Here is a 60,948-nt window from a genome sequence, read left to right as displayed (position 1 = left end):
TAAACAGAAGACGGCCGATGCTCGAGCGTTGGTATGGTCTATAAACATCCCTCAAAAATACGCTAGAACTCGTTTTTCCCGCTATAGAAATTGTTTGTTGTATTCAACGGTAGGCAACCAATAATGTCATTATTGTTTCGTAGTAACGGTGTGAACGTTATAAGTATAATTTGTTTTTGTTACACAACTTACTAAATTTGAGGTTTTTTTATTTTGTGATTACACATTTTTATAATAAAAACGATAATATGGTTAGCGCCATCTAGACCAGGATGGCGCGCGACGCTCTTTCGGTCGATAATTCAGTTTTGTCCGTTCCGCTGCGTTCTGCGTTGACAGATGATTGACAGTTTCAGTCGTTTCAGTGTTGGTTTGGTGTTAATTGTTAAAGCTGCTGGTAAGTAATAAAATGTCTTGTTATTTATTAATAGTATTATAAGTTTATAAGTTAAATATAAGTCGTCTGCTTTTCGGTAATTTTTAACGGTTGTGTCGAAAATTAAAATAAATGAAACATCTGAACAGCCACGTGGTATAGTGTATCGTTTTCCAATGTCGTAAAAGAAGAAACGTTGTTTTCACGCCCAAAACATGATAGCAATTAATAGAATAATTAAACGTTTATTATTTGACTTCGCACTTGTCATCCAGTAATTTCTCACAAGATTTTCCCAAAAAGAACGTACCTACAGCAACTTACATCCAAGAATTTTCAGAATTTACATTAGGGAATGTTTGGATAGAAATGACACTGGCTAGGTAGGTTTAGGTTATAATTATCACAGCCACGCAAAACATACTCACAACATACACTTTCTACTTGCCATTTCTGAATATATTTTCAGTTTGACAGAGACCCGCGACCAATCACGAGGGGTCAACAATCATATGCTATTTCAAAATCTAGACTTGATGGAGAAAAACTGAGCACAGATTTGAATTCAGCGTGTCAAAATACATTAAAAATGATCCTTACATCTGCAGTCCAAAAATTTTTGTAAATTTTTGTAAACCTGTGTTATCAAAAGATGAGTTATCTGTTTACGTTGTCATCATCGATTAAATTATCATGAAAACATGTCTTTCCCACACTTAGATTTATGCGGATTAAAAAACATGACAATCTCTCTTAATTTCAGATTATCGTTTCAATTTGCTTTATCTGATTCTCTTTATGGAGTGATTTTTCTATATTCAAATAAAAGTCTTTAGTGTATTCCAAATATGAATAAAATATTTCTTCCAAAGTAATATTATAGTATTCTCTAATTTCTTGAGCTGTTTTTGTATTTGTATTTAATAATTTTTATACAGGGTGTCCCAGAACTCGCGCAGGACCCGTTAACAGCGGATGCCGATGTTAAATTTGAAACGGACTGCACAAGAAAAAGAGTAAAATAATGTGTAGTATTCAAATAAAAAGGGTTTTACTTTAACCAATCAAATCTCTTTCTCAAAAGGTATTTTCAAAAAATAAGTGCGTTTGCTTAGAAACATTTATCCGAATTGTTGAGAAAAAATATCCATAACTTGTTTGATCAACTTTGGTGTGTTCTGTCACAATGACATTTAACCTAAAAGCAACTAAACTTAACTAAACCAAAAGAAAGGAATCGAAATTAAATTAAACTAACTAAACTAACTAAATTTTATAACAAGTGTTCGAAGTGACCACCACCAACTTCAATACAAAGCCTTGCTCTTCTTAATAAATTGTTCCTGGCATTTGTCAACATTTGTGGTGTTACTTCAGCCATCGCCTGTTGAATTCTATGTCGCAAAATATCCACATTTTCCACTGGCACACGGTAAACACAGTTTTTAACGTGACCCCACAAAAAAAATCTAAAGGCGTGAGGTCCGGGGATCTGGCGGGCCAAGATATTGGACCTCCGCGCCCTATCCAGCGATTAGGATATTGTTCATTTAAAAATTCCCTAACATTAAGAGCAAAATGGATTGGTGCTCCATCTTGCTGATACCAGTGATTTGCTAACGTATCTTAAGGCGCGATTCCACTTGCTTGGTCTAGCCCAGACCAGACCAGACATCCAAGATTTGAGAGACGTTTTTATAATTCTTCAGCCCCTTTCTGTGTTTAAAACATAAAATAAAACATTAAGATGCAATTGCACCTCTGACTACGCAGAAAGGGACTGAAAAGTTATAAAAACGTCTCTCAAAATCTTGGATGTCTGGTCTGGTCTGGGCTAGACCAAGCAAGTGGAATCGCGCCTTAACGGCACATTATCTAACAAGTCTGGTAAATTTTCTTGTAAAAAATTACAATAAATATTTCCATTCAAACGAGGCGGAAATTCGAAAGGTCCAATCTGTAAATTTTTTTTGTTAGCAACAGACAATACAATTTAGTTATTTACCAAAGAGTCACCAAGAATTCCGGCCCAAAGATTTATACTAAATCGGTGCTGGTAATTATTTACAAAGACGGCATGCGGATTTTCGTTACTCCAAATATGAAAGTTGTGACTATTAAATGTTCCTTGTCGACAAAATAGTGATTCATCCGAAAATAAAATTTTGGAAACAAAATTTGAATGCAGTTCATGTTGTTCCAATAACCAGGTGCAAAAAGTCACTCGTGGTGCATAATCTTCTGGTAGGAGGTGATGTGTCTTTGTATAATGAAAGGCATGCATTTGATTATCTTTTAAAATTTTTTGGACCGTGCTTTTAGAAATGGCCATTACACTTGCCACATTTCTAACACTTCTGGTGCCGTCTTCATTAAAGGCTTCCAATACAGCTGCTTCAGTTTCAGGATTTCGGACCGTTCGATCCACACCACCAACACCTTTCCGTTCCGGCACTAATGATCCACTGGTTCTAGCTCTATTCACTAGTCTTGAAAATACATTAGCGGTAGGATGCTGGCGGTTTGGAAACCGCTCACGGTATATTCTGGTTGCTTCCTCAAAATTTCTGCCACTTTCGCCATAGATAATTGGCATTTCCGTGTATTCTTCGGAAGTGAACATGCTTTTATTACAGACAAACACTCACACAATAAAGCCAATAATGACAGTTTAATAAAAAAGTGACGACTGAAGTTTTGTTTTACAGTGGACCAAATTAAAATTCTTCTTATGTATTTTTCCGGCAGTTTTGATATTACTAAGTAACAAGTAAAGTGTAGTTCAAGTACAATTAGTTGAAAGTTTGTGATTGGTCAACTTCAAATTGCTCTAATTCAAAATCTAATGACTTAAAATTTTTTTTTTTTGCTAATTCATATACAAGTAGCTATACATAATCAGTGGTTAACGAGTCCTGCGCGAGTTCTGGGACATCCTGTATAATTAGAGATTTAAAATTACGAACACCCAATAAAATCCTTATTGTTTTTTTTTAAATTATTTGGTGAAACCTATACATATAATATCTTTTGTTATTATTTTCTTTATAATATGATAATTCATTTTTAATATTATCATAATTTATTATTTGGTATTGTATTTTATAATTTCCTAAAATTTTCTTTAAATCTTTCTTAATATCGTGTAAATTCAGTGGGAGATAGCTATCCTCCACTGAAATTCCATATTGTATAAAGCATAAAAGATCATTTGTTATTATTATATTTTTCTTTTGAATAACGGAAACCATAGATCGGTAAACCACGTACTCAAATTAATTTTATAGGACTAGTTATTTGTATTTATAAACTCAAACTGGTTTAATATTTTATATTGCTTTAAAAGATTATATTCGTTACCGTAATTTTCCTATTTATCTACCAACTCTTTTAATTAAAATAATATTTCATAACTTTTTTTGCCTTATTGTTATTCAACATCATTATTAATTCTTTAAAATTTTTAATCATTTTGTATACAGGGTGTTCAAAAAATGGCGGACCAACTATTCACTGCGTGAATCTTCAGATAATAACTAGTAGCTAAATTAAGTTTTTTCAATTATTAAGTGCTTCGTTGGAAATCTACAGCCACTTAAAGGGGCGCTAATTATGGCACAAATTTTTCCGTATAATGAACTCAAGGTTTACAAAATTCTACTAGAGTTCATGTTTTGGGTGGTATTTACATACCTAAATGCCTTAAATGCCTTAAATGTTGATGCAAAACGTTATTTTGCACTTTTAAAATTAAGCTCAAAAGCGCAAAATGAATCTGGCAACATTTCACTTCAAGAATTCAGTAATTAATTGTTGCCTAGTGCCCGACAATGACCATTTTTTTAGAAAAGTCAAACATTTTTTAGGTGTCACAAACTAGAGGAATTTATTTCTCTAATGATGTATAATTTTGCTGAATATACCGACACGTGATGGAAACAGTCGAGAAGCAGTAAGGGGCAGTAAGGCTTGTGAATTTCCTAACTGGCAAATTCCCTCCAAGAATACTTTTCAACGAGTTTATCAACAGGTACGTGAGACGGGCCGATTGGAACCAAATTTATCAGGATCATGGAGGACCCAGGACTATTCGCACACCAAGAAGAGAACAAATGGTTCTTGATCTGCTTTGTGACTTTTACTGGTCAAGTGTTATCAAAATTAATTGCAAACCATAGTAACCAATTACATGATTTATTAATAATTGTAACTACCAAAGTGTTGCTCTGGTCTCAAAATTATACTCCTAATAATTACCGAAAGAATTGAACACTGTTGCCGTTTTTCGCAAGATTTAAAGTTATTTTGCTCCCTTACAAAGCTTCAAATAAAAATTTTAAACAGCATTTCCAATTCACAGCGTCTTAGAGTTTGACGTTCTTATCAGTTGGTCCGCTATTTTTTGAACACCCTGTATATTCATTCATTCCATCTACTCTATTTCTTCACATGTAATTTCGTTATGTTTTGAAAAATTCTTAAAATCGCGTCCTTTATCTCTCTCGTGTAACCCAATATTACAACAAATAATAGTATTATTAATGACAATCATTTAATTTATTTTAAATTACTGACAGTGTTGTCAACCGAGGGAATTTTTTATTGAAAATCATCTTTAAACGAATATATTTTGTATGAAATTCAGCTAAATAAGCCAAAAAAATTCCCACGGTTGGCAACACTGTCAGTTACTGAGTGATTATATTTATCTTCCTGTGTTATAGCTGTTTCAAAATAATTACTACGCTTCATATACCAATCCCATGTATAATAAATCTCTCAGTTTTAAATTATGGTTTTTCAAATGCTCCAATTCAAATTTTTATGTTTGCCATGCTTTCTTATTATATATCTTTATTATCTTATAATAAAATTAATGTTACCGTGTTTAGTTACGAAGAACAAATATTTTATCCTTTGTATCATAATAATAAGCAAATATATGAAATGAATATCGACTTACTATACTTTGGAAATAAAGACAAAAATCATTATTGTTGTATCAAGAATTTGAGTCGATTGTTGAATGATCAGTTGGAAGTAAATAGAAACAAAAAACATTTCTGTAGAAGAACTACTCCGCTAGAACTGAAGATGCTTTAAAGAAACATCAAAATGTGTGCTTTAGTAATGAACCATGTGTTCCGAACATGCCTGAAGATAATATATTAAAATTTAAAAATATTCAAAGAATGTTAAGACATCCGTATGTAATTTATTCTGATTTTGAATCTATTCTGAAACCTATTCATACATGCGAACCAAATCCTGAATCATCATATACTCATAAAACACAATTTCATATTCCCTGTGGTTATGGATTATACATTAAGAGTGCTTATAATAATATTGGTAACCCATTGGAAATTTGCAGAGGAGAGGAAAGTGATAAATGTTTTATAAAAAGAATAACTGAATATGCCAGAACAATATACAAGTTATTAAAAGAAAATAAACCCATAAAAGATATCGAACTAGAAGAATATAAAAAAACAAAAATTTGTTATCTTTTTTCTATAGAAAACCCAAAAGTAAGAGATCATGATCACTACACTGGAAAATATAGAGGAGCTGCTTGTAGAAAATGCAATTTGAAATATAGACAACCATTGTTTATTCCAATTTTGTTTCATAATTTAAGCGCTTACGATTGTCATTTGTTTATAAAAAATCTAGGAGAAGATAAAAGTCAATTGAAATTAATACCTAATAACGAAGAGAAATATATTTCTTTCAGTAAAATTTTAAGAATGGATGATAATGGATATATCGAACTGAGATTTATCGATTCATTTAGATTTTTAGCAAGTAGCCTAGACAATTTGTCATCTAATCTGGAATCAAGTCAGTTGAGAGAAATAATTAAATACTTTTCAAATCATGAATTAGATGTGTTATTTAGGAAAGAAAAAAGCAAGATAATTAGAAAAGGAATTTTCTGAAACAAAACTTCCATCAATAGATAAATTTTATTCTTCGCTCACAAAAGAAGGAATTTCTCAAGAAGAATTCAAACATGCAGTGAAAGTATGGAAATATTTTAAAATTGAAAACTTGGGTGAATGGCATGATTTATACTTAAAACTAGATGTTTTGCTATTAACTGATGTATTTGAAAATTTTAGAGATTTATGTTTAGAAAAGAGTTATGGACTGGATCCTGTTTGGTATTATACAACTCCGGGGTTAGCTTGGGACTGTATGCTCAAATATACTTCAGTGAAGTTGGAATTATTAACTGATTATGAAATGTATTTGTTTTTTGAAAACGGAATTAGAGGAGGTATTTCACAGTGTAGTAACAGGTATTCGCAGGCAGATGAAAATACTCAGATTATCTATATAGATGCTAATAATCTATATGGATGGGCTTTATCTCAGAGATTACCAGAAAAAAACTTTAAATGGTTGACTTGTGATGAAATTAAAAATGTTGATGGTATACTGTTATCAGATAGTGATACCGGTTATGTTTTAGAAGTTGATTTAGCATTCCCTGTAGACTTGGCTATTCATAACAAATTCAATGACTTGCCTTTGGCTCCGGAAAATAGAATTCCCCCGGGCGGAAAAGTAGAAAAACTACTTTGTCATTTCTATGATAAGAAAAATTATATAATTCATTACAAAACATTAAAACTTTACAAAAGTTTAGGTATTAGAATAACAAAGGTTCACAGAGGTATAATGTAAAATTTAATACTGAACAAAGACAGAAGGCGAAAAATGATTTTGAAAAAGATTTCTGGAAACTAATGGTTAATGCACCATATGGTAAGTCTATGCAATCTGTTAGAAACCAACAAAATATTAAATTATATTGTGATGAAGAAAAATTACAAAAAGCGATAAACAAACCTAATTTTAAACACAGAACTATATTTAGCAAACACCTGGCAGCAGTTCACAAATATAAAACCAAAGTATTGTTTAATAAACCAATTTACATTGGGCAAGCCGTATTAGATTTATCGAAATTATTAATGTATAACTTCCATTACAATGTAATTAAAAAAGAATTTAATGAAAAAATAAAACTTTATGGAGATACCGACAGTTTCATATATGAGATTAAAATGGCTGATTTCTATGAATTTATGAAAAACAAACCCGACTATTTTGATACATCTGATTATCCAAAGGACCATCCATTATATTCTGATAAAAATAAGAAAGTAATAGGGAAATTCAAAGATGAATTGAATGGTATTAAGATATTAGAATACATAGGTTTAAGGTCAAAAATGTACAGTTACAGAATTGAAACGTGTGTTTCAAAAAAATTAAAAGGTATCAAGAAAGCAGTATTGAAGAAAGAAATAAGTTTTGAAGATTACAAAAATTGCTTATTCAATCAAACTGAATACTTCCATAGACAGAGAGTGATTAGGAGTCATAAACATGATATTTTTACTGAAGAAGTAAAGAAAAAGTCTCCAAGTTGGAAAGATGATAAAAGATATCTTTTACCTAATTCTACAGATACATTAGCTTATGGACACGTATTAGTATCATCATAGGTACGTTCATGGACACTGTTGAACTATTTTTTATTAGCGTTGAAGTAATAAATTAAGAAAACAATAATAACAATTACGATAATAAACGCAAGAATAAAAATAATAATTTTTAATTTATTAACTTGTTGAATAAGACTTTTTTCTGAATTTTGGATATTCTTCATTGAATATATTTAAATTCTTGTACTTTCCATTTAATTTACAATTTTTGAGTTTTTTCATTTATTGCTCTCATATTTTTAGTATGTCTTTCAAATATTTTGAGAGTTCTTTTCTTTACATCATCGATGTTTGATGGTATTACTACTGTTTTGTTTCTTAATTCTGCTAATTTCTTAGGATCATAATTATTGTAGTTGTCTAATTTATATTCCAATTCATCGATTTTATTATTAGCGGATTCTAGTTCACAGTCTGTCATAATTAATTGTTCAAGGAATAAATTAGCTGTTTTTCTTGCAATATATTTATCTACTACTTCTTGTTTGAAACCGACTATTTTTGCTCCATCTTCTAATCTGTCTATTTCAGTAATAATAGGTTTTAAATCTTTTTTCCATTTTTCTTTCTCATCGTTGGGAATGTATGAAACTAGTTTGTCCATTTATGATTGAAAAGTTTCTAAAGATTTACTAATTAATTTATGTGCTTCTTCATCTAAACTTATATTTTTACGACTACCTGCTTTATGTTCTACATTATCGAATATTTTTTTATTTTTTATTTTATTTTTTCTCTCTTTTGTTCCCAATTGTTCCGATTTGTTCTCTTTTGTTCTCGTTTTACATGCAATCTTAATTCCAACTGAATTTAGTCCCATATTTAGGGAATTTCTAGAAATATTTTTAGATTTGCAAAATTCTGTCTTTGTTAGTTTTTTATTTACAGTCGAATTGAGATATTCAATGGCAAAATTACGATTTCTTATTTGAGTTACTTCATTGATATTTTTTGGTATATTTATTTTTTTATCTTGGGTAAAAGATTTGTAACTGTTTTTAAATTGTTGGGAGTTCAGATGGTTGTCTTGTTTTTAATGGTGTATAATATTCTGCTACAATTTTGTTCTCTTTAGTATTGGTCATTTTTTTATTTATTGTTAAAAATTTTTTTTGAATCTTTTTAAATCATTTTGAACGGAACTTTGTTAATATTTTTTTACTCATACAGATTACAGATAAAAAAATTCGTTGAATATAAAATTTTTTTCAGGTAGATCTGATGGAGGGCTCCTCATCCTCATCAAAGCGCAAAAAAGTCGAAAGTAAACCTGTCGATTTAGACCAAGTAAGACCAGACATATTATTGTATCACACGGTAACATGGTATTACACTTTTGTTATAGGAATTACTTGGATTAAATTTACTGGATGATGTAACATCTTTGGACACTTGCGGAGGCTCAAATGAAAGTGAATACGTAAGTAACTTGCTTCGAACAAATGTACAATTTGTTTTATGTTCAAATAGGAATTCATGGAAATTACAATTTGTTATGTCTTTTCAGGATCCTGACTTGGTTTTTGAAGTTCTTCGTTGGTCATCGACTTTTGTGGACAAGTCTATGTTTATTAAATGCGTTATGAAGGATTCACATAGAATACTTCTCACTGCGCCGCCCAGATTTGGCAAGACTATGGCTTGCAAACAGCTGCAGAAGTTTTTTGAAATTGTCAGCAGTGAACAACAAAAGTTGGAGAAATATAAACTTTTCCAGGATCTCAGAATTTACAAATGCACTCAAGAATGCATAGAGGATCATGATTGTGAAAGTAAAAGATTTTTTCGCAAGCATTGCGGACAGCATCCAGTAATTTTTCTTGATTTTGCACAATTAATAGTAACGTCATATAGCGAATTTTTGGAGAGTCTTAGAGATATGATAATGAAGCAGTTTAGAAAATATGAAACATGTTTAATTCACGAAGATGGTGAAAAATTCAGCTGGTCAAGTAACAATATGGGAAGACTGGATATTGAACGTTTCTTGCGCTATTTGAAATGTGCCGATGATGATGATCATTGGAACAAGGCAATAGATCGTAACACAGCACAATCATACATAAAAAGGGCTTTTGAATATTTGATCGAGGTTTTGTCGGTCCACTATCAAACAAAACAAACCCATAAGAACATTATTATATTGATTGACGAGTTCGACGCACCTTTTATGAATATGTTATTTAGTGAAAACTCAGACCAACAGATCATAGGTTTAATACAACAACTAATGCGTCTTTTATGTAAAGATGAGATATCAGCACAATTTGTTCAACGAGTAATAATTTTTTCTGTCACTGCATTAGGTGGTATGATTTCATTAGGAGCTAACAATGTGAAACGTAGAACATTCTTGGACAATGATTATGGTTATTATAAATACTTTGGATTTACTAGGGAAGAAGTAAACGCTTTAGTTAACAACTGTGTCAAAGAAGAAAGTCAAAGAGAAAAAGCTCTTGATGAAATTGCTATGTGGTACAACAATTACACTGTAGTGGGAGACAAAGATACAACTATTTCTAATCCTGTGTCTATTACCAATTATTTACCGAATCTCGTACGAAAAAGTTATTGGGTTGAATCGGTTGGAACCAAATATATCTGCCAACTATTTAAATTCGAAAAAATGCGGGAGAAGGTGTTTCCTGCCGTTAGAGACAATGAGAAAATTTCCATCAAAACAAAAACTATAGAGTTGAACGATATTTATAATCTGAAATCATTATGTGAATCAATTTTGAATTGTATCGAACTAGTGCAGGTAGACTTAGCTCTTCAGTTTCTCACAGAATGTGGGTACTTTAACGTTATTGACAAGAATGATGGGAATTGGACATTACAAATTCCGAATCTAGAATTGAAACAAGTATTTACAGACAAACTTCAGGAGGCTTTGGTAGAATTTAAAACTAACCTGTTTACTGTAGAACAACAAAAGTCATTTGTGAATGCATTAATGTCTTTAGGAAGTGGAGAGAAGCATGAACCTATGAAATATGTTGCGTTTAAAAAATCTGTGGAAAATTTGTATACCGACCGAGAATTACCAAAAGCTCATTTTCACTTTCACTGTGACCTTTGGATGTTAATTTCTAGTTGTGGGAAGTTGGATTGCTTTTCAGAATTTGCAATCAAAAAGGGATGCTCACCCAAGCTTGATTTAATTATTATTTCAAAATGTGCAGTAATTATAATTGAACTAAAGCGGCATCAACAAGATTCTGCAAAGAAGGCCCTAAAACAGTGTTTACGGAAAAAATACTATGAAGCATTTGAACTTGAAGGATATGAAAGAAAGGGTTTAAAGAAAATTTTAATTGGTCTTCATCTCTCTGATGATCGTAAAGTTAGCATCAGATATTTAGAAAATTTTGAGAAAAAAACACTGCAAGATGAACCAAACATAGAAACAATTGTAGAGGATAGCTATGAATGTTAAAATCATTCTCTCTGTTAGTTATGTACCCTGTTTTATTTTATGTGCATTTCGCTGATTTTAAGGTAGTTTGAGAATCTGTAAATTGTAATGGAAAATAATCTCATTTTTTTGCCCTTAATCTTTGATTAAATTATACATTTCTACTTGAGTATTTTTTAATATTTCATTAAACCGGGACTTACGACTTTATGTTAGTTGGTACATAATATTTGATATGGTAAGAAAATAAGTTGAAAAAAAAACAAACTATTATTTATATGTTCAATGAAAATTATAACTAAATATAAACAATTCTCTTAATTACAACAAAGTAAGATAAGAAAATCTGTACCTTTTTAATATCACAAAATAAGAAAATCAATTTTAGTTAGTAGTTGTGTTACAAAAACAAATTATATAATTATAAAGCAAACAAACTAATTTTACGTTCGTGTCGTTACTTTGGTGTAATAATAATTTATTTTTTCTACTCCCATAGTAGTAACTAGGCAAGAACCCTGTCGTTTGTTGATTAGTAACTATGACACTATGAAACATGCATGTAATATGTGTATGTATTTTCATTATACGAAACTAACTCACGTGACTTTAGTAACTTTTCGACTGTGAAACCAACGTTTTAGTTCCACTGTTTTCCTAGTGTAACCATGCCATTTTTAAGGTTAGAGTTTTCAGATGTCACTCATCTGACAAATTTCAAAGAACTAGTCAATTATTTTATTTATCAGTTATTTCACTTATTATAATAATACATAATTAAAAATGTCACGCCAAATATACAGAAATATTCTTATTTCGTTTGCTCCAATTTGAATTCACATCAATTCTCAAAATAGTTGTGGATGTTTGTTGAAATCTTGAGACAGCATAAAGATGTTTGTGAAGGAATGCTGTAAAACTTTGGCGGATTTGAAAGAATCTTTCCGAAAGTGTAAGCGAAATTTTGAAATGGCTGGAAAGTGGCAATCCAGAGCAGACTGAACTTTTGATGCACATGAAATGTGAATGTTTAAATGGCCGTGGTTTAAAATTTTGTCTCTAACTTTTTATACTATACTACATATATTGTAACAAAATTTAATTGTGATATAACAAAAACAACCTAAATTCTCTTTTAAAATTTTTCTTACTTCCCCTTCTGATATCCAAAACTATGTCGTTGAAGTTAGCTTGGGATTGGCTTTTTGGTTGCGCCGTAACATAGGCAACACAACGTGCATTCGGCTTTTTTTACAGTAGACCAGACAAATATTGGAATTTCGTGGGTATTTTCATGTTTTCGCTACTTTTCTTTCAAATTTATGGCAATTTGACTTTGGAATAATAACCTCCCATTGTGACAATCAATACTTTGGTGTAAAATATACAGAAAAGGGATAATCAAAGAGGGTTGAAATGTCGTCTTTTTCATCACCGTTATCGTAAAAATCCAGCATCTACCCCGGTCGCAGTCATCTCAAAAAATAGAGAAAAATTCACTGATAAATCTCCCATATCAAGTTTGTCTCCACCAGCCGTCAGAGGGTTGTAATCTCGCCCCGTTTTAATTCACCCTGTAAAAATGTAAAACATCGAAAATGTACCCCAATGGCATTAGACTCAAAAAATAGAGAAAAATTCACTGATAAATCTCCCATATCAAGTTTGTCTCCACCAGCCGTCAGAGGGTTGTAATCTCGCCCCATTTTAATTCACCCTCTAAAAATGTGAAAAGTCGAAAATGTACCCCAATGGCATTAGACCCAAAAAATAGAGAAAAATTCACTGATAAATCTCCCATATCAAGTTTGTCTCCACCAACCGTCAGAGGGTTGTAATCTCGCCCCGTTTAAATTCACCCTCTAAAAATGTAAAAAATCGAAAATGTACCCCAATGGCATTAGACTCAAAAAATAGAGAAAACTTCACTGATAAATCCCCCATATCAAGTTTGTCTCCACCAGCCGTCAGAGGGTTGTAATCTCGCCCTGTGTGTTTAAACAATTTTTTCGCTTTTGTTAGGCGGTGGGACCAGCCAAGGTCTTTTGTGCATACACTAGGTTACATTGGGAAATTTCAAAACATAATAAAGAAAAATAACTTTAAACATAATAAAGAAGTTTACATTATGTACCTACTAACAACATGACGGACTAGACAACCAGCAATACGTGAAATGCATTTTCGTATCTGCCGTCATTCTATTGGCTACTTCTATTTCTTAGTGTTCGTCGATTGGTTATCCTGCAGCGAATGCAGCTTGCTCAAGTTAACCTTGAATAACACGAAAGACAATAAAGTCAAATCTATAATTACATAAAATTATGACAATTGCCTCTATCTGCACCTGTGTACAAAATCCTGGATAAAAGTACGAATTTTATGCTGCCAATATTTTAGAGGATGAAAATCAAATGTGAAATGATCTTTTTTAAGAACTTTAATAATAGGGAATTATAAAATTTCAGCCGGTGCACATACATCTCTACCGAACATATACAAAATGGCGGACCGGCTTCTTTTAACATTTAACATTCTTTGCTTTGTGAGCGTCTTGCAACTGAAGTTTATAACATGTCACATTAATTAGTGTAGAAACTCACGCAAATTTCCAAAATTAGTAAACACATCGATATCTCGGTTGAGACGTACCTATTTCCTAATAGATGGTTAAAGATTAATAAACAGGTTCAGCTGATTTCCACACCACCATAGAGGTACAGCTTTTTAGGCGCGTTTTTTTTTACGTGCTTTCCCCAGTAGGCCTAATGCACAAATAAATAAGCAGACATTATAAAAATGTTTTGCCGCCGTGACCACGCATTAATTCCTACGTAGCTAGCCTCGAAGCTTGGACACAACATCATAATGTCTGCTCATTTATGAGATGGCCGAATCTGAAATAAGAATTTAAATTAAAATTGAAAACATTTAAAAATCAACTTACGGTGTTACAGGCTGCACACCACAATGTGTAGATTGGTAGAACGAAATTTAAAGTTTATCATAAACTTTACTTTCGGCCACTCAAGGCCGTCTAGGCCGCATCCGATAAGCGGGATGGCCAAGTGGGAAATGCGCTCGGATATGACCACATCTCTCAATCGGAGCAACGAACAGAAAAGTGTGTAGTATGTAGGTTTACCATGCGAATATTTTTTAGTGATGAGGTAAAAAATATTGCGCATAGAAAACCGCAACACAGCAACACCTCCCGTTCGTTGCCGTTGCCGTTTGAGAGTTTCAACTCTGCCGAATTTTAGCCTAAAACGTTGATGTTATAATGATGAAGATAAAGAATTATAATTATCGTTTTACCGGAAGTCTACAGCTATACCGCGCCCCATCCTGAGGTCCTCCGCAACGCAATGCGCCAGGGAGAAGTACTCAGGCATCTGGAATATATCTTGGCGGACTTCTTCGATGTTAGGATAGAGGTGCTGCACTCCAAAGTGGAAAAATTCGGCCTCTAACTCTTGGAAGTTAGCCCAAACATTCTAAAATTCGAAACAATTGTGTAATAATAATAGTATTTTACATGATTAGTGCGGGAATACAATTTTTGCAGATAAATGCGACTCTTTCAACACGAGTGCGCCCCGCGCACGAGTGAAGGAATGTCGCACGAATCAGGCAAAATTATTCCCGCACGTCTCTTGTATAACATTTTTTGCACGAAGTTTGTAACAAATTTTCGCCAGCATTTGTTGGTATAAAAAATCAAGTCGCTGAAGTCGGTAATTGCTTTTCCAGTTGACAGTTGTCAATTCTATCAAGCAAAAAGTTTAAAAATAAAGATTTGTATTGATTTGTACCATGTCTTCGGAAGAAGAGTTTGAATTCGAGTGTACACCACCCGAAGTGAAAAGTGCGGCAACTGCTGCAATAAACAATTTATTGCCGACAAAATCACGCCCCAGATATGAGAGTACGTTTTCTCAGTTTGTCAAATGGTGCGAAGATAAAAAGATCAAAAATTACTCTGAAAACGTCTTGGTGGCCTATTTTGAAGAAATAGGTTCTACTAAAAAAACATTGTGGCCAATTTATAGCATGATACGATCTTGCTTGAATATTAAGAAGGATGTAGATATCTCGAAATATCCAAAATTGCTTGCCCTTCTTAAAAGGAAAACGGAACATCACATTCCAAAAAAGTCCCAAATACTTGAAGGAGAACATATTACAAAATTTTTGACAGAGGCCCCTAACAAAGAATAGTTTTTGATGAAAGTGAGTGGTTTGTCTTTATTCAGAAATTTACATTCAAAAATTTAACATTTATATTTTAGACGATTTTGATTATGGGAATTTCTGGAGCCTGCCGCCGAGAAGAAATTTGTAAGATGATGATTGGTGATGTTATCTTTAAAGATGACATAATTTTGGTTACTATTCCTGAAGGTTAAACGGGAATTTGCCATAACCAAAAGGGAATGGGTCGAAATAATAAAGCAATTTGTGAAATTAAGACTACAAGTTGTGACTGGCAACAGGAGATTATTTCTAACTTATCGTGCAGGAAAATGTATAAATTTACCTATTGGTATAAACACCATTGGGAAAATTCCATCATTGATCGCCAAATATCTTGAACTTCCAAACCCTCATCAATATACTGGCCATTGTTTTTGTAGGAGCAGTGCTACTTTATTAGCAAACAAGGGACTTGACTTTCTAGCCGTTAAAAGACATGGTGGTTGGAAATCTTCCGCGGAGGGATATATCCAAGATTCTTTAAAAAATAAAATAGAAGTAGCAGACACTTTGACAGACACCGAACCTGTAAGATTCAATTCCAACAATTCGTACAATATTAGTAACGCCGTGAGAACTGAAAACACTGCTGGAGTTTCTGGTGTGTCGTTTGCTTCGTGCAGCAACTGCACATTCAACATAAACATCTATAATAATAAAAATTAAAAGTATTCAGTATACTTACTTGATGACCAACATCGATTACTTGAGTATTTGTAAAATAAAACGTTTCACAAAAGCTTAATTTTATTAATTGTTAAAATCATAAAACTTGTTAATGTTTTTTTGAAGTTATGTTTTTACAAAAGAGCAACAATGACTAAGTTGCTAATAGATGGCGCTGATGGAATTTTTCTCAAAAAATATTAATTTTCTTGCAATTTGTTAACTTATTTAAATAAATATTACGGGAAGAAGGTCCCAATGCGTGTTTCTATAAATATGTAGTAACCGATATTTTCTATATGGCTTCTATAGCAAAATTTTTGCGTGCATGTTCCCGCACTAGTGCTCGAAAGCCTTAGTTACCGGTGACGGTTGCTATGCGCGAAATCGTTGTTCCTGATCTATGAGTGAAAAAATATAATTTAAATAATATTTAAATACCATGAGACAAGTAAACTAAGAAAACAAAATAAAAGGCAATCAGTTAAGATTAATAACTACAATAGTTCAAAATAATTTAAGTAATTATACGTACCCTGCTTTGGTAATCGTAAAAATTACAAGTCATGATTGCACTGTTGTCACTGCCAAAGTTCACAACACAAATGAATATCCAGCTTACAACTTTGGTACTATTTCTAGTGGGGGTTGAACTTGGTGGGAATAAAAAGCAAATTTTGTTTTAGTGGGGGAAATAGTGGGTGACAAGGGACCCAAGAACGAAAAAGAACGTTGCGAAAATCATTGAAAACATTCGGCGAAATACGCTTAATATATCTAAAAAAGTAGAAAACGGTTGCAAAGTTGAAATTCCCAGAAGAGCTACAATCTTTATAATATAACGGTTTCTTTAGGTTAGCTTTGGTTTTCTCCGACAATCAAAAGAAACGTATTTTCGACCAATAAATTTAATGCAAACTTACAAACTTGAAAGTTGAAATTTTTGTCTGTACATAATGAGACGGGCTCATACATAATATATGCGATAACTATTCTTATCCTCATCCCCAGAATTGCTCTAAATTTTAGTTTTAAGCTGCAAAATTTAAATACATATAGGTATGTAGGTATACTTAAACTTCATCAGTGGGTGGTCCACCAAATGGTTTTCTTGTCAGTGCGAATTGTAAATATTAAAATTTGCATTGCGCGTTTATAAATGACTTTGCAAATAACCAATTAAAGCGTACATTTTTTATAGGTATCCCTGCTAACCCTATTTTTTGCCAACTTAGAACAAACCAAAATAGAGCTGGAATAAGCCTCAGCAGTCACATACCTACTACAGGTTGTGAAAACAATTGCATTTAATTCTATTTTGAAATCATGTAAGACGATAAAAATGTGGTATTTGTAATAATGGTGATGACGTAACTGGGAGTCATTAATGTTGTAATTAAGAGCCCTTGGATTGGCTCAGTAACTTGTGCGCACCCCGGGTTGGGGTGAATGACGTCAGAATGTGTGGCTTAAGGCAGTGAAGAATTGACCGTAGGAGAAGAAGGTGGAGGTTAAGTGTGGTGCGCGAGTGCGGGGCCTGGATGGCTGATTTCCAGGAAGTGTTCTGGATGGTAGATTTCCAGAATGCGCTGAGTGAGAGGGGCATGTAGTGTCTGGATGGTAGATTTCCAGGCGGCCTGGATGGCTGACTTCCAGGAAGTGTTCTGGATGGTAGATTTCCAGAAGGCGCAGGGCTACATGTCGCACCTGGATGGTAGATTTCCAGGTGCTCTGGATGGTAGATTTCCAGATGGTGACTTGGATGGGGATAATTTCCAAGTTGCGTTCTGGATGGGGATAATTTCCAGAACGCGGGTATTATTGCTCTGGATGGTAGATTTCCAGATGGCGTATTGGATGGTAGATTTCCAGTACGCGGGTGGGTACGGTGATGGTAGATTTCACCGTACTCGAAGAAAGAAGATGCCGAGATGCTGCCAAGACGTGGGTGCCGACCACCCGTTCGAGTAACTCTCCAGGGTCGGAGTAAGGACATGGGTGTCCTGCCGTTGCAGAAAATGGGGTCAGTGCCAGTAATCCGAGCCGCTATCCAGCGATGGGGCAGGGGGCGAAACTCCCCCGGTAAGTTATTTCATTAATAAATGATTAAGGCCGATAAGGCAGGTGGCAATATGTTTTGTTGCGACAATTCCGTGACTTCCCAGTTGAGCTAAGCCCGGACCTGACTAAATAAGGGTGTTCCGGAAGGGGTGAGTCAAGTAGCATTGTGTTGGTAGTTAGAAGTACCCTTTCAAGGAAAGAAAATGAGTACAAACAACCCTGTAATGAGGGTTGGTTTCGTAAATTCGGCATTTAAGTGTAAAGAAATCGAACTACAATCATTTTAAAATTATCGCTTAATTAGCATAATGACTGACGCTCTTGTAACATAAATTATAAAATACTAGGTGGCCCTCGGAAATCGGTAAATCTCACTTTTTCCATGGACCTCGCTTTTCCGTAGCCTTTGATTTCTTATTTGTTATACTTTGAAACAAAGATAGTCACGGAAAAGCTAAATCCACAAAAAAATCGAGATTCATCGATTACCGGGGGCATCTAATTAACTCTCATTTAACATTTAACAAACCAATATAACTTCGTTGTTTATGTTCTTTAATTTTTTAAACTCTCATCGATATCATTGCGTTTGGCAATGTTTTTTAACTTTATATTAAAAATAAATACATATGTTTCGTTCTACTTTTTGATAGGATGAGTTGTATGGGTTGAAGAGCATACAATTAACAATTAAAACATCTATTAACTATGTAGAAATACAGTAAAATGTGTGATTAGACACCGTCCTCTAAGGGACGCTAGAACGAACTCTTGGTATCCCCGGGAGTAGGGGATGCGTGAAGGGTAAACGCAGAGGGCGAGAGTGATTCACCCACCAACTCCTGTTACACTCCCCCTTCGGATTCCTTACTCTGTCCCCAGGAGGGATCCAACTAAAATAAGACCTCAAACACAACATGGGGCCGTGCATGGGTTCCGTAGACGGCGGCGTGGGCACTCCGTAGAGGTTCCTGGAACTTCCGCCACAGCCTCTTTGGCAATCGGGTCAGACAACGCGACGTTTGGTTGAAGGGTTTTTCTTGGTCGCCCTCGTTTTCTCAACGGTAAGACCGGAGACGGCGTCTCGAGGCCCTCGACAAATGGTCGTATTGCTGACACGTGGTATCTACCCAACACTACGTTTGGATTTGCGGGATCTGCTACAGTGTAAGATACCGGGCTTGACTTTCCAACAATGAGATATGGACCATCTCGTTTTGGGGCGAACTTGTTTGTAAATGAAGCTGCCGCGTTGCTCAAGGCGTGTACGTCGACAAGGACTTTTTCTCCAACTTCATACCCAGGACTTGGTCGTCTTTTTTGGTCGGCGTACTTCTTTGCCCTGTCTTGTTGTTGTTCATGGACCTCACGAGCATCCTGTAAATTATTAGTTAGAGATTTCAGGTAGGGTGTGATCTCGGCCACGAAATTCTCGTTTTCTATCACCGCCCGAAGATCATTGTGGACCTCAAATGGTGTTCTTAATTCGCGCCCATAACACAAAAACGCGGGACTGTGTCCCAGACTACAATGCAGAGTGGTGTTCATCGCAAACCGAACAGAGGCAATGACTTCACACCAGCGGGTGTGATTCCTTTCTACCAACATAGATATTTGCGTTTTTATATCTCGATTTCGTCGCTCCTCGGGGTTTGCAGCAGGGTGGTACACAGGAGTCAAAATTTGCTTGAAACCCAGGCAGAAACTCGCTTGCTGCATTACCTCCGAAACAAATTGTGTCCCATTGTCACTTATGACTTTACGCGGAGTTCCATATCGTAGAATTACTTCGTCGATTAAGCACTTCGCGCACATTTCGGCGGTAGCCTTCTCCAGCGGGAAGAGCTCGATCCACCTAGTGGCCACATCTTCCACAGCAAAGACCCATTTTTTCCCACTCACCGAAAGTGGCAAAGGGCCGAACAAGTCCATAGCAAGTACCTCGAACCGTTGCGCCATCACTGGAGTTTGCAACAGACCAGCAGGCTTGGAGTTTTTACATTTGTACCGCTGACACTCTACACATCCGCGAACATATTTGCGAACATCACGCCTCATGGAAGACCAATAATAATGTCGTTGAATCTTCTCTATAGTTCGATCGACTCCCGGATGGCCAGCGAGGGGGGAGTCGTGAAACACCATAAGCACGTCTTTAGTCATCTGAGCTGGAACCACCAGCTGCGGTTCTTCAGCCTCCGTGTCGGGACTATATCGGTACAAAATCCCGCCTGACAGCAGATAGCCTCTGTCAACCCAACGCGTTGCCTCTTTCTCGTTGCCATCTTCAAAAGTCTTAATAATGTTCGCTACAGTCTCGTCCTTCAATTGTTCTTCCCTGAGATTCGAGGCGGAGACCTGTGGCAAGTTTACTTCCACCACGCGAACATCGATTCCGTTTGATACGGGAGGTCGGCTTAGTGTATCTGCAATTACGTTGGTTCGTCCGGGAATATAGTCAACTCCCAGGTCAAAAGACTGTAACAACAAGGCCCATCGAGCTAGCCTTCCAGAAGGTGACCTGAGTGACATTAGCCATTTCAACGGCTGATGATCCGAAGCCACAATAACCCTCGCTCCCTCCAGGTAACCGCGGAACTTTTGCACACCAAACACAATGGCAAGCGCTTCACGCTCCGTGGTTGTGTAGTTTTGTTCTGCCTTTGTAAGCAGCCGACTCGCGTACTCTACAGGACGTTCGTCGGGACCCTCCCCCTGGAGTAAACATGCTCCCAACGCGTAGGCGCTAGCGTCGGTTTTTAGAACATATGGCAGTTCTGGGTCAGCCCGGCGAAGAATCGGAGCCGTTGTCAGCATTTGTTTCAGTTGTTCAAAAGCTCGTGTCTGTTCGGTCCCCCATGTCCACTGAGTTTTCTTCCTGGTAAGAACCGATAATGGCTGTGCGACCTCCGAGAAATTTGGAATGAACCTCCTGAACCAGCTACAGGTCTGCAAAAAGGTCATTAATTCTTTGACATTATTAGGGGGTGCCATTTTGGATATGGCAGCCACTTTTCCGGGGTCTGTAGAAATTCCACCTTGGGTAATGGTGTGGCCCAGGAACTTTATTTCGGGGCAACCGAAAACACACTTCCGCCGATTGGCACTTAACTTAAAAGTTTTCAGTCTATCAAACACACGTTGTAAATCATTTAAATGTTTATCGAAAGTACCAGACAAAACAGCCCATGTAGGCCAGTAAGGTGACATCCGATAATCCTGTTTTGAACCGATCCATTAGTCGTTGGAACGTTGCCGGGGAATTTCGCAACCCAAATGGCATTCTCAGATATCTATACAAACCAAAAGGGGTTACAAACGCCGTTTTGTCGCGATCCTCAGCTCGCACGGGAACCTGCCAAAACCCACTTGTTAGATCTAGAGTACTCATGAAAAATGTCTGTTGGGCAAAATGAAGAACATCGTCTATTCGCGGTAACGGATACCGATCGGGTACTGTAACATTATTTAGCTTCCTATAGTCTACACATACACGATAACCACCGTCTTTCTTCGGAACCATCACTACCGGTGCCGCAAAAGGTGATTCGCACTCCTCGATGATTTCTTCCTCGATCATTTTCTGGATTTCACTTTCCAAAATTGAACGACGCTGAGGTGACAATCTGTATGGAGGTGTCGCTATTGGTTGATCATCAGCCAGTATAATGCGGTGTTCCGCGAAAGGAGTGGGGTCCGAATTTCTTTCGAACACTTTCTTGTTTTGTTCAAGCAGCTTCGCTAACTTGATCTTCTCTTCCACCGATAAAGTCGTTCCTTCATCTTGACGCAGTGGCTCAATGTGTACCGTGTTGACGGGTAAACCACTAACAACTTTTGATTCGTCAACTAGTGGAGACCAGGCCGGATCGTTTCGGAACCGCCATTGCATTTTGGGGAGATCCAAAATGATGTCTGCCATTCTAATAAAGTCGATGCCCAGCAATGTCTTGCTGTGGATGTGCTCTGGTACAGCAGTTAGTGAGACTTGAACTTTTCGATTGTTCAATTCGATCTCAACATCAAAAACCTCGGTTTCCACCTTGATAGGGATTCCATCAGCCATTGTCATGACTTGGGTCACTGTGCGAAATGGGGCTTCGACCAGCTTTAAGTGCTTATAAAGCTTTTGTCCTGCCATACTACACCTAGCCCCTGAGTCCACAAACGCGAGACCATCCTTGCCTGCGATTGAGACTGGTAAAAATGCTCTACATGCCTCACCTACCAAGTCGGCTGACAGTATGTCCATGCTGATGCCAGTGCCTTTTTGCTTTTTATTAGGACATTGGGATCTAATATGTCATGGTTGGTGGCAACCATAGCATATCAATGCAGGGGGAGCCGGTGCAGTAGTCGTACTCGGTTTTCCCACCTGTGTTGTTTCTCGGGACTTCGTGTTCAATTTCCTACATTCCGTTTGAGTGTGCCCGTAGTTTCTACAGTACGTGCATTTAGTTCTACCACGTCTGGCGTCTTCTTGGCCTTCTTTATCTTCATTCTGTAAATCCTCGATCTGTCTGGCTTTCAAGATCAGAGTCTCGAAAGAATCTACACTGTCCCGCGGTATCATCTTCCGGAGACCTTTATGGAGGAGACCGTAGACCATATCAATTCTGTGCGTTTCGTGAAGCACAGGAGTCGTTGAAAGTTTTGAAAGCAAGGCTCTTGCTTGCCCCAAGAAAACATCTGTAGGCTCACCTTCACGCTGTTCTCTTGAAAATAGCTCCTTGAAAATGCGGTAGTTCGGCTTTCGCTCGCCGTAACTCCTTTGGAGCGCGGCAATTGCTTCTTCCCATGTTGTGGAGAGCGATTTGCATCCTTGCCACCAAGTCGTTGCTGCTCCATCAAGTAGCATTGGAAATCCCTTCCAAGCATTTTCGTCAGAAATATTTACGCAATCCTTGTAGACCAGAATTGCGTCAATAAACGCTTCTACAGATTCACCTTTGGTTCCGGAAAACCTGGTTTTGCAATCAGCAAAGTTTCCTTTAGACGTTTCGTCCGTCGTACCTGTTGTCAATGCTGTGTCAGAGGTTAAACTAATTTTGACGCTAGCCAAAAGCTGTTAAAACTGCTCTGGAGTAAAGGTCAAGTTTGTCGTCATCTTTACTGGTAGCTGTTCTCCTTTCCCTCTTAGATTGTACGGATGCCTATCTGTCATTCAAAGTTTAAATTTCCCGCTTACGAAATGACAGTCGGAAAGTCACTAACTTCAGCGCCACCTATTTTGACAGCTAAAATTCCTACAAGGGCAAAAGTCACTAGACAAGCGCGCGCACACTAATAAGATGGCGGCGAAACGAAAGTCACTAGACTCACCGAAAACCGGGATGGACTGCGCGCGCATCCAAACGCTACTCCCTCGTTAACGGTACTACAACGGTACCAAGGTACACAGTCCTACAAAAATGGCGTCGTCTTTTCTTGTAGTGCACACCGGACCACAATCGCTGGCTTTTCCGAAGACCAATAATCCCTTTTAGTGCTTCCTGTCCAAATTTCTTCTCACACGCTCTTGCTTTCTCACTATGCCGATTCAGCCGAAAGACCAAAAGTGCTCTTGCTGGATAATGGCGGCAATAAGAAAAGCTTCACCTCGCGATAACACAACACATCCTTTTTCGAGCCCAAGTTGGAGCGCCAGTGTTTCGTTCTACTTTTTGATAGGATGAGTTGTATGGGTTGAAGAGCATACAATTAACAATTAAAACATCTATTAACTATGTAGAAATACAGTAAAATGTGTGATTAGACACCGTCCTCTAAGGGACGCTAGAACGAACTGTTGGTATCCCCGGGAGTAGGGGATGCGTGAAGGGTAAACGCAGAGGGCGAGAGTGATTCACCCACCAACTCCTGTTACAACTAGAATATATTCTATCGCTATGAAAAAGATTTTGCGCTTTATCAAGATTTGAACACGCAACAAATGAGCGCACATGTTTAAAGTGCGACGCTTAAACTTCTGGGCTAACACGGTTCTGTTTTATCAGCACGCCTATAATGGATTTTATACAAACGGTTTCGGATTGAATGTATTACGTTTATGCTAATTTTCTTATTAATTAAAAAAATTAAATTTGCTTCGCATGCTACGCACTAGTCCACTGTGTGGACGCTCATGAGGTCTTTGTCCGAATTTAATTATAGCGTACATAACAATTGAATCTAAATTTATTTATTACGCTCGATCGTCCAGCGTTTAAATTTAATAACGAATAACGCATTTTGACTTTTGAGCGTTTTCATTAAACAGAAGACGGCCGATGCTCGAGCGTTGGTATGGTCTATAAACATCCCTCAAAAATACGCTAGAACTCGTTTTTCCCGTTATAGAAATTGTTTGTTGTATTCAACGGTAGGCAACCAATAATGTCATTATTGTTTCGTAGTAACGGTGTGAACGTTATAAGTATAATTTGTTTTTGTTACACAACTTACTAAATTTGAGGTTTTTTTATTTTGTGATTACACATTTTTATAATAAAAACGATAATATGGTTAGCGCCATCTAGACCAGGATGGCGCGCGACGCTCTTTCGGTCGATAATTCAGTTTTGTCCGTTCCGCTGCGTTCTGCGTTGACAGATGATTGACAGTTTCAGTCGTTTCAGTGTTGGTTTGGTGTTAATTGTTAAAGCTGCTGGTAAGTAATAAAATGTCTTGTTATTTATTAATAGTATTATAAGTTTATAAGTTAAATATAAGTCGTCTGCTTTTCGGTAATTTTTAACGGTTGTGTCGAAAATTAAAATAAATGAAACATCTGAACAGCCACGTGGTATAGTGTATCGTTTTCCAATGTCGTAAAAGAAGAAACGTTGTTTTCACGCCCAAAACATGATAGCAATTAATAGAATAATTAAAGGGGCATACCTACCTATATTCAGTTTATAAAAACGTTTATTATTTGACTTCGCACTTGTCATCCAGTAATTTCTCACAAGATTTTCCCAAAAAGAACGTACCTACAGCAACTTACATCCAAGAATTTTCAGAATTTACATTAGGGAATGTTTGGATAGAAATGACACTGGCTAGGTAGGTTTAGGTTATAATTATCACAGCCACGCAAAACATACTCACAACATACACTTTCTACTTGCCATTTCTGAATATATTTTCAGTTTGACAGAGACCCGCGACCAATCACGAGGGGTCAACAATCATATGCTATTTCAAAATCTAGACTTGATGGAGAAAAACTGAGCACAGATTTGAATTCAGCGTGTCAAAATACATTAAAAATGATCCTTACATCTGCAGTCCAAAAATTTTTGTAAATTTTTGTAAACCTGTGTTATCAAAAGATGAGTTATCTGTTTACGTTGTCATCATCGATTAAATTATCATGAAAACATGTCTTTCCCACACTTAGATTTATGCGGATTAAAAAACATGACAATCTCTCTTAATTTCAGATTATCGTTTCAATTTGCTTTATCTGATTCTCTTTATGGAGTGATTTTTCTATATTCAAATAAAAGTCTTTAGTGTATTCCAAATATGAATAAAATATTTCTTCCAAAGTAATATTATAGTATTCTCTAATTTCTTGAACTGTTTTTGTATTTGTATTTAATAATTTTTATATAATTAGGGATTTAAAATTACGAACACCCAATAAAATCCTTATTGTTTTTTTTAAATTATTTGGTGAAACCTATACATATAATATCTTTTGTTATTATTTTTTTTATAATATGATAATTCATTTTTAATATTATCATAATTTATTATTTGGTATTGTATTTTATAATTTCCTAAAATTTTCTTTAAATCTTTCTTAATATCGTGTAAATTCAGTGGGAGATAGCTATCCTCCACTGAAATTCCATATTGTATAAAGCATAAAAGATCATTTGTTATTATTATATTTTTCTTTTGAATAACGGAAACCATAGATCGGTAAACCACGTACTCAAATTAATTTTATAGGACTAGTTATTTGTATTTATAAACTCAAACTGGTTTAATATTTTATATTGCTTTAAAAGATTATATTCGTTACCGTAATTTTCCTATTTATCTACCAACTCTTTTAATTAAAATAATATTTCATAACTTTTTTTGCCTTATTGTTATGCAACATCATTATTAATTCTTTAAAATTTTTAATCATTTTGTATACAGGGTGTTCAAAAAAATGGCGGACCAACCATTCACTACGTGAATCTTCAGATAATAACTAGTAGCTAAATTAAGTTTTTTCAATTATTAAGTACTTCGTTGGAAATCTACAGCCACTTAAAGGGGCGCTAATTATGGCACAAATTTTTCCGTATAATGAACTCAAGGTTTACAAAATTCTACTAGAGTTCATGTTTTGGGTGGTATTTACATACCTAAATGCCTTAAATGCCTTAAATGTTGATGCAAAACGTTATTTTGCACTTTTAAAATTAAGCTCAAAAGCGCAAAATGAATCTGGCAACATTTCACTTCAAGAATTCAGTAATTAATTGTTGCCTAGTGCCCGACAATGACCATTTTTTTAGAAAAGTCAAACATTTTTTAGGTGTCACAAACTAGAGGAATTTATTTCTCTAATGATGTATAATTTTGCTGAATATACCGACACGTGATGGAAACAGTCGAGAAGCAGTAAGGGGCAGTAAGGCTTGTGAATTTCCTAACTGGCAAATTCCCTCCAAGAATACTTTTCAACGAGTTTATCAACAGGTACGTGAGACGGGCCGATTGGAACCAAATTTATCAGGATCATGGAGGACCCAGGACTATTCGCACACCAAGAAGAGAACAAATGGTTCTTGATCTGCTTTGTGACTTTTACTGGTCAAGTGTTATCAAAATTAATTGCAAACCATAGTAACCAATTACATGATTTATTAATAATTGTAACTACCAAAGTGTTGCTCTGGTCTCAAAATTATACTCCTAATAATTACCGAAAGAATTGAACACTGTTGCCGTTTTTCGCAAGATTTAAAGTTATTTTGCTCCCTTACAAAGCTTCAAATAAAAATTTTAAACAGCATTTCCAATTCACAGCGTCTTAGAGTTTGACGTTCTTATCAGTTGGTCCGCTATTTTTTGAACACCCTGTATATTCATTCATTCCATCTACTCTATTTCTTCACATGTAATTTCGTTATGTTTTGAAAAATTCTTAAAATCGCGTCCTTTATCTCTCTCGTGTAACCCAATATTACAACAAATAATAGTATTATTAATGACAATCATTTAATTTATTTTAAATTACTGACAGTGTTGTCAACCGTGGGAATTTTTTATTGAAAATCATCTTTAAACGAATATATTTTGTATGAAATTCAGCTAAATAAGCCAAAAAAATTCCCACGGTTGGCAACACTGTCAGTTACTGAGTGATTATATTTATCTTCCTGTGTTATAGCTGTTTCAAAATAATTACTACGCTTCATATACCAATCCCATGTATAATAAATCTCTCAGTTTTAAATTATGGTTTTTCAAATGCTCCAATTCAAATTTTTATGTTTGCCATGCTTTCTTATTATATATCTTTATTATCTTATAATAAAATTAATGTTACCGTGTTTAGTTACGAAGAACAAATATTTTATCCTTTGTATCATAATAATAAGCAAATATATGAAATGAATATCGACTTACTATACTTTGGAAATAAAGACAAAAATCATTATTGTTGTATCAAGAATTTGAGTCGATTGTTGAATGATCAGTTGGAAGTAAATAGAAACAAAAAACATTTCTATAGAAGAACTACTCCGCTAGAACTGAAGATGCTTTAAAGAAACATCAAAATGTGTGCTTTAGTAATGAACCATGTGTTCCGAACATGCCTGAAGATAATATATTAAAATTTAAAAATATTCAAAGAATGTTAAGACATCCGTATGTAATTTATTCTGATTTTGAATCTATTCTGAAACCTATTCATACATGCGAACCAAATCCTGAATCATCATATACTCATAAAACACAATTTCATATTCCCTGTGGTTATGGATTATACATTAAGAGTGCTTATAATAATATTGGTAACCCATTGGAAATTTGCAGAGGAGAGGAAAGTGATAAATGTTTTATAAAAAGAATAACTGAATATGCCAGAACAATATACAAGTTATTAAAAGAAAATAAACCCATAAAAGATATCGAACTAGAAGAATATAAAAAAACAAAAATTTGTTATCTTTTTTCTATAGAAAACCCAAAAGTAAGAGATCATGATCACTACACTGGAAAATATAGAGGAGCTGCTTGTAGAAAATGCAATTTGAAATATAGACAACCATTGTTTATTCCAATTTTGTTTCATAATTTAAGCGCTTACGATTGTCATTTGTTTATAAAAAATCTAGGAGAAGATAAAAGTCAATTGAAATTAATACCTAATAACGAAGAGAAATATATTTCTTTCAGTAAAATTTTAAGAATGGATGATAATGGATATATCGAACTGAGATTTATCGATTCATTTAGATTTTTAGCAAGTAGCCTAGACAATTTGTCATCTAATCTGGAATCAAGTCAGTTGAGAGAAATAATTAAATACTTTTCAAATCATGAATTAGATGTGTTATTTAGGAAAGAGAAAAGCAAGATAATTAGAAAAGGAATTTTCTGAAACAAAACTTCCATCAATAGATAAATTTTATTCTTCGCTCACAAAAGAAGGAATTTCTCAAGAAGAATTCAAACATGCAGTGAAAGTATGGAAATATTTTAAAATTGAAAACTTGGGTGAATGGCATGATTTATACTTAAAACTAGATGTTTTGCTATTAACTGATGTATTTGAAAATTTTAGAGATTTATGTTTAGAAAAGAGTTATGGACTGGATCCTGTTTGGTATTATACAACTCCGGGGTTAGCTTGGGACTGTATGCTCAAATATACTTCAGTGAAGTTGGAATTATTAACTGATTATGAAATGTATTTGTTTTTTGAAAACGGAATTAGAGGAGGTATTTCACAGTGTAGTAACAGGTATTCGCAGGCAGATGAAAATACTCAGATTATCTATATAGATGCTAATAATCTATATGGATGGGCTTTATCTCAGAGATTACCAGAAAAAAACTTTAAATGGTTGACTTGTGATGAAATTAAAAATGTTGATGGTATACTGTTATCAGATAGTGATACCGGTTATGTTTTAGAAGTTGATTTAGCATTCCCTGTAGACTTGGCTATTCATAACAAATTCAATGACTTGCCTTTGGCTCCGGAAAATAGAATTCCCCCGGGCGGAAAAGTAGAAAAACTACTTTGTCATTTCTATGATAAGAAAAATTATATAATTCATTACAAAACATTAAAACTTTACAAAAGTTTAGGTATTAGAATAACAAAGGTTCACAGAGGTATAATGTAAAATTTAATACTGAACAAAGACAGAAGGCGAAAAATGATTTTGAAAAAGATTTCTGGAAACTAATGGTTAATGCACCATATGGTAAGTCTATGCAATCTGTTAGAAACCAACAAAATATTAAATTATATTGTGATGAAGAAAAATTACAAAAAGCGATAAACAAACCTAATTTTGAACACAGAACTATATTTAGCAAACACCTGGCAGCAGTTCACAAATATAAAACCAAAGTATTGTTTAATAAACCAATTTACATTGGGCAAGCCGTATTAGATTTATCGAAATTATTAATGTATAACTTCCATTACAATGTAATTAAAATAGTATATTAAAGAACGTGTTTTATAATGGCCAATTTGGTGCACGAGGTCCCGGTGTACAAAACGAGCCGTAGGCGAGTTTTGTATGGGACGAGTGCACCAATGCCATTATAAAACAAGGCCTTTATACTATTTTTTCGAATTTGCACCCCTTTTTTAATAATAAAATTAAATTTTAGAATTCTAAGAGTTTTCGTGTTACACGATTGGTAATGGTTTTGTAACCACGACTTGCCACTTGATTTTCAAATTTAATTTAAAATTTGACATTTATTGAGTTTCACTGTCACTGAATTTTGACATAACGTAACCTAACCTCACAGCCAGTATTCATATCTATTATATTTAGGTACAATTATTGTTGGCCGCAAAGGACATTATATTCATACATTTTTATTCACGCAGCAATTTATTAAACACAAATCGTAAAAACCAAATTGACCAAGAACTTGACAGGAGACAGGTGACAGCCAGACTAATTAGTTCTGCCAATTCTTAAAAAACAAAATTTCCTACTTTGAGTTCTTTTATAGATACCTATAAACGACTCCAAATTGAGTACTCTAATGGACCTATTAAAGCGGCAAATTCGAAAAAAGAATTTAATGAAAAAATAAAACTTTATGGAGATACCGACAGTTTCATATATGAGATTAAAATGGCTGATTTCTATGAATTTATGAAAAACAAACCCGACTATTTTGATACATCTGATTATCCAAAGGACCATCCATTATATTCTGATAAAAATAAGAAAGTAATAGGGAAATTCAAAGATGAATTGAATGGTATTAAGATATTAGAATACATAGGTTTAAGGTCAAAAATGTACAGTTACAGAATTGAAACGTGTGTTTCAAAAAAATTAAAAGGTATCAAGAAAGCAGTATTGAAGAAAGAAATAAGTTTTGAAGATTACAAAAATTGCTTATTCAATCAAACTGAATACTTCCATAGACAGAGAGTGATTAGGAGTCATAAACATGATATTTTTACTGAAGAAGTAAAGAAAAAGTCTCCAAGTTGGAAAGATGATAAAAGATATCTTTTACCTAATTCTACAGATACATTAGCTTATGGACACGTATTAGTATCATCATAGGTACGTTCATGGACACTGTTGAACTATTTTTTATTAGCGTTGAAGTAATAAATTAAGAAAACAATAATAACAATTACGATAATAAACGCAAGAATAAAAATAATAATTTTTAATTTATTAACTTGTTGAATAAGACTTTTTTCTGAATTTTGGATATTCTTCATTGAATATATTTAAATTCTTGAATACAGTACTTTCCATTTAATTTACAATTTTTGAGTTTTTTCATTTATTGCTCTCATATTTTTAGTATGTCTTTCAAATATTTTGAGAGTTCTTTTCTTTACATCATCGATGTTTGATGGTATTACTACTGTTTTGTTTCTTAATTCTGCTAATTTCTTAGGATCATAATTATTGTAGTTGTCTAATTTATATTCCAATTCATCGATTTTATTATTAGCGGATTCTAGTTCACAGTCTGTCATAATTAATTGTTCAAGGAATAAATTAGCTGTTTTTCTTGCAATATATTTATCTACTACTTCTTGTTTGAAACCGACTATTTTTGCTCCATCTTCTAATCTGTCTATTTCAGTAATAATAGGTTTTAAATCTTTTTTCCATTTTTCTTTCTCATCGTTGGGAATGTATGAAACTAGTTTGTCCATTTATGATTGAAAAGTTTCTAAAGATTTACTAATTAATTTATGTGCTTCTTCATCTAAACTTATATTTTTACGACTACCTGCTTTATGTTCTACATTATCGAATATTTTTTTATTTTTTATTTTATTTTTTCTCTCTTTTGTTCCCAATTGTTCCGATTTGTTCTCTTTTGTTCTCGTTTTACATGCAATCTTAATTCCAACTGAATTTAGTCCCATATTTAGGGAATTTCTAGAAATATTTTTAGATTTGCAAAATTCTGTCTTTGTTAGTTTTTTATTTACAGTCGAATTGAGATATTCAATGGCAAAATTACGATTTCTTATTTGAGTTACTTCATTGATATTTTTTGGTATATTTATTTTTTTATCTTGGGTAAAAGATTTGTAACTGTTTTTAAATTGTTGGGAGTTCAGATGGTTGTCTTGTTTTTAATGGTGTATAATATTCTGCTACAATTTTGTTCTCTTTAGTATTGGTCATTTTTTTATTTATTGTTAAAAATTTTTTTTGAATCTTTTTAAATCATTTTGAACGGAACTTTGTTAATATTTTTTTACTCATACAGATTACAGATAAAAAAATTCGTTGAATATAAAATTTTTTTCAGGTAGATCTGATGGAGGGCTCCTCATCCTCATCAAAGCGCAAAAAAGTCGAAAGTAAACCTGTCGATTTAGACCAAGTAAGACCAGACATATTATTGTATCACACGGTAACATGGTATTACACTTTTGTTATAGGAATTACTTGGATTAAATTTACTGGATGATGTAACATCTTTGGACACTTGCGGAGGCTCAAATGAAAGTGAATACGTAAGTAACTTGCTTCGAACAAATGTACAATTTGTTTTATGTTCAAATAGGAATTCATGGAAATTACAATTTGTTATGTCTTTTCAGGATCCTGACTTGGTTTTTGAAGTTCTTCGTTGGACATCGACTTTTGTGGACAAGTCTATGTTTATTAAATGCGTTATGAAGGATGCACGTAGAATACTTCTCACTGCGCCGCCCAGATTTGGCAAGACTATGGCTTGCAAACAGCTGGAGAAGTTTTTTGAAATTGTCAGCAGTGAACAACAAAAGTTGGAGAAATATAAACTTTTCCAGGATCTCAGAATTTACAAATGCACTGAAGAATGCATAGAGAATCATGATTGTGAAAGTAAAAGATTTTTTCGCAATCATTGCGGACAGCATCCAGTAATTTTTCTTGATTTTGCACAATTATCAGTAAAGTCATATAGCCAATTTTTGGAGAGTCTTAGAGATATGATAATGAAGCAGTGTAGAAAATATAAAACATGTTTAATTCATAAAGATGGTGAAAAATTCAGCTGGTCAAGTAACGATATGGGAGAACTGGATATTGAACGTTTCTTGCGCCATTTGAAATATGCCGATGATGATGATCATTGGAACAAGGCAATAGATCGTAACACAGCAGAACTATACATAAAAAGGGCTTTTGAATATTTGATCGAGGTATTGTCGGTCCACTATCAAACAAAACAAACCCATAAGAACATTATTATATTGATTGACGAGTTCGACGCACCTTTTATGAATATGTTATTTAGTGAAAACTCATCAGACCAACAGATTATGTCTTTCATACGAGAACTAATGCGTCTTTTATGTAAAGATGAGATATCAGCACAATTTGTTCAACGAGTAATAATTTTTTCTGTCACTGCATTAGGTGGTATGATTTCATTAGGAGCTAACAATGTGGAACGTAGAACATTCTTGGACAATGATTATGGTTATTATAAATACTTTGGATTTACTAGGGAAGAAGTAAACGCTTTAGTTAACAACTGTGTCAAAGAAGAAAGTCAAAGAGAAAAAGCTCTTGATGAAATTGCTATGTGGTACAACAATTACACTGTAGTGGGAGACAAAGATACAACTATTTCTAATCCTGTGTCTATTGTCAAGTATTTACCGAATCTCGTACGAAAAAGTTATTGGGTTGAATCGGTTGGAACCAAATATATCTGCCAACTATTTAAATTCGAAAAAATGCGGGAGAAGGTGTTTCCTGCCGTTAGAGACAATGAGAAAATTTCCATCAAAACAAAAACTATAGAGTTGAACGATATTTATAATCTGAAATCATTATGTGAATCAATTTTGAATTGTATCGAACTAGTGCAGGTAGACTTAGCTCTTCAGTTCCTCACAGAATGTGGGTACTTTAACGTTATTGACAAGAATGATGGGAATTGGACATTACAAATTCCGAATCTAGAATTGAAACAAGTATTTACAGACAAACTTCAGGATGCTTTGGTAGAATTTAAAACTAACCTGTTTACTGTAGAACAACAAAAGTCATTTGTGAATGCATTAATGTCTTTAGGAAGTGGAGAGAAGCATGAACCTATGAAATATGTTGCGTTTAAAAAATCTGTGGAAAATTTGTATACCGACCGAGAATTACCAAAAGCTCATTTTCACTTTCACTGTGACCTTTGGATTTTAATTTCTAGTTGTGGGAAGTTGGATTGCTTTTCAGAATTTGCAATCAAAAAGGGATGCTCACCCAAGCTTGATTTAATTATTATTTCAAAATGTGCAGTAATTATAATTGAACTAAAGCGGCATAAACAAGATTCTGCAAAGAAGGCCCTAAAACAGTGTCTACGGAAAAAATACTATGAAGCATTTGAACTTGAAGGATATGAAAGAAAGGGTTTAAAGAAAATTTTAATTGGTCTTCATCTCTCTGATGATCGTAAAGTTAGCATCAGATATTTAGAAAATTTTGAGAAAAAAACACTGCAAGATGAACCAAACGTAGAAACAATTGTAGAGGATAGCTATGAATGTTAAAATCATTCTCTCTGTTAGTTATGTACCCTGTTTTATTTTATGTGCATTTCGCTGATTTTAAGGTAGTTTGAGAATCTGTAAATTTTTTGCCCTTAATCTTTGATTAAATTATACATTTCTACTTGAGTATTTTTTAATATTTCATTAAACCGGGACTTACGACTTTATGTTAGTTGGTACATAATATTTGATATGGTAAGAAAATAAGTTGAAAAAAAAACAAACTATTATTTATATGTTCAATGAAAATTATAACTAAATATAAACAATTCTCTTAATTACAACAAAGTAAGATAAGAAAATCTGTACCTTTTTAATATCACAAAATAAGAAAATCAATTTTAGTTAGTAGTTGTGTTACAAAAACAAATTATATAATTATAAAGCAAACAAACTAATTTTACGTTCGTGTCGTTACTTTGGTGTAATAATAATTTATTTTTTCTACTCCCATAGTAGTAAGTAACTAGGCAAGAACCCTGTCGTTTGTTGATTAGTAACTATGACACTATGAAACATGCATGTAATATGTAGATATATGTATGTATTTTCATTATACGGAACTAACTCACGTGACTTTAGTAACTTTTCGACTGTGAAACCAACGTTTTAGTTCCACTGTTTTCCTAGTGTAACCATGCCATTTTTAAGGTTAGAGTTTTCAGATGTCACTAATCTGACAAATTTCAAAGAACTAGTCAATTATTTTATTTATCAGTTATTTCACTTATTATAATAATACATAATTAAAAATGTCACGCCAAATATACAGAAATATTCTTATTTCGTTTGCTCCAATTTGAATTCACATCAATTCTCAAAATAGTTGTGGATGTTTGTTGAAATCTTGAGACAGCATAAAGATGTTTGTGAAGGAATGCTGTAAAACTTTGGCGGATTTGAAAGAATCTTTCCGAAAGTGTAAGCGAAATTTTGAAATGGCTGGAAAGTGGCAATCCAGAGCAGACTGAACTTTTGATGCACATGAAATGTGAATGTTTAAATGGCCGTGGTTTAAAATTTTGTCTCTAACTTTTTATACTATACTACATATATTGTAACAAAATTTAATTGTGATATAACAAAAACAACCTAAATTCTCTTTTAAAATTTTTCTTACTTCCCCTTCTGATATCCAAAACTATGTCGTTGAAGTTAGCTTGGGATTGGCTTTTTGGTTGCGCCGTAACATAGGCAACACAACGTGCATTCGGCTTTTTTTACAGTAGACCAGACAAATATTGGAATTTCGTGGGTATTTTCATGTTTTCGCTACTTTTCTTTCAAATTTATGGCAATTTGACTTTGGAATAATAACCTCCCATTGTGACAATCAATACTTTGGTGTAAAATATACAGAAAAGGGATAATCAAAGAGGGTTGAAATGTCGTCTTTTTCATCACCGTTATCGTAAAAATCCAGCATCTACCCCGGTCGCAGTCATCTCAAAAAATAGAGAAAAATTCACTGATAAATCTCCCATATCAAGTTTGTCTCCACCAGCCGTCAGAGGGTTGTAATCTTGCCCCGTTTAAATTCACCCTGTAAAAATGTAAAAAATCGAAAATGTACCCCAACGGCATTAGACCCAAAAAATAGAGAAAAATTCACTGATAAATCTCCCATATCAAGTTTGTCTCCACCAGCCGTCAGAGGGTTGTAATCTCGCCCCGTTTTAATTCACCCTGTAAAAATGTAAAAAATCGAAAATGTACCCCAACGGCATTAGACCCAAAAAATAGAGAAAAATTCACTGATAAATCTCCCATATCAAGTTTGTCTCCACCAACCGTCAGAGGGTTGTAATCTCGCCCCGTTTAAATTCACCCTGTAAAAATGTAAAAAATCGAAAATGTACCCCAACGGCATTAGACCCAAAAAATAGAGAAAAATTCACTGATAAATCTCCCATATCAAGTTTGTCTCCACCAGCCGTCAGAGGGTTGTAATCTCGCCCCGTTTTAATTCACCCTGTAAAAATGTAAAAAATCGAAAATGTACCCCAACGGCATTAGACCCAAAAAATAGAGAAAAATTCACTGATAAATCTCCCATATCAAGTTTGTCTCCACCAACCGTCAGAGGGTTGTAATCTCGCCCCGTTTAAATTCACCCTGTAAAAATGTAAAAAATCGAAAATGTACCCCAACGGCATTAGACCCAAAAAATAGAGAAAAATTCACTGATAAATCTCCCATATCAAGTTTGTCTCCACCAGCCGTCAGAGGGTTGTAATCTCGCCCCGTTTTAATTCACCCTGTAAAAATGTAAAAAATCGAAAATGTACCCCAACGGCATTAGACCCAAAAAATAGAGAAAAATTCACTGATAAATCTCCCATATCAAGTTTGTCTCCACCAACCGTCAGAGGGTTGTAATCTCGCCCCGTTTAAATTCACCCTGTAAAAATGTAAAAAATCGAAAATGTACCCCAACGGCATTAGACCCAAAAAATAGAGAAAAATTCACTGATAAATCTCCCATATCAAGTTTGTCTCCACCAGCCGTCAGAGGGTTGTAATCTCGCCCCGTTTAAATTCACCCTGTAAAAATGTAAAAAATCGAAAATGTACCCCAACGGCATTAGACCCAAAAAATAGAGAAAAATTCACTGATAAATCTCCCATATCAAGTTTGTCTCCACCAACCGTCAGAGGGTTGTAATCTCGCCCCGTTTAAATTCACCCTGTAAAAATGTAAAAAATCGAAAATGTACCCCAATGGCATTAGACCCAAAAAATAGAGAAAAATTCACTGATAAATCTCCCATATCAAGTTTGTCTCCACCAGCCGTCAGAGGGTTGTAATTTCGCCCCGTTTAAATTCACCCTGTAAAAATGTAAACAATCGAAAATGTACCCCAACGGCATTAGACCCAAAAAATAGAGAAAAATTCACTGATAAATCTCCCATATCAAGTTTGTCTCCACCAACCGTCAGAGGGTTGTAATCTCGCCCCGTTTAAATTCACCCTGTAAAAATGTAAAAAATCGAAAATGTACCCCAATGGCATTAGACCCAAAAAATAGAGAAAAATTCACTGATAAATCTCCCATATCAAGTTTGTCTCCACCAGCCGTCAGAGGGTTGTAATCTCGCCCCGTTTTAATTCACCCTGTAAAAATGTAAAAAATCGAAAATGTACCCCAACGGCATTAAACCCAAAAAATAGAGAAAAATTCACTGATAAATCTCCCATATCAAGTTTGTCTCCACCAGCCGTCAGAGGGTTGTAATCTCGCCCCGTTTTAATTCACCCTGTAAAAATGTAAAAAATCGAAAATGTACCCCAATGGCGTTAGCCCCAAAAAATAGAGAAAAATTCACTGATAAATCTCCCATATCAAGTTTGTCTCCACCAGCCGTCAGAGGGTTGTAATCTCGCCCCGTTTAAATTCACCCTGTAAAAATGTAAAAAATCGAAAATGTACCCCAACGGCATTAGACCCAAAAAATAGAGAAAAATTCACTGATAAATCTCCCATATCAAGTTTGTCTCCACCAACCGTCAGAGGGTTGTAATCTCGCCCCGTTTAAATTCACCCTGTAAAAATGTAAAAAATCGAAAATGTACCCCAATGGCGTTAGCCCCAAAAAATAGAGAAAAATTCACTGATAAATCTCCCATATCAAGTTTGTCTCCACCAACCGTCAGAGGGTTGTAATCTCGCCCCGTTTAAATTCACCCTGTAAAAATGTAAAAAATCGAAAATGTACCCCAATGGCATTAGACCCAAAAAATAGAGAAAAATTCACTGATAAATCTCCCATATCAAGTTTGTCTCCACCAGCCGTCAGAGGGTTGTAATTTCGCCCCGTTTAAATTCACCCTGTAAAAATGTAAACAATCGAAAATGTACCCCAACGGCATTAGACCCAAAAAATAGAGAAAAATTCACTGATAAATCTCCCATATCAAGTTTGTCTCCACCAACCGTCAGAGGGTTGTAATCTCGCCCCGTTTAAATTCACCCTGTAAAAATGTAAAAAATCGAAAATGTACCCCAACGGCATTAGACCCAAAAAATAGAGAAAAATTCACTGATAAATCTCCCATATCAAGTTTGTCTCCACCAACCGTCAGAGGGTTGTAATCTCGCCCCGTTTAAATTCACCCTGTAAAAATGTAAAAAATCGAAAATGTACCCCAATGGCATTAGACCCAAAAAATAGAGAAAAATTCACTGATAAATCTCCCATATCAAGTTTGTCTCCACCAGCCGTCAGAGGGTTGTAATCTCGCCCCGTTTTAATTCACCCTGTAAAAATGTAAAAAATCGAAAATGTACCCCAATGGCGTTAGCCCCAAAAAATAGAGAAAAATTCACTGATAAATCTCCCATATCAAGTTTGTCTCCACCAGCCGTCAGAGGGTTGTAATCTCGCCCCGTTTTAATTCACCCTGTAAAAATGTAAAAAATCGAAAATGTACCCCAATGGCGTTAGCCCCAAAAAATAGAGAAAAATTCACTGATAAATCTCCCATATCAAGTTTGTCTCCACCAGCCGTCAGAGGGTTGTAATCTCGCCCCGTTTTAATTCACCCTGTAAAAATGTAAAAAATCGAAAATGTACCCCAATGGCGTTAGCCCCAAAAAATAGAGAAAAATTCACTGATAAATCTCCCATATCAAGTTTGTCTCCACCAGCCGTCAGAGGGTTGTAATCTCGCCCCGTTTTAATTCACCCTGTAAAAATGTAAAAAATCGAAAATGTACCCCAATGGCGTTAGCCCCAAAAAATAGAGAAAAATTCACTGATAAATCTCCCATATCAAGTTTGTCTCCACCAGCCGTCAGAGGGTTGTAATCTCGCCCTGTGTGTTTAAACAATTTTTTCGCTTTTGTTAGGCGGTGGGACCAGCTAAGGTCTTTTGTGCATACACTAGGTTACATTGGGAAATTTCAAAACATAATAAAGAATAATAACTTTAAACATAATAAAGAAGTTTACATTATGTACTAACAACATGACGGACTAGACAAACAACAAAACGTGAAATGCATTTTCGTATCTGCCCTCATTCTATTGGCTACTTCTATTTCTTAGTGTTCGTCGATTGGTTATCCTGCAGCGAATGCAGCTTGCTCAAGTTAACTGTTGCAACCAGCAATACAGTTGTAACTACAACCCCGGAGAAGGGGTGGTTTCCCCCACTATTGTTAAATTTTAATTTTTAAATGGTACAGAGTTGAAGTAGTACGTTACGAGACTCAGATACAGAAACTTCACTGGTACAATTGCGTCCAAAAATAATGCACCATGGTATGAACAGAATATGCACCCAACAATACATTTTACCCCTAGAACTTTTGGGTTGGTCTGCTTGGAATCAATGTTTGTATTCTTAATCAATGACCCCGTTCCTACTATGAGTTGATTGCAATTAATTTAATCTCGCATTTAAGTTTGGTTGCTGACATTTGATGGAATTAAATATTAATTTTAATTAAAGTTGTAATTTTTAATTTTAATTTATTTCTTAAAATTATTGATTATTCTAACGTTCATTTTTCTTTATACAATTCACTTTCATTGCTAAAAAAGTAAATTTTAGAACAATCGATTTTTAATTCTGATCAATAGTAAGTAACTAAGTATAGGCCGGTTTAACGCAATAATTTAATTGAAATTAATTATACTTGCAATTTACTTATGTCACTTTAAAATAATGTTAAATATTTCATTTTATTCTAAATTGTAAAGAGTAACAGTATCACTTTAGCAGTAGATTGTATAAAGGCACATTTAACAATTCTAGTGCTGTTAAAAATTTGGCAACAATATTAGTGTTGGTAAATGCGATTTTTCGCAATTTCTTGATTTTGCCCACCTGTTTACATCTTGGATACTAGTTATGGCCAACTAGCATTCATAATTTTTAAAGCATTAATTTATACATTTTTTCGAGTTTTAGTTTTTCAAACATAGTTTTTCAGATGTAAAAACCCCAATAACGTTATATGGTTTTGTAAAAAACTTTGATCAAAATCAAAGATTTAATTTTGTTTCTGTAAACCGGGTTTATAATTTTTTTAATTATTTGTCATTGTTTGAGACTCTTTTTTTTTTATTTTTCTTAGTAGTAATTAACATATGTTTTCTACTATCTAGTAAATGAAAAAGTTACAAAACAATGAGAGCAAGCGATTTGACATGTCAAAATTGACAATTATATTTTTATTTAATTTAAACAAAATTTGAAAAACTTTATACTGCACTTTTAAGATAATCTAAATTTTTTTAATCATTCGTCAACTTTATTATTACAAGTCCACATTAGATTAAAACAAAACTCAACTTCACACGTTGAGTAATCTACTATATTTGTCTGTATGTTCTGAAACTTTATTTCTAAATATTTTTTTCCCTAATTCCAGTAAAATGCTGTAATTTATTGGGGATCAATTCTGATCATCAGACAAGACCACCACTTGAGGGTGATTATGTTTATAGGGTCTTGCGGTCAGTTTGGTGGAAACTATTTGAAAAGTTACAGCCATAAACGCACCACAGTATTTATACGTTTCTTTTACCATCACAGCACAGCAAAATAAGATCTAAATAATTTTAGATTATTAGATTGGGTTAAATACACAAGTTATTCCAAAACAGTATTTTTATACCCTGGTCCTTCGAACAATACCTTCAACATCAAGGCACCTCAACGATCAAACATTGATCTATCGAGTCGGATCCTAAAGGTCCAAACACTGGTCCTGCGAACCGGACTCAAGGGTGCAACATTGGTCCATATCGAGCCGGATTTACGAATTCAGTGATTCAGCAAGAAAACTAGTGAAGTGAAAATTATAAATCGTGAAAAAAACGGCAGCAGTGGCAGGCATCTTCAAGGCACCACCCCGTTGACCACAAAACACACAATTCAGGGATACTCAGCGGCAGTGATCAGCATTCCTACACAAAGGATCATCACCCGCAATTCCAACAACTCCACATCAGACAACCACCACAGCAAATTGGACAGACCACGTCGTCAAAGGTTGGTGGACTTTTTCCTTTTCTATCCACGCCTTCATAACGGACATGCTTCAGTTTCATAGTTGCTCATTCGTATCTATTGTTTGACATTGCATACATCGTTATTCTTTTAATATGCCACCTAAAGCCGAGCGTTCTGTTGCTTTGCATTCAAAATTCACGACTTTAACTGATCAATTGCAACGATTCGAGTCATTTTTAAATAATGTAATTAGCGACGAAGACGTCATCGAACTCAAATTGCGACTGACGCGAATTGAGCCAATTCTTGATAAATTAGATAAAGTGCAAACAGAATTAGATGCGTTAAAAGCTGCGGTAGTTCAATCGGATGAGAGCGAAGAAAATGTCCAAGAGCAGGACTTATCAAATCCACGCGAAATGTATGAAAATTTATACTACAGTGTAATGAGACGTTCTCAACACTTCATTTCTAAATTTGAGCCTACAATTTCAAATCCAAATCATAGTTCACAAAACAATTCAAATGGTACGCAAGTTAAACTTCCAACATTGGACATTCCTCAATTTAACGGAGAAATTACGGAATGGCAAAACTTCTACAATACGTTTGAGTCATTAATTGATAAAAATTTTGCATTAGATGATGTACAAAAATTGCAGTACCTAAAATCGGCACTTAAAAAAGATGCATCCAATATCATTAGCGACTTAGCGGTTACCGCGGAAAATTACATGGTCGCCAAGGAATTGTTGATAGAAAGGTACGAACACAAACGTTTAATAGTTAAAAGTCATTTAAGGGCACTATTCGATCTACCAAATGTAACAAAGGATTCACCTAGTATTCTCAGAACTTTCACGGACAAACTAAATTCAAATTTAAAAGCTCTAGAGTCATTAAAGATAGACATTAAAAGTTGGGATCCAATTTTAATTTATTTAATCACAAGCAAATTTGACTTTATCACAACCCGCGAATGGGAAAACACGCTAACAAAGGAATTGCCTACTATGACGGAGATGAAATGCTTTAATCGAAAATGTACCCCAATGGCATTAGACCCAAAAAATAGAGAAAAATTCACTGATAAATCTCCCATATCAAGTTTGTCTCCACCAGCCGTCAGAGGGTTGTAATCTCGCCCCATTTTAATTCACCCTCTAAAAATGTGAAAAGTCGAAAATGTACCCCAATGGCATTAGACTCAAAAAATAGAGAAAAATTCACTGATAAATCTCCCATATCAAGTTTGTCTCCACCAACCGTCAGAGGGTTGTAATCTCGCCCCGTTTAAATTCACCCTGTAAAAATGTAAAAAATCGAAAATGTACCCCAACGGCCTTAGACCCAAAAAATAGAGAAAAATTCACTGATAAATCTCCCATATCAAGTTTGTCTCCACCAGCCGTCAGAGGGTTGTAATCTCGCCCCATTTTAATTCACCCTCTAAAAATGTGAAAAGTCGAAAATGTACCCCAATGGCGTTAGCCCCAAAAAATAGAGAAAAATTCACTGATAAATCTCCCATATCAAGTTTGTCTCCACCAGCCGTCAGAGGGTTGTAATCTCGCCCCGTTTTAATTCACCCTGTAAAAATGTAAAAAATCGAAAATGTACCCCAACGGCATTAGACCCAAAAAATAGAGAAAAATTCACTGATAAATCTCCCATATCAAGTTTGCCTCCATCAACCGTCAGAGGGTTGTAATCTCGCCCTGTGGGTTTAAACAATTTTTTCGCTTTTGTTAGGCGGTGGGACCAGCTAAGGTCTTTTGTGCATACACTAGGTTACATTGGGAAATTTCAAAACATAATAAAGCATAATAACTTTAAACATAATAAAGAAGTTTACATTATGTACTAACAACATGACGGACTAGACAACCAGCAATACGTGAAATGCATTTTCGTATCTGCCGTCATTCTATTGGCAACTTCTATTTCTTAGTGTTCGTCGATTGGTTATCCTGCAGCGAATGCAGCTTGCTCAAGTTAACCTTGAATAACACGAAAGACAATAAAGTCAAATCTATAATTACATTAATTCATTTGTATTATTGGTTGCCTATATTACAGCATGAATAGGATCACTTTTCCTGACACGCTTTTTTATGGCTGCCAACAGAGACGGATTTAAAGGAGCAAGGGCCCCTATGAAGGGCCCTGCTAAACCTCAACTGTACACTTTTGTAAATAATACTTCCTCTGTTCGGAAATAAGTGTCCAATTTTGCTTTTAAAATAAAATTTTGTTAAGAAAGACAACAGTTATTTATTCGTCTGGAGGGTCTGTTATTAGCTACCCCTATTCTCAGAAGAGAACCCAACAAAACGATCGACAAACAACAAGAGTCGAAAATTTTAACTACGCCAATTAAAAAAAAGTATTTTGTACAATTTTTGTACTTAATTTTATAAATACTTCAATAATAAAGTTATAGTTTTTGAATTTTTTTTTATAGTTTTTGAATTTATCCTCATTTTCTAAAAGAAAGTACTTGGTAGACATTATTATTACCCCATACAATAGGAGTAATTTCACGCAAAACACTTCTCGAAATCGTCAGAAACGTTCTATTTTCGCTATTATAGGTTTTTCAAAAGTGCCTATTACGAAAAATTAATTTGTTTGAAACAAATTGGGGCTTCAAAAGGGCCAATCTTTATTTCAATTAGGTTGTAAAGTGACTTCCCGAATTGTTTTGTGGATTAAACTGAAATTTTAATTAGAAACGAAATTATGAAAAAGTAACCTGAAGTTGTTACGAAAAATGATGATTAAATGCTTTCCATTGGATAATTTAATTTCATGAGTGTTTCATGAGTAAAAAAAACACTTTTTAAAACTTCAGGCTCATCACAACACTTTTGAAGAAACCACTGGCAAAGAATAAAAAAAACTCAAAATAATCCAAATTTGGCACTGTAAAACCCACATTTCTCTACCACGATTATTGTTCAACTGACGGGAAGTCCGATAAATACATTTTAGCCAAAATGCACTAATAAAGTACAGTTGTGGCGGATGAAAAGTAAGACAAAATGACAAGTTCAATATTTTGTCTTTGTAAAAACGTCGTTGAAGTTAGCGTCATTTTATCGGATTCGTTTTCATAAATTAAACGCCGCAGTGCTTCGCCTCAAATGACGCATGCATGCCGGTCGCACTTTTCACATGCGAATTTCCACCGATCGTCGCCTTTTTTTCACACAATTTTTGACCAAATGACACCGTAATGACCTTCTGCCCCATCTTCAATCAAAATTCTCCTTCTACATGAGAACAAAGTGGTAAAACTCAACCCTTAACCTAACTAGAAAATTATTATTCATTTCAACCTTCAATAGTATGTAGCTTCATAAATACGACATCGAAAAATTACAAATAAATCACTTAGTAATCCCCCATATCGCATATACGCCCACCACTCGTCAGAGGGTGGCAATCTCAACCCCTCAAACACCACCTCCCACTATTTTGAAAAATCCGCAATGTAGCCTTTTGAATTTGACATGGAAAAATTACAAATAAATCACTTAGTAATCCCCCATATCGCATATACGCCCACCACCCGTCAGAGGGTGGCAATCTCAACCCCTCAAAAACCACCTCCGATTATTTTGAAAAATCCACAATGTAGCCTTTTGAATTTGACATGGAAAAATTAAAATTAAATCACTTAGTAATCCCCCATATCGCATATACGCCCACCACCCGTCAGAGGGTGGCAATCTCAACCCCTCAAACACCACCTCCGACTATTTTGAAAAATCCGCAATGTAGCCCTATGAATTTGAACTCGAAAAATTACAAATAAATCACTTAGTTATCTCCCATATCGCATATACGCCCACCACCCGTCAGAGGGTGGCAATCTCAACCCCTCAAACACCACCTCCCACTATTTTGAAAAATCCGCAATGTAGCCTTTTGAATTTGACATGGAAAAATTACAAATAAATCACTTAGTAATCCCCCATATCGCATATACGCCCACCACCCGTCAGAGGGTGGCAATCTCAACCCCTCAAACACCACCTCCCACTATTTTGAAAAATCCGCAATGTAGCCTTTTGAATTTGACATGGAAAAATTACAAATAAATCACTTAGTAATCCCCCATACCGCATATACGCCCACCACCCGTCAGAGGGTGGCAATCTTAACCCCTCAAACACGACCTCCGATTATTTTGAAAAATCCGCAATGTAGCCTTTTGAATTTGACATGGAAAAATTACAAATAAATCACTTAGTAATCCCCCATATCGCATATACGCCCACCACCCGTCAGAGGGTGGCAATCTTAACCCCTCAAACACGACCTCCGATTATTTTGAAAAATCCGCAATGTAGCCTTTTGAATAGTGGGAGGTGGTGTTTGAGGGGTTGAGATTGCCACCCTCTGACGGGTGGTGGGCGTATATGCGATATGGGAGATAACTAAGTGATTTATTTGTAATTTTTCGAGTTCAAATTCATAGGGCTACATTGCGGATTTTTCAAAATAGTCGGAGGTGGTGTTTGAGGGGTTGAGATTGCCACCCTCTGACGGGTGGTGGGCGTATATGCGATATGGGGGATTACTAAGTGATTTATTTGTAATTTTTCGATGTCGTATTTATGAAGCTACATTACTATTGAAGGTTGAAATGAATAATAATTTTCTAGTTAGGTTAAGGGTTGAGTTTTACCACTTTGTTCTCATGTAGAAGAAGAATTTTGATTGAAGATGGGGCAGAAGGTCATTACGGTGTCATTTGGTCAAAAATTGTGTGAAAAAAAGACGACGATCGGTGGAAATTCGCATGTGAAAAGTGCGACCGGTATGCATGCGTCATTTGAGGCGAAGTACTGCGGCGTTTAATTTAAGAAACTGAATCCGGTAAAATGACGCTAACTTCAACGACGTTTTGTAAAACCACCTATAATTGAAGTTTTTGAAATGTCAGTTCGATTGTCATTGAGACAGGACGATTCAGTGTCGTAGAAGAAAGAACTTTAGTTCAAACTTCAAATATTTAATAAAATTAAACGTTGTTAACAAAAATTAATATTTTAATGCTGCATCACCGGAATTAATAACACTTTCAAGTCTTCGTGGCATCGACATAATAGCATGTTGAACGAAATGTTTAGGTATCATTTGCCAGCTATCCGAAATGCTCTGGATCAATTTTTCGCGATTATTGGGCAAACTTTGTTCATTTATATTTTTGGTCATGATACCCCGAATGTTCTCAATAGGATTCAGGTCGAGACTCTTTGCCGGCTAAGGTAATGTTTGCGCCCTGTAAAAAATTGCTGACAGGGCTCGGACTGCAGTTGAAAAGGGGTTTCCTAATACCACGTCTTCGTCCGGGGTTGATTTTTTTCTTCAACCAGTTCCTTGCTTCTTCGGATGGTTCCCGTCTCTCGAAACTAACTTTTTGCACGTAAAATCGTATTCTTATTGACACCAACTTTATTTGAAATAATTTTTATGGCGAGTCCATCTATCAAACGAGCTAGAATCAAAGCTTTTTGCAATTCTGTGAGTTGGGGCAATTTAAAGATGTTTGGGACGACTCTGGTTTATTTTCTGTTGACAGTGACATTGTGATCCTTGATTAAAACCTAATTAATATTAATTATTAATACTTACTAAAACGTGCTGGGTGACTCTCACTTAGATACTTGAGAGTTCCGAGTTTTCGATGGGAAATGCTTCTCCTCGAAAGGTGTAAGGTTTAGGTGATTGGAGTGTCTTTTTTTGGATAGAGGATATCGTTTTACATCACATAGGATATTTTTCCTATTTTTACCTGTCTTTGGGGCTGCATTATTAATTTTTTTCCGATCCGACTTTACGTCGACCCCGTCGATTTTTAACGTGAAGCAAAATCATGAAATGTCACTGAAATTTTCAAATGACAGGTGTAAATATTTTTCCATTTTTCTCAAATGTTAGAGCTTTTACACTACTGCAAGTGTTGATCGGACCTTCTCTGAAGAGTTTAGAATGTGTTTTTGTACCTACATCTGGGTTTAAAATTCGTTAAATGGGTAGAATCTGCACTTTTCCATCATCATGTCGAAGCTTTGACGTCGCATGTAATTATTCAAACTGCGCTCGGACTTTTTGCACATCATCGCTTTTGGGACTATTAAAACTTTTCGAAGTACAAAAGTGGTATTTGTGGATAGAGAAAAAAATTACAAATCGATCGATACCCATCAATCTGGGACAAGACCCAGAATTTTGGTAAAAATTGCAAAAGAGTTTTTTTGATTTTTGGTAAAATCAAGGAGGTTCTAAATTTGACAGTTCTCATCGACGCGAGAGTAAAGTTTGTTCGAGAAAATTGCCTTTTATTTGAAGAAAATGGGGCTTTGGGGCCCCACCATCGCTGTTTAAGTTGACGCCAGAAAGCCCCTCATCAATTGTGAGTGTTTGATTCATCGAAATCATCGAGACAAGTGAATTTTGAGCGAATGACGATCCTACCGTGCTCGAGCGAAAAATGCGTTCAAATCTATGGATTAAAGGTAAATTCGAGTTATTTCTAATGAAAAACATCATCAAGGCCCCTTTTTAGATGGTTTAGAGCAGATCCAGTGCCTGAAAAATAAATAATTTTTTTCATGGTCATGATGAAGCGAGACGTCGCTCTGAATTAATTCAATCTGCGCTCGGACTTTTGTGCATTATTTGTTTTGGGACTTCTGGAGCTTTGCGAACTACACAAGTGGTATTGGTAGAAAGAGGAGAAAATTACAAAACGATCGATACCCATCAATCAGGTACGAGACCCAGCATTTTGGTAAAAAATACGAAAATGTTTTGTGAAATTTCATCAAAATCAAGGAGGTTCTAAATTTGACAGTTCTCATCGTCGACGCGAAAGTGACGTTTCTTCCAGAAAATTGGATTTATTTCCAAGAAAATGGGGCTCTGAGGGCTCACTGTTGCTGCGTGCGTCTACGAGAGAAAGCCCCCTTCGTCTGGGAGTGTTTGATTCATCGAGACAAGTGAATTTTGAGACAACGATGATCCTACCGTAATTGAGCAAAAAATGCGTTCAAGTCTATGGATTAGAGGTAAATTCGAGTTATTTCTAATGAAAAACATCATCAAGGCCCCTTTTTAGATGGTTTAGAACAGATGCAGTGCGTGAAAAAGAAATAATTTTTTTCATGGTCATGATGAAGCAAGAGGTCGCGCTGAATTAATTCAATCTGCGCTCGGACTTTTGTGCATTATTTGTTTTGGGACTTCTGGAACTTTTTAACGTACGCAAGTGGTACAGGTGGATAGAGGGAAAAATTACAAAACGATCGATACCAATCAATCAGGTAAGAGACCCAGCATTTTGGTAAAAAATGCGAAAAACTTTCCGAGACTTTCGTCAAAATCAAGGAGGTTCTAAATTTGACAGTTCTCATCGTCGACGCGAGAGTGACGTTTCTTCCAGAAAATTGGATTTATTTCCAAGAAAATGGGGCTCTGAAGGCCCACTGTAGCTGATTACGCCGACAGCAGGAAGCCCCCCTTCAATAGGCTACCGGACACCAGAAAAATCGATGCATTTTATTATGTTTATGAGTTACGTATATACATGAATCAATTACCAAACAGATTTTTTGTTCTCCAAAGGTCGGAATTATTAGCTAAATATTCGTTTGAAATCCAGCTTCGCGCTGTTAGTTTAAATAAGTCTTCAGTGCTTACGTCATAACTCCTTTCTATGCATATGAATTGAGAAAACGCATACGTCAACGGAATGTTGCATTGGTGAGAGTGAGATAGAGTAATCGTTATGATTCCTAACTGGTTTCCGGTTTATAGCACACTTGCGTCAACCAATGAGAAGTTTTGTTTTCATAAGTCAGCTTAGGAGTCATCTGTACAGAACGCCACTTGTCCATTTTCGCTTTTTGATTATTGGAGCACTAAAGTAAGAAAGATACAAAAACTACAGCAATTCACGTTCTCCACACACATTTGATGCATTCATAACCTCAATTCAAACTCAACTTTATCATTTTCACGAATGGCCTCGGCATTCCTGTAGCCAATAGGCGTCGACTAAGAAGTTGTTACGTCACCAAGGCGCGTGTTTGAAACTATCCGCTTTTTAAACTTTTTTTTTTGGTATAAATAAATTGTGTAAAAAAAATGGACACTGATTTTTAATGTTTTCAGACTAGACAGATTTATTTTTTGAAATAAAAAAAAAACAGTCCGGTAGCCTATTGTGAGTGTTTGATTCATCGAGGCATTTGAATTTTGAGTAAACAACGATCCTACCGTGGTCGAGCGAAAAATGCGTTCAAATCTATGAATAAGAGGTAAATTCGAGCTCTTTACAATGAAAAACATCATCAAGGCCCCTTTTTAGATGGTTTGGAGCAGATCCAGTGGGTGAAAAAGAAATAATTTTTTTCATGGTCATGATGAAGCGAGAGGTCGCACTGAATTAATTCAATCTGCGCTCGGACTTTTGTGCATTATTTGTTTTGGAACTTCTGGAGCTTTTCGAGGTACAAAAGTGGTATTGGTGGATCAAGGGTAAAATTACAAAGCGATCAATGCCCATCAATCAGGTACGAGACCCAGCATTTTGGTAAAAAATGCGAAAATGTTTTGAAAAATTTCATCAAAATCAAGGAGGTTCTAAATTTGACAGTTCCCATCGTCGACGCGCCAGTGACGTTTGCTCGAGAAAATTGGATTTATTTGGAGGAAAATAGGGCTTTGGAAGACTACCATCGCTGTTTACGCCGACGGCAGAAAACCTCCCTTCAATTGTGAATGTTTGATTCATGGAGAAAGATTATTAAAAACTACAAAATCCCCTCTGAAGTTAGCCTGAGTAAGTTGGTAACTCTGTTAAATAAATCGATATCGATCGAAGTTTCGTTGGATTTGTGTGCCGACTGCTTTTCAAGCATTTCAAGAAGACAACCGGTAAGTCCCCTATTAAATTCTTTTACTGGCAGTCATGGAAAGTCCAAAAAGTGAGGTTATGTCATGATAGCTACAAGAATGCAGTGTTAACTACAGAATAAACAAGGGGGCCCTTTTGCATGAGACTGTCTTATATCTAAGGTATTTATTAGCACTCAAGTTCCATGCAAATAGTAACGACGCCATTTTGTAGAAAATTGAAAAAACAACACGAGCTTCTATAAAAGAAATCAACATTGGAGGTGTTACAAGTGTACGGTGCAACCATCGGACAGTTTCTGTCAAGAGGAGCGTCAAGGACATTCTTATGCAGTAAAAAAAAATTAAGGCCGAAGGCCCCATTGAGGAGCCCCTATAAAAACTGGAATGACAAAACGAGGAACTGAAGCTATGGAAGTGGCAGGTTTTTAAGTTCTTCAATGTTTCAAGGTACTATTCAAATTGTTTCATTATTGGAAAGATGGGGGTTGCCTTACAAACTTACTTTTTTGTTTAATAATGACTTGAGACAGCCCCCATCTCTGCCTACTGGGATTAAATGTATTTTAGAAAATAGGAAAACCGTTTCTTTTTAATTCGAATTTCCCATCTCTCCATGTCAACTTTCAACTGTCATCATTTCGTCGGTAGACGAGTGTAGGTAAACTCAGATATAGGGGAAGGTAGGACAAAGTGGATTTACAGATAAATGACATCGGTTAGACCTCTTCTTTTCCTTTTTTCTTTACATTTTTGTTATGAATTGGTTGATTTACAGTAAAAGTCCAATTTGAATTTTGCTAGGGGAGGACTGGATTTTCCAAAATATAAATAACGGTACGAATTAACACTTTTTTCCTTTTTAAATTATAAATTAAGAAATATCGAATATGAGACCAATTTAATAAATGGCAGGGGAAAGTAGGGCATTTACGGTAAATTTAAAAAATAGGTATGGAAAGGTGGGTAAAAATAGAAAATTTTAAACTAAAGATGTAGAAAGAAAAATTCAAAACTTTTTTATTTTACTTGAAAGCAAATAGTAGGAGAAAGTAAGACAATTTCGGTAAATTGAAAAATTAGTTATCGGAAGGTGGAAGGTGAAAATTCTAAAATTAAAGACATGCAGGAATATAATTTAAACGCGTTTTTCCTTTTATTTTAAAACAATAGTAGGGGAAAGTAGAGCATTTTTGGTATATAAAACAATTAGGTATGGGAAGGTGGACAAAAATGAAAACTCCAAAATTAAAGACATGTAGGAATAAAAATTTAAAACTTTTTTCTTTGCCTTTGAAACAATAGTCAGGGAAAGTCGGACATTTTTGGCAAATTTAAATGTTAGTTATGGAAAGATGGGTAAAAATTTAAACTCCAAAAGACATGTGGGAATAAACAATCAAAACTTTTTTTCTTTGACTTTAAAACAGTTGCAAAGGAGGGTTGATCATTTTCCACAAATTGAAAAATTTGGCATGGGAGAGTGGGTAAAATTGGAAAATCCAAAATTAAAGACGTGTTGGAATAAAAATTTTGAATCTTAGTTTCTTTAAAATAAAAACTTACAAACAAGCAAAAGTAAGTAATCTTTGAGCGATATAGGGAAAGGTAGGTCCTAATGGATTTTGAAAAAAATAAATAATAAACCAAATATTAATTGGTAATTTTACTACGACAACAGGCAAATAAGGAGTAAATAATCAATTTTAGAATATGTAGGGGAAGGTGGAGAAGAATTTCTTTCAATAAGTTACAAAGCTGAGACTTTAATTTTTTAATTTTATAACTCCATACCATGCAAATAAAAACGAAATAAAAATTTAATTTGAATTTTAATAGGGGAAGGTGGGACAGGTTGAATTCTAAAGAAAACAATAAGAATTACAATTTTTTTTTTCATTTTTAAATTAAACCATGTGAAAATAAAATTTTTACATCTCTATTCCCCCGACTGTCTTAATTAACAAATGGACTGATCATGCGCTTATTGCCCCGACTGTTTTTTTTTATTTTCAAATCGACAAATTATGCACAAAAAAATAAAGGAAATAAAAAAACAAAAACATAAATTAAACATAAAATTAAATAGATGCATCATGCGCTTATTACCCCGACTTTCTTAATTAACAATTTGACGGATCATGTACTTATTCCCCCGACTGTATTAATTAACAAATAGACGGATCATGTACTTATTCCTCCGAGTGTCTTAATTAACAAATAGACAGATCGTGCGCTTATTACCCCGACTATTTTTATTAACAAATAGAGAGATCATGTACTTATTCCCCCAACTGTCATTAACAAATAGACAGATCATACGCTTATTTCCCCGACTGTCTTAATTAACAAATAGACAGATCATGCGCTTATTTCCCCGACTCTTTGAATTAACAAATAGATGGATCATGCGCTTATTACCCCGACTGTCTTAATTAGCAAATAGACAGATCATGCACTTATTATCCCGACTGTCTTAATTAACAAATAAACAGATCATGCGCTTAATATCCCGACTGTCTTAATTAACAAATAGACAGATTATGCGCTTATTACCCCGACTCTTTTTATTAACAAATAGAGAGATCATGTACTTATTCCCCCAACTGTCATTAACAAATAGACAGATCATGCGCTTATTTCCCCGACTGTCTTAATTAACAAATAGACAGATCATGCGCTTATGTCCTCGATTCTTTTAATTTACAAATAGATGGATCATGCGCTTATTCTCCCGACTGTCTTTTTTATTTTCAAATCGACAAATTATGCACAAAAAAATAAAGGAAATATAAAAACGAAAACATAAATTAAACATAAAATTAAATAGATGGATCATCCGCTTATTACCCCGACTCTCTTAATTAACAATTAGACGGATCATGTACTTATTCCCCCGACTGTTTTAATTAACAAATAAACAGATCTTGCGCTTATTACCCCGATTGTCTTAATTAACAAATAGACGGATCATGCGCATATTAACTCGATTGTCATAATTAACATAAAGACAGATCATGCGCTTATTACCCGGACTGTCTTAATTAACAAATAGACAGATCATGCACTTATTACCCCGACTCTCTTAATTAACAAATAGATGGATCATGCGCTTATTACCTCGACTGTTTTAATTATCAAATAGACAGATCATGCGCTTATTACCCCGACTCTTTTAATTAACAAATAGATGGATCATGCGCTTATTACCCCGACTGTCTTAATTAACAAATAGACTGATCATGCGCTTATTTCCCCGACTGTCTTTAAGATCAATTTGACGGATCATGTACTTATTCCCCCGACTGTCTTAATTAACAAATAGATGGATCATGCGCTTATTCCCCCGATTGTCTTTTTTATTTTCAAATCGACAAATTATGCACAAAAAAATAAAGGACATAAAAAACAAAAACATAAATTAAACAAAAGAAAAAACAAAAAAAAATTAAAAAAGAGAAAACACAAAAAAAAATTGAAAGGAAATAAAGAAAAAAAACAACTACCCGTTAAAAGAAACAAATAACTACCTACTCCATTTAATCCTCAACTGTCTTTTATTTACAAATAAACAAACCATGCGCAAAAAAAAAGAAAACAACAAAGAAAAAAAAAGAAAAAAAACAACTGTCTTAATGTACAAAATAGACGGTTCATGCGCTTACTACCCCGACTGTCTTAATTCAAAAATAGACCGATCATGTACACACTCCCCCGACTGTCTTAATTAACAAATATATGGATCATGCGCTTATTACCCCGACTCTTTTTATTAACAAATAGAGAGATCATGTACTTATTCCCCCAACTGTCATTAACAAGTAGACAGATCATGCGTTTATTACCCCGACTGTTTTAATTAACAAATAGACAGATCATGCGCTTAATATCCCGACTGTCTTAATTAACAAATAGACAGATTATGCACTTATTATCCCGACTGTCTTAATTAACAAATAGACAGATCATGCGCTTCATATCCTGACTGTCTTAATTAAAAAATAGACGGATCATGCGCTTATTACCCCGACTCTTTTAATTAACAAATAGATGGATCATGCGCTTATTCCCCCGATTGTCTTTTTTATTTTCAAATCGACAAATTATACACAAAAAAATACAGGACATAAAAAAACACAAACATAAATTAAACAAAAGAAACAACAAAACAAAAAAATTAAAAAAGAAAAAACAAAAAAATAGAAAGGAAATAAAGAAAAAAAAACAACTACCCGTTAAAAGAAACAAATAACTACCTACTCCATTTAATCCTCAACTGTCTTTCATTTACAAATAAACAGACCATGCGCAAAAAAAGAAAACAACAAAAAAAAAGAAAAAAACAACTGTCTTATTGTACAAAATAGACGGATCATGCGCTTACTACCCCGACTGTCTTAATTCAGAAATAGACAGATCATGTACACACTCCCCCGACTGTCTTAATTAACAAATAGATGGATCATGCGCTTATTATCCCGACTGCCTTAATTAACAGTAAGACTGATCATGCGCTTATTATCCCGACTGTCTTAATTAACAGTAAGACTGATCATGCGCTTATTATCCCGACTGTCTTAATTAACAAATAGACATATCATGCGCTTATTTCCCCGACTGTCTTTAAGAACAATTTGACGGATCATGTACTTATTCCCCCGACTGTCTTAATTAACAAATGGACTGATCATGCGCTTATTCCCCCGATTGTCTTTTTTATTTTCAAATCGACAAATTATGCACAAAAAAATAAAGGACATAAAAAAACAAAAACAAATTAAACAAAAGAAAAAACAAAAAAAAAATTAAAAAAGAGAAAACACAAAAAAAATTGAAAGGAAATAAAGAAAAAAAAACAACTACCAGTTAAAAGAAACAAATAACTACCTACTCCATTTAATCTTCAACTGTCTTTTATTTACAAATAAACAAACCATGCGCAAAAAAAGAAAACAACAAAGAAAAATAAAAGAAAAAAAACAACTGTCTTAATGTACAAAATAGACGGTTCATGCGCTTACTACCCCGACTGTCTTAATTCAGAAATAGACCGATCATGTACACACTTCCCCGACTGTCTTAATTAACAAATAGATGGATCATGCGCTTATTACCCCGACTCTTTTTATTAACAAATAGAGAGATCATGTACTTATTCCCCCAACTGTCATTAACAAATAGACAGATCATGCGTTTATTACCCCGACTGTTTTAATTAACAAATAGACAGATCATGCGCTTATTTCCCCGACTCTTTTAATTAACAAATAGGCAGATCATGCGCTTAATCTCCCGACTGTCTTAATTAACAAATAGACAGATCATGCACTTATTATCCCGACTGTCTTAATTAATAAATAGACAGATCATGCGCTTCATATCCTGACTGTCTTAATTAACAAATAGACGGATCATGCGCTTATTACCCCGACTCTTTTAATTAACAAATAGATGGATCATGCGCTTCATATCCTGACTGTCTTAATTAACAAATAGATGGATCATGCGCTTACTACCCCGACTCTCTTAATTAACAACTAGACAGATCATGCACTTATTATCCCGACTGTCTTAATTAACAGTAAGACTGATCATGCGCTTATTATCCCGACTGTCTTAATTAACAGTAAGACTGATCATGCGCTTATTATCCCGACTGCCTTAATTAACAGTAAGACTGATCATGCGCTTATTATCCCGACTGTCTTAATTAACAAATAGACGGATCATGCGCTTATTATCCCGACTGTCGTAATTAGCAAATAGACGGATCATGCGCTTATTATCCCGACTGTCTTAATTAACAGTAAGACTGATCATGCGCTTATTATCCCGACTGTCTTAATTAACAGTAAGACTGATCATGCGCTTATTATCCCGACTGTCTTAATTAACAGTAAGACTGATCATGCGCTTCTTACCCCGACTGTCTTAATTAACAAATAGACAGATCATGCACTTATTATCCCGACTGTCTTAATTAACAGTAAGACTGATCATGCGCTTATTATCCCGACTGTCTTAATTAACAAATAGACGGATTATGCGCTTATTATCCCGACTGTCTTAATTAACAAATGGATGAATCATGTTTTCCCCCCGACTGTCTTAATTCACAAATAGACAAATCATGCGCTTATTCCCCCGACTGTCTTAATTAAGAAATAGACGAACCAAGCGATATTAAAAAAAAAAAAAAAAAAAAGATAAGTATACTTAAAAAACAAGCGAGTGCTATTAATCAAGACGGGCTAGTTAATACTTACTAAAACGTGCTGGGTGACTCTCACTTAGATACTTGAGAGTTCCGAGTTTTCGATGGGAAATGCTTCTCCTCGAAAGGTGTAAGGTTTAGGTGATTGGAGTGTCTTTTTTTGGATAGAGGATATCGTTTTACATCACATAGGATATTTTTCCTATTTTTACCTGTCTTTGGGGCTGCATTATTAATTTTTTTCCGATCCGACTTTACGTCGACCCCGTCGATTTTTAACGTGAAGCAAAATCATGAAATGTCACTGAAATTTTCATATGACAGGTGTAAATATTTTTCCATTTTTCTCAAATGTTGAAGCTTTTCCACTACTGCAAGTGTTGACCGGACCTTCTCTGAAGAGTTTAGAATGTGTTTTTGTACCAACATCTGGGTTTAAAATTCGTCAAATGGGTAGATTCTTCACTTTTCCATCATCATGTCGAAGCTTTGACGTCGCATGTAATTATTCAAACTGCGCTCGGACTTTTTGCACATCATTGCTTTTGGGGTTTCTGAACATTTTTGAGGTACAAAAGTGGTATTGATGGATAGAGAAAAAAATTACAAAACGATCGATACCCATCAATCTGGGACAAGACCCAGAATATTGGTAAAAATTGCGAAAGAGTTTTTTTGATTTTTGGTAAAATCAAGGAGGTTCTAAATTTGACAGTTCTCATCGACGCGAGAGTAAAGTTTGTTCGAGAAAATTGCCTTTTATTTGAAGAAATTGAGGCTCCGGGGGGCCCATTATCGTTGTCTACGTTGACGCCAGAAAGCCCCTCATCAATTGTGAGTGTTTGATTCATCGAAATCATCGAGACAAGTGAATTTTGAGCGAATGACGATCCTACCGTGCTCGAGCGAAAAATGCGTTCAAATCTATGGATTAAAGGTAAATTCGAGTTCTTTCTAATGAAAAACATCATCAAGGCCCCTTTTTAGATGGTTTAGAGCAGATCCAGTGCGTGAAAAAGAAATAATTTTTTTTCATGGTCATGATGAAGCAAGAGGTCGCGCTGAATTAATTCAATCTGCGCTCGGACTTTTGTGCATTATTTGTTTTGGGACTTCTGAAGCTTTTCGAGGTACACAAGTGCTATTGATGGACAAAGGGTAAAATTACGAAACGATCGATACCCATCAATCAGGTACGAGTCCCAGCATTTTGGTAAAAGATGCGAAAATGTTTTGAGAAATTTCATCAAAATCAAGGAGGTTCTCAATTTGACAGTTCTCATCGTCGACGCGAGAGTGACGTTTCTTCCAGAAAATTGGATTTATTTGAAAGAAAATGGGGCTTTGGAGAGGCTACTGTTGCTGCTTGCGTCTACGAGAGAAGGCCCCCATCGACTGGGAGTGTTTGATTCATCGAGACAAGTGAATTTTGAGTAAACAACGATCCTACCGTGCTCGAGCGAAAAGTGCGTTCAATTCTATGGATTAGAGGTAAATTCGAGCTCTTTACAATCAAAAACATCATCGAGGCCCCATTTTAGATGGTTTAGAACAGATACAGTGCGTGAAAAAGAAATAATTTTTTTCATGGTCATGATGAAGCGAGAGGTCGCGCTGATTAATTCAATCTGCTCTCGGACTTTTGTGCATTATTTGTTTTGGGACTTCTGGAGCTTTTCGAAGTACACAAGTGGTATTGGTGGAAAGAGGAAAAAATTACGAAACGATCGATGCCCATCAATCAGGTACGAGACCCAGGATTTTGGTAAAAAATGCGAAAATGTTTTGAGAAATTTCATCAAAATCAAGGAGGTTCTAAATTTGACAGTTCTCATCGTCGACGCGAGAATGACGTTTCTTCCAGAAAATTGGATTTATTTCCAAGAAAATGGGGCTTTGGAGAGGCTACTATTGCTGCTTGCGTCTACGAGAGAAAGCCCCCATCGACTAGGAGTGTTTGATTCAACGAGACAAGTGAATTTTGAGACAACGATGATCCCACCGTGCTCGAGCGAAAAATGCGTTCAAATCTATGGATTAAAGGTAAATTCGAGTTCTTTCTAATGAAAAACAGCATCAAGGCCCTTTTTTAGATGGTTTAGAACAGATGCAGTGCGTGAAAAAGAAATAATTATTTTCATGGTCATGATGAAGCGAGACGTCGGCTCTGAATTAATTCAATCTGCGCTCGGACTTTTGTGCATTATTTGTTTTGGGACTTCTGGAACTTTTTAACGTACGCAAGTGGTACAGGTGGATAGAGGGAAAAATTACAAAACGATCGATACCAATCAATCAGGTAAGAGACCCAGCATTTTGGTAAAAAATGCGAAAATGTTTTGAGAAATTTCATCAAAATCAAGGAGGTTCTAAATTTGACAGTTCTCATCATCGACGCGAGAGTGACGTTTCTTCCAGAAAATTGGATTGATTTCCAAGAAAATGGGGTTTTGGAGAGGCTACAATTGCTGCTTGCGTCTACGAGAGAAAGCCTCCATCGACTGGGAGTGTTTGATTCATCGAGACAAGTGAATTTTGAGACAACGATGATCCTACCGTAATCGAGCAAAAAATGCGTTCAAATCTATGGATAGAGGTAAATTTGAGCTCTTTACAATCAAAAACGTAATCAAGACTTCTTTTTAGATGGTTTGGGGTAGATGCAGCTGCAGAAAAATTGTTTTCTTTCGTCATGTTGCGCGGAATTAATTCAATCTGCGCTCGGACTTTTGTGCATTATTTGTTTTGGGACTTCTGGAGTTTTTCGAAATACAAGAATGGTATAGGAGGATGTAGAGAAAAATTACAAAACCATCGATGCCCGTCAATGTGGTGCGAGACCCAGCATTTCGGTAAAAAATGAGAAAATATTTTGAAAAATTTCATCAAAATCAAGGAGGTTCTAAATTTGACAGTTCCCATGGTCGACGCGCCAGTGACGTTTGCTCGAGAAAATTGGATTTATTTGGAGGAAAATGGGGCTTTGGAAGACCACCATCGTTGTTTACGCCGACGGCAGAAAGCCCCCCTTCAATTGTGAATGTTTGATTCATGGAGAAAGATTATTAAAAACTACAAAAACCCCTCTGAAGTTAGCCTGAGTAAGTTGGTAACTCTGTTAAATAAATCGATATCGATCGAAGTTTCGTTGAATTTGTGCGCCGACTGCTTTTCAAGCATTTCAAGAAGACAACCGATGAGTTCCCCATTAAATTCTTTTACTGGCAGTCATGGAGAGCTAACAAAAAGTGAGGTTATGTCATGATAGCTACAAGAATGCAGAAACAAGACTCTGCAGAGTAAACAAGGGGGCCCTTTTGCATGAGACTGTCTTATATCCAAGGTATTTATTATCACTCAAGTTCCATGCAAATAGTAACGACGCCATTTTGTAGAAAATTGAAAAAACGACACGAGCTTCTATAAAGAAATCAACATTGGAGGTGATACAAGTGTACGGTGCAACCATCGGACAGTTTCTTAGAGGAGCCTCAAGGACTTTCTTATGCAGTAAAAGAAAATTAAGGCCGAAGGCCCCATTGAAGAGCCCCTATAAAAACTGGAATGACAAAACGAGGAACTGAAGCTATGGAAGTGGCAGGTTTTTAAGTTCTTCAATGTTTCAAGCTGACTTAAGGTACTATTCAAATTGTTTCATTATTGGAAAGATGGGGGTTGTCTTACAAACTCACTATTTTGTTTAATAATAACTTAAGACAGCCCCCATCTCTGCCTACTGGGATTAAATATATGTTAGAAAATAGGAAAACCGTTTCTTTTTAATTCGAATTTCCCATCTCTCCATGTCAACTTTCAACTGTCATCATTTCGTCGGTAGACGAGAGTAGGTAAACTCAGATATAGGGGAAGGTAGGACAAAGTGGATTTACAGATAAATGACATCGGTTGGACCTCTTCTTTTCCTTTTTTCTTTACATTTTTGTTATGAATTGGTTGATTTACAGTAAAAGTCCAATTTGAATTTTGCTAGGGGAGGACTGGATTCTCCAAAATATAAAAAACGGTACGAATAATTAACACTTTTTCTTTTTTAAATTATAAATTAAGAAAAATTGAACATGAGACCAATTTAATAAATAGCAGGGGAAAGTAAGACATTTACGATGAATTAAAAAAATAGGTATGGAAAGGTGGGTAAATAAAAACAGAAAATTTACAATTAAAGACGTGGAAACAAAAATTCGAAAAATTTTTATTTTACTTCAAAGCAAATAGTAGGAAAAAGTAGGGCAATTTCGGTAAATTGAAAAATTAGGTATGGAAAGGTGGATAAAAGTGAAAACTCTAAAATTAA

The 60,948-nt window shown here is 35.0% G+C and overlaps 4 protein-coding genes and 1 long non-coding RNA gene across 7 annotated transcripts; 3 read left to right on the top strand and 2 right to left on the bottom strand.

The window, feature by feature from the left end:
* The first annotated feature begins 282 nt into the window (after positions 1 to 282).
* On the top strand, positions 283 to 11,481 carry LOC148173793 (uncharacterized). 3 transcript variants are annotated; one of them, XM_088035591.1, is made up of 5 exons: positions 283 to 397; positions 2,777 to 2,883; positions 9,109 to 9,183; positions 9,242 to 9,316; positions 9,404 to 11,481. In XM_088035591.1, the coding sequence occupies exons 1-5, from the start codon at positions 340 to 342 to the stop codon at positions 11,336 to 11,338; spliced, it is 2,250 nt and encodes a 749-aa protein (XP_087891717.1). In that variant the 5' UTR covers positions 283 to 339; the 3' UTR covers positions 11,339 to 11,481. The 3 variants fall into 3 exon arrangements, with proteins under 3 accessions (XP_087891717.1, XP_087891719.1, XP_087891718.1); XM_088035593.1 differs by lacking the exon at positions 2,777 to 2,883 and having other exon boundaries at positions 333 to 397; XM_088035592.1 differs by lacking the exon at positions 283 to 397 and having other exon boundaries at positions 2,874 to 2,915.
* A 2,779-nt stretch (positions 11,482 to 14,260) lies between these two features.
* LOC148173792 (ADP-ribose glycohydrolase OARD1-like) lies at positions 14,261 to 15,943 on the bottom strand. The gene is made up of 4 exons (XM_088035632.1): positions 15,923 to 15,943; positions 14,636 to 14,814; positions 14,335 to 14,581; positions 14,261 to 14,275 (listed from the first exon to the last, which is right to left on the bottom strand). Exons 1-4 carry the CDS (start codon positions 15,941 to 15,943, stop codon positions 14,261 to 14,263), a joined length of 462 nt encoding a protein of 153 aa, XP_087891758.1.
* A 6,661-nt stretch (positions 15,944 to 22,604) lies between these two features.
* Positions 22,605 to 23,465, bottom strand: LOC148173791 (activity-regulated cytoskeleton associated protein 1-like). The gene is made up of 2 exons (XM_088035629.1): positions 23,415 to 23,465; positions 22,605 to 23,366 (listed from the first exon to the last, which is right to left on the bottom strand). Exons 1-2 carry the CDS (start codon positions 23,463 to 23,465, stop codon positions 22,605 to 22,607), a joined length of 813 nt encoding a protein of 270 aa, XP_087891755.1.
* A 3,403-nt stretch (positions 23,466 to 26,868) lies between these two features.
* LOC148173790 (uncharacterized) lies at positions 26,869 to 34,649 on the top strand. Its single transcript, XM_088036007.1, has 4 exons — positions 26,869 to 26,986; positions 32,291 to 32,365; positions 32,424 to 32,498; positions 32,586 to 34,649. The coding sequence occupies exons 2-4, from the start codon at positions 32,300 to 32,302 to the stop codon at positions 34,521 to 34,523; spliced, it is 2,079 nt and encodes a 692-aa protein (XP_087892133.1). The 5' UTR covers positions 26,869 to 26,986; positions 32,291 to 32,299; the 3' UTR covers positions 34,524 to 34,649.
* A 24,141-nt stretch (positions 34,650 to 58,790) lies between these two features.
* On the top strand, positions 58,791 to 60,265 carry LOC148173789 (uncharacterized). The gene is made up of 4 exons (XR_015770181.1): positions 58,791 to 58,932; positions 59,016 to 59,229; positions 59,280 to 59,976; positions 60,029 to 60,265. It is a non-coding gene; the product is annotated as an uncharacterized LOC148173789 (long non-coding RNA).
* The last annotated feature ends 683 nt before the right edge of the window (positions 60,266 to 60,948 follow it).

This window comes from Gnatocerus cornutus, chromosome 5, assembly GCF_029298725.1.
Source record: "Gnatocerus cornutus isolate USDA-ARS CGAHR chromosome 5, icGnaCorn1.1, whole genome shotgun sequence".
NCBI lineage: Eukaryota > Metazoa > Arthropoda > Insecta > Coleoptera > Tenebrionidae > Gnatocerus > Gnatocerus cornutus.
The sequence above is the reverse complement of the archived record's forward strand: the minus strand, read 5'-3'. Positions and strand labels throughout refer to the sequence as shown.

Bases quoted from the DNA above. Each gene is read 5' to 3' on its own strand.
- LOC148173793 (XM_088035591.1), top strand. From the start codon at position 340: ATGATTGACAGTTTCAGTCGTTTCAGTGTTGGTTTGGTGTTAATTGTT. The intron at 2,884-9,108 runs GTAGGATGCTGG...AATTTTTTTCAG, and splicing joins GTCTTGAAAATACATTAGCG to GTAGATCTGATGGAGGGCTC. The intron at 9,184-9,241 runs GTAAGACCAGAC...CTTTTGTTATAG, and splicing joins AACCTGTCGATTTAGACCAA to GAATTACTTGGATTAAATTT.
- LOC148173792 (XM_088035632.1), bottom strand. From the start codon at position 15,943: ATGGCCAGTATATTGATGAGG. The intron at 14,815-15,922 runs GTTTGGAAGTTC...TTCGAATTTTAG, and splicing joins TGGCCAGTATATTGATGAGG to AATGTTTGGGCTAACTTCCA. The intron at 14,582-14,635 runs GTAAAACGATAA...TCAACGTTTTAG, and splicing joins GGTATAGCTGTAGACTTCCG to GCTAAAATTCGGCAGAGTTG.
- LOC148173791 (XM_088035629.1), bottom strand. From the start codon at position 23,465: ATGACAGATAGGCATCCGTACAATCTAAGAGGGAAAGGAGAACAGCTA. The intron at 23,367-23,414 runs GTAAAGATGACG...CAGTTTTAACAG, and splicing joins GGAAAGGAGAACAGCTACCA to CTTTTGGCTAGCGTCAAAAT.
- LOC148173790 (XM_088036007.1), top strand. From the start codon at position 32,300: ATGGAGGGCTCCTCATCCTCATCAAAGCGCAAAAAAGTCGAAAGTAAA. The intron at 32,366-32,423 runs GTAAGACCAGAC...CTTTTGTTATAG, and splicing joins AACCTGTCGATTTAGACCAA to GAATTACTTGGATTAAATTT. The intron at 32,499-32,585 runs GTAAGTAACTTG...ATGTCTTTTCAG, and splicing joins GCTCAAATGAAAGTGAATAC to GATCCTGACTTGGTTTTTGA.